Source organism: Stomoxys calcitrans, chromosome 1, assembly GCF_963082655.1.
Source record: "Stomoxys calcitrans chromosome 1, idStoCalc2.1, whole genome shotgun sequence".
NCBI classification, from domain to species: Eukaryota; Metazoa; Arthropoda; class Insecta; order Diptera; family Muscidae; genus Stomoxys; species Stomoxys calcitrans.
In genome coordinates, this window is record NC_081552.1 from 52,013,844 (window position 1) to 52,085,932 (window position 72,089).

Genomic DNA, 72,089 nt, shown 5'->3' on the forward strand with positions numbered 1-72,089 from the left:
CTTTATGGAGTTTTAGACGAACTTTCCGAGTTATTACAAACTGAATGACTACATTAGTATACCCACATATAATGGTGGTGGGTATTGAATTGAATTGAATTGAATTGAATTGAATTGAATTGAATTGAATTGAATTGAATTGAATTGAATTGAATTGAATTGAATTGAATTGAATTGAATTGAATTGAATTGAATTGAATTGAATTGAATTGAATTGAATTGAATTGAATTGAATTGAATTGAATTGAATTGAATTGAATTGAATTGAATTGAATTGAATTGAATTGAATTGAATTGAATTGAATTGAATTGAATTGAATTGAATTGAATTGAATTGAATTGAATTGAATTGAATTGAATTGAATTGAATTGAATTGAATTGAATTGAATTGAATTGAATTGAATTGAATTGAATTGAATTGAATTGAATTGAATTGAATTGAATTGAATTGAATTGAATTGAATTGAATTGAATTGAATTGAATTGAATTGAATTGAATTGAATTGAATTGAATTGAATTGAATTGAATTGAATTGAATTGAATTGAATTGAATTGAATTGAATTGAATTGAATTGAATTGAATTGAATTGAATTGAATTGAATTGAATTGAATTGAATTGAATTGAATTGAATTGAATTGAATTGAATTGAATTGAATTGAATTGAATTGAATTGAATTGAATTGAATTGAATTGAATTGAATTGAATTGAATTGAATTGAATTGAATTGAATTGAATTGAATTGAATTGAATTGAATTGAATTGAATTGAATTGAATTGAATTGAATTGAATTGAATTGAATTGAATTGAATTGAATTGAATTGAATTGAATTGAATTGAATTGAATTGAATTGAATTGAATTGAATTGAATTGAATTGAATTGAATTGAATTGAATTGAATTGAATTGAATTGAATTGAATTGAATTGAATTGAATTGAATTGAATTGAATTGAATTGAATTGAATTGAATTGAATTGAATTGAATTGAATTGAATTGAATTGAATTGAATTGAATTGAATTGAATTGAATTGAATTGAATTGAATTGAATTGAATTGAATTGAATTGAATTGAATTGAATTGAATTGAATTGAATTGAATTGAATTGAATTGAATTGAATTGAATTGAATTGAATTGAATTGAATTGAATTGAATTGAATTGAATTGAATTGAATTGAATTGAATTGAATTGAATTGAATTGAATTGAATTGAATTGAATTGAATTGAATTGAATTGAATTGAATTGAATTGAATTGAATTGAATTGAATTGAATTGAATTGAATTGAATTGAATTGAATTGAATTGAATTGAATTGAATTGAATTGAATTGAATTGAATTGAATTGAATTGAATTGAATTGAATTGAATTGAATTGAATTGAATTGAATTGAATTGAATTGAATTGAATTGAATTGAATTGAATTGAATTGAATTGAATTGAATTGAATTGAATTGAATTGAATTGAATTGAATTGAATTGAATTGAATTGAATTGAATTGAATTGAATTGAATTGAATTGAATTGAATTGAATTGAATTGAATTGAATTGAATTGAATTGAATTGAATTGAATTGAATTGAATTGAATTGAATTGAATTGAATTGAATTGAATTGAATTGAATTGAATTGAATTGAATTGAATTGAATTGAATTGAATTGAATTGAATTGAATTGAATTGAATTGAATTGAATTGAATTGAATTGAATTGAATTGAATTGAATTGAATTGAATTGAATTGAATTGAATTGAATTGAATTGAATTGAATTGAATTGAATTGAATTGAATTGAATTGAATTGAATTGAATTGAATTGAATTGAATTGAATTGAATTGAATTGAATTGAATTGAATTGAATTGAATTGAATTGAATTGAATTGAATTGAATTGAATTGAATTGAATTGAATTGAATTGAATTGAATTGAATTGAATTGAATTGAATTGAATTGAATTGAATTGAATTGAATTGAATTGAATTGAATTGAATTGAATTGAATTGAATTGAATTGAATTGAATTGAATTGAATTGAATTGAATTGAATTGAATTGAATTGAATTGAATTGAATTGAATTGAATTGAATTGAATTGAATTGAATTGAATTGAATTGAATTGAATTGAATTGAATTGAATTGAATTGAATTGAATTGAATTGAATTGAATTGAATTGAATTGAATTGAATTGAATTGAATTGAATTGAATTGAATTGAATTGAATTGAATTGAATTGAATTGAATTGAATTGAATTGAATTGAATTGAATTGAATTGAATTGAATTGAATTGAATTGAATTGAATTGAATTGAATTGAATTGAATTGAATTGAATTGAATTGAATTGAATTGAATTGAATTGAATTGAATTGAATTGAATTGAATTGAATTGAATTGAATTGAATTGAATTGAATTGAATTGAATTGAATTGAATTGAATTGAATTGAATTGAATTGAATTGAATTGAATTGAATTGAATTGAATTGAATTGAATTGAATTGAATTGAATTGAATTGAATTGAATTGAATTGAATTGAATTGAATTGAATTGAATTGAATTGAATTGAATTGAATTGAATTGAATTGAATTGAATTGAATTGAATTGAATTGAATTGAATTGAATTGAATTGAATTGAATTGAATTGAATTGAATTGAATTGAATTGAATTGAATTGAATTGAATTGAATTGAATTGAATTGAATTGAATTGAATTGAATTGAATTGAATTGAATTGAATTGAATTGAATTGAATTGAATTGAATTGAATTGAATTGAATTGAATTGAATTGAATTGAATTGAATTGAATTGAATTGAATTGAATTGAATTGAATTGAATTGAATTGAATTGAATTGAATTGAATTGAATTGAATTGAATTGAATTGAATTGAATTGAATTGAATTGAATTGAATTGAATTGAATTGAATTGAATTGAATTGAATTGAATTGAATTGAATTGAATTGAATTGAATTGAATTGAATTGAATTGAATTGAATTGAATTGAATTGAATTGAATTGAATTGAATTGAATTGAATTGAATTGAATTGAATTGAATTGAATTGAATTGAATTGAATTGAATTGAATTGAATTGAATTGAATTGAATTGAATTGAATTGAATTGAATTGAATTGAATTGAATTGAATTGAATTGAATTGAATTGAATTGAATTGAATTGAATTGAATTGAATTGAATTGAATTGAATTGAATTGAATTGAATTGAATTGAATTGAATTGAATTGAATTGAATTGAATTGAATTGAATTGAATTGAATTGAATTGAATTGAATTGAATTGAATTGAATTGAATTGAATTGAATTGAATTGAATTGAATTGAATTGAATTGAATTGAATTGAATTGAATTGAATTGAATTGAATTGAATTGAATTGAATTGAATTGAATTGAATTGAATTGAATTGAATTGAATTGAATTGAATTGAATTGAATTGAATTGAATTGAATTGAATTGAATTGAATTGAATTGAATTGAATTGAATTGAATTGAATTGAATTGAATTGAATTGAATTGAATTGAATTGAATTGAATTGAATTGAATTGAATTGAATTGAATTGAATTGAATTGAATTGAATTGAATTGAATTGAATTGAATTGAATTGAATTGAATTGAATTGAATTGAATTGAATTGAATTGAATTGAATTGAATTGAATTGAATTGAATTGAATTGAATTGAATTGAATTGAATTGAATTGAATTGAATTGAATTGAATTGAATTGAATTGAATTGAATTGAATTGAATTGAATTGAATTGAATTGAATTGAATTGAATTGAATTGAATTGAATTGAATTGAATTGAATTGAATTGAATTGAATTGAATTGAATTGAATTGAATTGAATTGAATTGAATTGAATTGAATTGAATTGAATTGAATTGAATTGAATTGAATTGAATTGAATTGAATTGAATTGAATTGAATTGAATTGAATTGAATTGAATTGAATTGAATTGAATTGAATTGAATTGAATTGAATTGAATTGAATTGAATTGAATTGAATTGAATTGAATTGAATTGAATTGAATTGAATTGAATTGAATTGAATTGAATTGAATTGAATTGAATTGAATTGAATTGAATTGAATTGAATTGAATTGAATTGAATTGAATTGAATTGAATTGAATTGAATTGAATTGAATTGAATTGAATTGAATTGAATTGAATTGAATTGAATTGAATTGAATTGAATTGAATTGAATTGAATTGAATTGAATTGAATTGAATTGAATTGAATTGAATTGAATTGAATTGAATTGAATTGAATTGAATTGAATTGAATTGAATTGAATTGAATTGAATTGAATTGAATTGAATTGAATTGAATTGAATTGAATTGAATTGAATTGAATTGAATTGAATTGAATTGAATTGAATTGAATTGAATTGAATTGAATTGAATTGAATTGAATTGAATTGAATTGAATTGAATTGAATTGAATTGAATTGAATTGAATTGAATTGAATTGAATTGAATTGAATTGAATTGAATTGAATTGAATTGAATTGAATTGAATTGAATTGAATTGAATTGAATTGAATTGAATTGAATTGAATTGAATTGAATTGAATTGAATTGAATTGAATTGAATTGAATTGAATTGAATTGAATTGAATTGAATTGAATTGAATTGAATTGAATTGAATTGAATTGAATTGAATTGAATTGAATTGAATTGAATTGAATTGAATTGAATTGAATTGAATTGAATTGAATTGAATTGAATTGAATTGAATTGAATTGAATTGAATTGAATTGAATTGAATTGAATTGAATTGAATTGAATTGAATTGAATTGAATTGAATTGAATTGAATTGAATTGAATTGAATTGAATTGAATTGAATTGAATTGAATTGAATTGAATTGAATTGAATTGAATTGAATTGAATTGAATTGAATTGAATTGAATTGAATTGAATTGAATTGAATTGAATTGAATTGAATTGAATTGAATTGAATTGAATTGAATTGAATTGAATTGAATTGAATTGAATTGAATTGAATTGAATTGAATTGAATTGAATTGAATTGAATTGAATTGAATTGAATTGAATTGAATTGAATTGAATTGAATTGAATTGAATTGAATTGAATTGAATTGAATTGAATTGAATTGAATTGAATTGAATTGAATTGAATTGAATTGAATTGAATTGAATTGAATTGAATTGAATTGAATTGAATTGAATTGAATTGAATTGAATTGAATTGAATTGAATTGAATTGAATTGAATTGAATTGAATTGAATTGAATTGAATTGAATTGAATTGAATTGAATTGAATTGAATTGAATTGAATTGAATTGAATTGAATTGAATTGAATTGAATTGAATTGAATTGAATTGAATTGAATTGAATTGAATTGAATTGAATTGAATTGAATTGAATTGAATTGAATTGAATTGAATTGAATTGAATTGAATTGAATTGAATTGAATTGAATTGAATTGAATTGAATTGAATTGAATTGAATTGAATTGAATTGAATTGAATTGAATTGAATTGAATTGAATTGAATTGAATTGAATTGAATTGAATTGAATTGAATTGAATTGAATTGAATTGAATTGAATTGAATTGAATTGAATTGAATTGAATTGAATTGAATTGAATTGAATTGAATTGAATTGAATTGAATTGAATTGAATTGAATTGAATTGAATTGAATTGAATTGAATTGAATTGAATTGAATTGAATTGAATTGAATTGAATTGAATTGAATTGAATTGAATTGAATTGAATTGAATTGAATTGAATTGAATTGAATTGAATTGAATTGAATTGAATTGAATTGAATTGAATTGAATTGAATTGAATTGAATTGAATTGAATTGAATTGAATTGAATTGAATTGAATTGAATTGAATTGAATTGAATTGAATTGAATTGAATTGAATTGAATTGAATTGAATTGAATTGAATTGAATTGAATTGAATTGAATTGAATTGAATTGAATTGAATTGAATTGAATTGAATTGAATTGAATTGAATTGAATTGAATTGAATTGAATTGAATTGAATTGAATTGAATTGAATTGAATTGAATTGAATTGAATTGAATTGAATTGAATTGAATTGAATTGAATTGAATTGAGTTGAATTGAATTGAATTGAATTGATTTTTTTTTTATTTTATTTTATTTGTTTATTTTATTTTATTTTCTTTTTTATTTTATTTTATTTTATTTTGTTTAATTTATGTATATTATTTTTTCCATTTCCTTTGCTTTCACACTTAAATTCTGATGTGATCTCCATCTTCCAATTTCGGCCTCCTAACATTTATCTTTGAAATTTAATAGTCATAACAAGGCTGAGAAATTACCTTCGAATATCCACATTGTAGGGAAACTGAATATGTCAATCATATGCTGGTTATATCTAATCCATTTATTGATCCAAACATGTCAACATAATCTCCACATTCCATGAATACCCTTCGTTGCATGATGATCAAAGACCTAAAGATTATGCGACAAAAATTTTCAATGTTCCATACAGTATTAGGCAGATCCTCCTCTTTATATCTCCTCTCGTCATAGAAAGAGCAACTCCCAAAAGATTAAATCCGTTTACAATTTCATCCCCGTCTCACAAAACGTAGTCATGTGGAACGGATTGCGATTGTTATGCAGATAATGACGATGTCACATGATCATATAATGAGCAAGAACAGGTAATGGAAAGGATGACAAAATGGATTGTTTTTGTAAAGAAGATGGTTGGAAAGGGGTCGTATTCAGCTTGGCGTAAGGAAATGTTAGAGATGCCGACTTTAAGGCAAAAAATTGCAAATTAATGGATATTTCTTAAAATTTGGGGAGAAGGGAAGAAAAAAAAATATACGAAAAAAAATTTTGGAAATAAAGTTTTGAGAAATAACCTCATAGACATGACTTTAATCTTCTTATATAAAAAAATCAATTTGTGTTTGTAGATTTTTTTTGTTTGTTTGTATGTTTGTGTGTTCCCTATAGACTCAGAAACGGCTGGACCGATTTTCTTGAAATTTTCAAAGATGGAGCATAATAATCCCGTGGTAAAAATAGGGTACTACATTTTTTGATATCTGAAGTGGGGCAGACCCTCCCCCTTACCCTAATTTTCACAAACACCAGATCTCGGAGATGGGTGATGCGATTTAAGCGAAATTTTGTGTGCTCTCATATAGTATCCTACAAAAAAACTTACCAAACATATATTTAGGCCAATCACGACAATATGGGACTCAAATGAAAGGTACTTAGGATGAGAAAACGTATCTGACATCTAATTGTCGGACCAAGTGTTAGGGGGACCACCTCAACACCCAAAACACCCCTAAATCGGACATGTTTACCGACCATGGCAATATGGGGCTCAAATAAAAGGTATTTGCGAGTAGAATACGAATCTGATATCCAAAAGTGGGACCACGTTTCTGGGGGTCCAACCCTTCCCCAAACCCCCCCCCCCCCCCAAACAGGACTTGTTTACTGACCATGGGAATATGGGGCTTAAATAAAAAGTATTTGAGTGTAGAATTCGAATCTGATATCCAAATATGAGACCAAGTGTTTGTGGGGCCGCCTCTCCCCAAAAACGGACACATTTACGACCATAGCCACTTGGGGCTCAAATGAAAAGTCTTTGGGAGTAAAGCACAAATCTATGGGGCCACCCCACCCCCAAAACACCACCCAACCCACAAAACACTCCTTAATCGGACATATTTACCCATCATGGCAATATGGGACTCAAATGAAAGGTATTTGCGAGTAAAATACGAATCTGATATCCAAATGTGGGACCACGTTTCTGGGGGTGGACCCCTTTCCCCTTTCAAATACCTTTAATAAAAGGTATTTGACTGTATAATTATAATCTGATTTCCAATTTTGGGGCCAAGAATTAGAATCTGATATCCAAATATGACTTTTGCAATAAGGAGTTTAAATGAGATTAGAAAACGAATTTGATATCCAATGATTATGGGCAATGGCAATATGGGGTTCAAATAAATTATATATAGATGTATGAGAATAGAGCACGTTGCTGATATATTTTCCGGGCTTAGTGTTTGGACGACCACCCCAATCCCCAAAACACCCCTAAATCGGCCATATATACAGACGATGTCAATATGGAGCTTAAATGAAAGATATTGGGGGGTAGAGCAAGATTGATACCCACTTTCGAGACCAATTTTCTGGGGGTCAACCCCTTTCCCAAAATACCCCACAAACAGAAATTTTTTAGTGACCATCGCAAAATGGGGCTCAAATAAAGGTAGTAGAATACGAATTTAATATCCAAATGTAGGACCATATATTTAGGGCATCACCCCTTCCCCAAAACACCCCGCAAAGGTTAATAATTTTTCAACCATGCCAATATGTGGTATTTAAAATTAACGAATTTGATAACTTATTTTGGGCCATTTGTTTGGGGGACGCCTCATCGTGTAAACTCCCCTAAACCAATGGCAATATGGGGTTTAAATAAATGGTATTTGAAAGAAGAGCACGATGCTGATATTTTTTCATGGCCAAGTGCCTGGGGACCACCTCACCCCCGAAAACACCCCTAAATCAGATATCATAAGAGTATCGGGCTGAAATAAAGTATTTTAAGAATGGAGTACACCTTACATCCAAACTTAAATTTGTAGACCAATCAAGATTATATGGGATTCAGATTAAGGCACTTATATTGTTAAACTGTTTGTCGAGCGATGTATTATTTTCGTAGCATGTTAATTGATTTATTTAATTTGGATACATAAATAAATGTACTCCGCCATACCCCCGAAATAATGACGAATCGTTCAGAGTGATAGGAGAAGATGCAAACCTTAACGTCAAGGTGGCCGCCATTTTTAACTCATCGATAAGGGGCCTTCTTTTCCAAGTCCAAACGACGTGCTGTTGGACAATACTTTTTTGTCCTAATGTTTTACATGCTTTAATTACTATGAACTGTTCTTACCGCACCAAATATATGGGCCGACAAATTAGTTCTTTAGTACAGAAAATCGTTTAATATGGCAATGTGATTTGATTTAAAAAAGACTAAATTATGACTATTTAATAGGTAGCTATATAGTTATTTATAGACAACTACCACATGATGATCAATGTTATTGTCGTTAAGCTACTCCAAGCGAGTAGCACTAACATTAAAAGTGGTGTCATCTATTGGCTGTTTGCAATTGGATCAAATGAATGGACACGCCAATATGCAGCATTTAACTTTGTTATGGCACCCTATCGGTTCTTAAGATAAAGATAAATAAACTATATGAATTTCGTTGCGGTCGTTTGTGGTATTATTTTTTAACTTTCCCACCCTAAGACGGACCAAAATAATAGGTGTTTCAGGTAGTTTAGGTGACTATCTTTGCCATAGCTAAAAATTTATTTTGTAAAGTACGAATATCTCAAGAAGTCAAGATCCAAGATCGGTTTATATGACAGCTATATCAGGTATATGAACCGATTTAAACCGTACTATGCACCATACTATCCAACTGCTTCATGAAAGCACACCTTGTTCCGATGATGTAATGGTGCAGTGGCAAACTATTGCCGCGAAATCTGTACTTGGGTACTGGAAGCCTCCTCCAAAAAACCCATAGTACGACCAAGAGTGTTGAGGTGCTACTGAAGCCAAGAATGCGGCATATGGAGCAACCCTGCAAGCAGTAGCAATGCGCCAGACGAAGGAGAGGTATCGGTAGAAAAGGAGAGAGGAGAAACGTCTATTCCGCAGAAAGAAAAAGGAAATGGAAAGACGTGAATGTGAGCGAATTGAGTCAGAATGAAGTCCGGAAATTCTACCAAAGAATTAAACACCACACCAATGGCTTTGGTGCAGGTACATCCTCCTGCAGAGACAAAGAAGGATATCTGGTAACTGACACAGATAGCATGATGAGGATATGGAAAGAACATTTTACCCAACTGCTAGGGTCCGATGTCGGCGGCGAAGAGAATACCGCAGAACCTATCCCTGATGATGGTATAGAATGTTTACCTCCTAGTCAGAATGAGGTCCATGTAACAGTAACCCGACTAAAGAACAACAAAGCAGCAGGAGCCGACGGGTTATCCGCTGAACTATTTAAGACCTGAGGCGACACGCTGATAAGGCGTATGCATCAGCTTATCTGTGCAATCTGGCTAGAAGAACGCATACCCGATGATTGGAACCTCAGCATACTATGTCCCGCACACAAGAAAGGAAACAAGGCGGAATGTGCCAACTACAGAGGAATAAGGAATATCATCCCCATCGCATACAAGATACTCTCGATCGTACTGTGTGAAAGTCAATGAGATAATTGGGACCTATCAATGCGGCTTTAGACCTGGTAAACCCACACTAGACCAGATATTCACACTGCGCCAAATCCTGAAAAAGACCCGAGAAGGACTAATTAACACCTACCATATCTTTGTTGACTACAAAGCCGCCTTCGATACTCCTTTACGTTCAAAGGTATTTCAAGCCATATCAGAGTTTGGTATCCCTGCAAAATGAATAAGACTCTGCAGGATGACACTTGCTGATACGCGTTCCTCAGTAAGAATAGGAAAGAATCTCTCCGAACCATTTAATACCAAACGAGGTTTCAGACAAGGAGACAGCCTATCGTGTGATCTCTTTAATATCCTGCTGGAGAAGATTATACAAGGTGCGGATGTGAATAGATATGGCACACTAATCACAAGAGAACTCGCCTATGCCGACGACATCGATATCATAGGTCGGTCACCGGAAGTAATAACTGTATAATTTGAAAGAATCGAAAGGGAGTCAGTGAAAATGGGTCTGGCAGTAAATGGAGATAAGATGAAATGGATGGTTTCAACTCCCAAAAAGCCTTGCACAACCGAGCAGATAAAGAAAATGGAGAAAGTTGGGAACCACAACTTTGAGATAGTCTGTAACTTTATATACCTCGGCACAGCCGTAACCGGAACGAATGACACCAGTTTTGAGATAAAGCGAAGAATAATACTGGCAAACAGATGCTACTTTGGACTAAGTAAGCAGTTTAGAAACAAGGCCTCCTCTCGACAGACGAAGACTACACTTTACAAGACACTGATTCTACCCGTGCTGTTATATGGTTCTGAAGCATGGGTACTTGTGAAAGCAGATGAGGAAGTGCTTGGAATAGTTGGGAGAAAGATTCTTCGTAAAATATATGGACCAGTTTGCGTTAACGGAGATTATAGGCGACGTATGAACCACGAGCTGTATGAAAATACAACGGCTGCGTTGGCTAGGTCATGTTGTCAGAATGGATGAAGAAGCTCCAGCAAAGAAGTCTTTTGAAGGCAAACACTGTGGTACACGCAAACCGGGAAGACCAAAAGCCCGATGGAAAGATCAAGTTGTGGGAGACACCTCGAAACTTGGTGTCAGAGATTTTAGAATGAGCGCAGAAGATCGAGGCGCTTGGAACGCTATTCTACGTTCGGCTAGTGGAACAAATAATCTGTCATAGCCAATTAAAGTAACGTAAAGTATGCACAGTTGTTGGAAATCATAAGAGATATATGAAAAATTTCAGCTAAATCGGATGAGAATTGCGCCCGCTAGATGATCAAGAAGTCAAGATCGAAGATCGGTTTTTAATGGCAACTAAAGGGTGATTTTTTTGAGGTTAGGACTTTCATGCATTAGTATTTGACAGATCACGTGGGATTTCAGACATGGTGTCAAAGAGAAAGATGCTCAGTATGCTTTGACATTTCATCATGAATAGACTTTCTAACGAGCAACGCTTGCAAATCATTAAATTTTATTACCAAAATCAGTGTTCGGTTCGAAATGTGTTCATTCACCGTAACGTTGCGTCCAACAGCATCTTTGAAAAAATACGGTCCAATGATTCCACCAGCGTACAAACCACACCAAACAGTGCATTTTTCGGGATGCATGGGCAGTTCTTGAACGGCTTCTGGTTGCTCTTCACTCCAAATGCGGCAATTTTGCTTATTTACGTAGCCATTCAACCAGAAATGAGCCTCATCGCTGAACAAAATTTGTCAAAATTTGAACACATTTCGAACCGAACACTGATTTTGGTAATAAAATTCAATTATTTGCAAGCGTTGCTCGTTAGTAAGTCTATTCATGATGAAATGTCAAAGCATACTGAGCATCTTTCTCTTTGACACCATGTCTGAAATCCCACGTGATCTGTCAAATACTAATGCATGAAAATCCTAACCTCAAAAAAATCACCCTTTATATCAGGTTATAAACCGATTTTAGCCATACTTAGCACAGGTGTTGGAACTGATACAAATACTGCCAATTTTCTGTCAAATCGGATGAGAATTGCGCCCTCTAGATGCTCAAGAAGTCAAGTCCCAAGATCGGTTTATATGGTAGCTATATCAAAACACGGACCGATTTGGCCTATTTTGCAATCCTAACCAAGCGTCTAGCTTTACTCCTTCAAAAGTCAACGTGCTTTCAACAGACGGACTGGCAGACATGGCTAGATGGAACAAAAATGTCATGACGATGAAGAATATATATACCTTATGGGGCCTTAGGCGCATTTTTCGAGGTGTTACAATCGGAATGACGAAATTAGCATAACTCCCATTCTATGGTGAAGGGTATAGAAATCAATTTTGTAGGTTTGCTTGTTAGTTAGTTAGTTAATTAATAAGTTACTTTGTTTGTTTGTCTGATCTCTTGAAATATTGTGTGCTCTTTTATAGTCCTAAAAGCAAAAATTTGGTAACCAACCTAGGTGGGCCGCCCCACCCCAAAACCTACGAAATATATATATATACACGAATCACGACAATACTCAAATGAAAAGTATTTGCGAGTAGAATTCGAATCTGATATCCAAATGTGAGACCATGTACTTAGGGCACCGCCCCTTCCACAGAACACCCCCAAAAGGGAAAACATTTTTCGACCAGGCTCAATTGAAATGTGTTTGAAATAATAAAACGAATTTTATGATCAATTTTGGGTCCAAATGTTTATGGGACGCCTCACTCATAAACCACATAAAAAAGTGGTTTTTGAGAGAACAGCACGATGCTGATATTTTTTTACCCTCCACCATAAGATGGGGGGTATACTAATTTCGTCATTCTGATTGTAACTACTCGAAATATTCGTCTGAGACCCCATAAAGTATATATATTCTTGATCGTCGTAACATTTTATGTCGATCTAGCCATGGCCGTCCGTCTGTACGTCCGTCTGTCCGTCTGTCTGTCGAAAGCACGCTAACTTTCGAAGGAGTAAAGCTAGCCGCTTGAAATTTTGCACAAATACTTCCTATTAGTGTAGGTCGGTTGGTATTGTAAATAGGCCATATCGGTCCATGTTTTGATATAGCTGCCATATAAACCGATCTGGGGTCTTGATTTCTTGAGTCTCTAGAGTGCGCAATTCTCATCCGATTGGAATGAAGTTTTGCACGACGTGTTTTGTTATGATATCCAACAACTGTGCCAAGTATGGTTCAAATCGGTCTATAACCTGATATAGCTGTCATATAAACCGATCTTGGGTCTTGACTTCTTGAGCCTCTAGAGGGCGCAATTCCTATCCAATTTGAATGAATTTTGGCACGTATTATTTTGTTATGATATCCAACAACTGTGCCAAGTATGGTTCAAATCGGTCCATAACCTTATATAGCTGTCATATAAACCGATCTTGGGTCTTGACTTCTTGACCCTTTAGAGGGCGCAATTCTTATCCACTTTGAATGCATTTTGGCACGTAGTATTTTGTTATGATATCCAACAACTGTGACAAATATGGTTCAAATCGGTCCATAACCTGATATAGCTGCCATATAAACCGATCTGGGATCTTGACTTCTTGAGCCTCTAGAGGGCGCAATTATTATCCGATTGGAATGAATTTTTGCACGTAGTATTTCGTTATGATGTCCAACAACTGTGCCAAGAATGGTTCGAATCGGTCCATAACCTGATATAGTTGCCATATAAACCGATCTGGGTTCTTGACTTCTTGAGCCTCCAGAGTGCGCAATTCTTATCCGATTTGCCTGAAATTTTGTGCGACGGATTCTCTCATGACCATTAACATACGTGTTTATTATGGTCTGAATCGGTCTATAGGCCGATATAGCTTCCATATAAATCGATCTCTCTATTTTACTTCTTGAGCCCACAAAGGGCGCAATTCTTATTCGAATTGGCTGACATTTTACACAGGTCTCCAACATATAATTTAATTGTGGTCCAAACCGGACCATATCTTGATATCGCTCTAATAGCAGAGCAAATTTCTTCTTATATCCTTTTTTTGCCTAAGAAGAGATGCCGTGAAAAGAACTCGACAAATGCGATCCATGGTGGAGGGTATATAAGATTCGGCCCGGCCGAACTTAGCACGCTTTTACTTGTTTTCTTTTATCCTTTGTTTGCCTAAAGGAGATATCGGGAAAAGAACTCGACAAATGCGATTTATGGTGGAGGGTATATAAGATTCGGCCTGGCCGAACTTAGCACGCTTTTACTTGTTTTAGTTCCAAGTGTCTGGGGGACAACCTCACCCCCGAAAACACCTCTAAACCGGACATCATGAGAATATCGGGTTGAAATAAAGCCTTTTAAGAATGGAGAACATTAAACATCGAAACTTAAATGACACTAAACCCTCCGAGCGAATTCGAAGTCCAATAAAGATCATATGGCATTCAGATAAAGGCACTTACATTGTTATAGTGTTAGTCAAGCGATATTAATATACTATTTTAGTAGCATGGTATTTTCCCATCCTAATGCTGGCAACATTTGTGAGGTACAATGCCATTCTTATGATTGCGCTTAAACTTGAATCGGACTGCACTCGTTGATATGTGAGAAGCTTGCCCCTGTTCCTTAGTGGAGTGTTCATGGGCAAAATTTGCAATTTTGGTATTTCACAAAAAGCTCTTTAATTGTCGAAAATAAATATTCAAAAGGAAATTTTTGTTCCATATAAAGTAAAAGAAGGCGCAGCGGAGCGGGCCCGGTTCAGCTAGTTATATAACTAGCTGACCTGGGCCCGCTTTCAGTGAAATGCCAAGCTACGACAATGGTATATCGCTTGACATACAGTTCAACAATATAAGTGGCTTTATCTGAATCCCATATGATGTTTATTGGTCTTCCAATTTAAATCTTTTATTTCAGCCCGATATTCTCACGATATCTGATTTAGGGGTGTTTTCGGGTGTGAGGTGATCCCCCATATACTTGGCCCTGAAAAAATATCAGCATCGTTCTCTTCTTTCAATTACTATTTATGTAAACCCCATATTGCCATCGGTTTAGGAAGTTTACACGATGAGGCGTCCCCCGAACACATGGCCGCAAAGTTGGTTATCAAATTCGTTTTCTAAACTCAAATACCTTTTATTTGAGCCACATATTGGCATGGTCGAAAATTTTTTCCCTTTGGGGGGTGTTTTGGGGAAGGGGTGATGCCCTAAATACATGGTCCTACATTTGGATATCAAATTCGTATTCTACTCCCAAATACCTTTATTTGAGGTCCATATTGCGATGGTTCTTAAAAAATTGCTGTTTGTGGGGTATCTTGGGAAGGGGGTAGACGCCCAAAAAATTGGTCCGGAATGTGGGTATCAATTCTTGCTCTACCCCCAATACCTTTCATTTAAGCCCAAAAAATTGGTCCGGAATGTGGGTATCAATTCTTGCTCTACCCCCAATACCTTTCATTTAAGCTCCACATTGATATGGTCGTTAAATATCCCATATTGATTTGGTCGTAAATTTGTCCCCTTTGGGGGATGTTTTTGGGGAGAGACGGCCCCCAAATAATTGGTCCCATACTTGGATATCAGATTCAAATTCTACACCCAAATACCTTTTATTTAAGGCCCATAATCCCATGGTCAGTTAATAAGTCCTGTTTGGGGGGTGTTTTGGAGAAGGAGTGGACTCCCAGAAACGTGGTCCTACATTTGGATATTAGATTCGTATTCTACTCGCAAATACCTTTTATTTGAGCCCCATATTGCCATGGTCGGTTAATATGTCCGATTTAGGGGTGTTTTGGGGGTTAGGGTGGTCCCCCAAACACTTGGTCCGACTATTGGAGATCAGATAAGTTTTCCTTATTCTAAACACCTTTCATTTGAGTCCCATATTGTCGTGATTGGTCTAAATATATGTTTGGTAGGTTTTAGGGTGGGGCGGCCTTTTTTTACTTTTAGGGTACTGCATGAGAGCACACAAAATTTCGCTTAAATCGCACCACCCATCTCCGAGATCTGGCGTTTCTAAAAATTAGGGTAAGGGGGAGGGTAATTTCGGCACATTAAAGCATAATGAAAGTTTTATTCTCATAAAATATTTTTTTTACAAAATATTCTACAGAAATATAATTTGAACAATTTTTTAATGGCCCATGGATTATTTCTTTCTTTTCTTAGGCTCTTTTTCATTTCTTAATTATTATTTATTTTTTCGAAAAGTCTCAAATTCTAATCAAATGCAAATTTTCTTTTTTAAACAAAGGAAAACCAACATTTCTTCATATACCCATAGGTATAGACAAACATTTGCCATAAATAATGATAATTTTACCAAAGAATCAATCGCATGGAGAATATAGCAAAACAATTGAGACAAAAGCCAGAGAAGATCCTTCGCTCAATTAAATCCCATTGTCCAGTAACAAGAGAAATTAAAACTCAGACAAAGAGCTAAGAAATATTAAATCCCTCAAGACAATAAGCAGAACGATTTCATTTTAAAACGATAAAACCCCCCTACATCACTACACAATTACAGAACATATGTAGGTTTAGAAACGGACTAATGCAACGGACGAGGTTGCAGAAAATAGAAAGGATCCTCATTTGTAATAAGAGATGGAGGCTAAGAAATCTAAAACCTTGCTCAAACGAAGATGCTATTGTTGGCTCTAAGGCTCCTAGCAAGACATACAACATGTGCGTGAGAAATGAGAGAATTTTTAAGGGTGTTTTTTTTTTCCCTCAAAGGTCTTTGTTGCTGTTTACGGCAATTAGAGGCCCATGATGCGTGAGCATTTACATTTTACGCATGCGCACATCATTTCCCAGCCTTAGGCCTTTTGAAATTAGGGGAGAGTTTTGGGTATGGGTTAAAATGTTGTCTTGCTGTCTTGACATTTAAATAAATGGGAAGAAGCTCAAGATGTTAGCCGGAGCGTAACCAAGCATCAAATGAATACCGGTTGGTTTTATAAACCTTTGGTAAGCCATTTGGTTTGCTAGAGAGAATGCTGGCACTCCATGTTTTGGAAAACAAAAAACAATAATGGTAAAAAGCATTTTTTGAGCATAAAAGCAAAAGCAGAGAGTGAGCAGGAGAATTTTTAGAGATTGAGAGAGTGAGCATTCATAGAATGCTTTAATCTTTTACAATGGCAGATTCAATTATTTTTATTCTCTCTGCCTCTTTATGACTTCTCTCTCTCTCTCTCTCTCTCTCTCTCTCCCTATTGTTTTTGTTATTTTGTCTTGATAAACGATCTTTTGCTTGCAATATCTGCTGCCTCAGACTTTAGTTTATGACGAGAATTTAGCGACTCTAGACGTGCCTTTGACCATTGCTCGCCTTAAAAAGCCTGTTTTGTGTGTGTTTCCGTATGATTTCTTTTATACGTCAGCCTTAAACAGCGTAAAACATTAAAAAGTCAATACAAGAAAAGAAGAAAAAATTTTATTTATTTAACTACAGTTATAAAAAGAAGAAAAAAAGATACCCAAAAGGAAAGATAAATAAAAGAAATAAGAGAGAGAAAAAAAATAAATAATTATAAATAAATACCTATAGTGAAAGTCTGCCGATAAAGATAACCAAAGGCAAGCAAAAGACAAAAACAATTATAAAATCCACCATGGAGAGAATAATACGCTCATTAAATTACGGTCTGCAATTCGATCAAGACGCCCAGCATATCTTGGAAAATAGCCATACACCGATCATCGCCACCCCTAACTCCAACGTCATAGCCTTGACCTCAACACCATCTATCATTGGATTGGATACCTCGGCTCATGCCTCAGCGGTCATACCCAGTCACACGCCCACCACCACCAGTGATTTTTTGCAAAAATTAGGAGCTACCATTATCAATTCCATACAATTGCAAACTGCGCCTCTCCATACGTTAGCTTCTTCAGCATCTTCATCGTCATCCTCCTCCTCATCGCCTTTGCTCACTGCTGAAGCCCTGGGCTCGGACAATATGGATTTTGTAGGGCTATCGCCTCAACATGTGGTCATCGATAGCCAAAGTTATGATGAGCTGCAAAAAATAGTGGAACATGATCAGCTCATGAATGAAGTATGGATTGGCATTGTCTTGATATTGATTTTGATATCCATGATCTTTTGCTTTTGTTCCTGTTTTCTATATCATCAGTTTCGTGTGTGGAAAAGAAATTGTAAGTATTGAAAATAACTTAAAAAAAAAGAAAGTGAAAAATGCTTAAAGCCATAAGGGTTTCTACGAATATTTGTGCAAAATTTGTTTTTATTATATTAGACAAGCTGTTTAAAATTCTTTAAGCCCTGCCATGACCAAAACTAACCAAGAGAAATTAAAAGTTATGGGCCCCATGATTTTTTTTTTATTAGGCCATAAGCCATTGAAGTTGACCAAAAACGGAAGTGAAATGACACGCAACGACCCGAAGTGTTTTTACAATGATTTCAGTAAAAAAATATTTTTGAAAAATGAGAAAATAGAAAATAAAATGACTAAAAACCTTTTATAAAATTAAATAGAAGCTCAATAAAATATCTAAAAAATTTATTCAAAGTCATGAAATATTAGAAACACGATTTTTTGTTTGTGGTGAAGTGCAGTGACAAGTTGTTAAGGCACATATTAAACAAACAATAAGTTAAAATATAAAATTTATTGCATTCAAAATTAAAATAACATCAAATAAAATACAACAAAACAATACAAAATAAAACAAAATAAAATAAAATAAAATAAAATAAAATTAAATTAAATAAAACAAAATAAAATAAAATAAAATAAAATAAAATAAAATAAAATAAAATAAAATAAAATAAAATAAAATAAAATAAAATAAAATAAAATAAAATAAAATAAAATAAAATAAAATAAAATAAAATAAAATAAAATAAAATAAAATAAAATAAAATAAAATAAAATAAAATAAAATAAAATAAAATAAAATAAAATAAAATAAAATAAAATAAAATAAAATAAAATAAAATAAAATAAAATAAAATAAAATAAAATAAAATAAAATAAAATAAAATAAAATAAAATAAAATAAAATAAAATAAAATAAAATAAAATAAAATAAAATAAAATAAAATAAAAAAAAAAAACAAAATAAATAAAAATCAATTGTACAAGTAAAAGCGTGTTAAGATCAGTCGGGCCGAATCTTGGATTCTGCCGAAATTTATACAAAACAAATTTAGTTGAAGGGAATAATTTTTTTCTACATATCAAACTTCTGCATAACCAGCAAAAATTAAAGCTTCTATGAACCGAACAAGAATGATCGAGAGACCGGCTTACATGGAAGGGTATCAGGTTATAGACTGATTTGGATCGTATTTCGCACAGTTGTTGGAAGTCGTAGCAAAACACAGCATGCCAAATTTCAGCCTAATCGGACAAAAAATGTGGCTTTTAAGGGCTCAAGAAGTCAAATCGGGCGATCGGTTTATATGGGAGCTAAATCAGCCATATCAATTTCGATCGTACTTGGCACAGTTGTTGGAAGTCTTAACAGTACACTATCTGTAAAATTTCAGCCAAATCGGACAAAAATTGCGGGGTCTAGGGGCTCAAGGAGTCAAATCGGGAGATCGGTTTATACGGGAACGTTATCTAAATCTGAACCGATATATCCCACTTGCAATCTGTGCAAAAGTGCAAGCGGCTAGCTTTACCCGTTCGACTCCTATCGTGATTTCGATAGACGGACATGGCTAGATCGACTCAGAACCTCGAGACGATCAAGAGTATATATACTTTATGGGGTCTTAGACGAATTATTTCGAGGTGTTGCCAACAGAATGCCTAGATTAGTATACCACCATCCTTTGGTGGAGGGTATAAAGAAACAAAAAATTTGTCACAAATCAGAAACATATATGAAAACACGTGTTTGTTAAATTGGCCATATAAAACACTATACTACAATGCGCGCTAAAAGTGTACCTTTCGTACAAAATTTCAATCAAATTAGATCAAAACTTAATCTTATAGGGCTCAAGAAGTCAAATCAAGTCATAGCTTACGTAGAGGCTGTATCTTATGATGGAACTATATGAGCTGTAATATGGAGCTGCTGTTGGCCTGTAGAAATGTACTTGATGTACTAAAATTCAGATTAAATGGTTCAAAATTGAGACTTCAAGGCAGCAACTAATGAAGTCATTTTGATGGATATGAGAGTTATAGCCAAAAAATAATCGATATGTCCCATTCGAGGTAGCAGTCGTCGACAATGTTATGTGCCAGCAGAAGGTTAGCTTATAGTCATTATTTGTTGAAACACCATTATGATTTCGGATGGGCAGCTATGGCTGGAGCGACTGGATCCTGTGATGGCTGTGGATATAAAAAGAATTTGAAATTTTTTATTCATCGTTTTTAGTTTGAGATTTTGATTTGGGGTCGAAAGTTCATCTTAGAATTTTTCATAATTCCGTATGCTGGTGTAAAGATTTTGCTTATTTTGGCTAATTCTGCATCTAATTTTTTGAATTATGCATACTTTTTCTCTATTCATTAAAAGTTTAATGGTAAAAACAATAAAATTTTTAAAAGTTCATGAATATTTCGCTTTTTTTAAATATCTTCTTATTTTATGGACAAGAGTGCTTCTAGGAATTTCTAAAGATTCATAGTTTTAATATCATGTATGAAATTTCTCAATGGAAAAAGCCTAGTTAGCAATTTTTGTTTAAATATTCAGAACATAACTGATCTCTCCAACAGTTAATTATACTAATTTTAAAAACGTGCCATTTATAAATAACTTATTTATTTCATTAGTTCATTTAGTATACCTAATAATTTGGGTGTTAATGTAATAAAAAGCAATAGTCATATCTGACAGAAGTGATGAACAGTCATATCAATTTAAATCAGGTTGAAAATTAAAACAATTTTTTAATGTGTGCAGACACGTACGCACATATTTAAAAATTTTAATATATTAGAAGATATCACCATGTTTTTATTTTATAAAAATTACTTTTGTTTTAAATTTATAAGTAGTAAACCAGAAATACATGCTCAGCTGTGCCCACAATTAAATTACATGTTTGAGACCTGTGTAAAATTTCAGCCCATTCGAATAAGAATTGCGACCTTTGGGGGCTCAAGAAGTAAAATAGAGAGAACGATTTATATGGGAGCTGTATCGGGCTATGATCATGAGAGGATCCGTCGAACAAAATTTCAGGCGAATCGGATAGTAATTGCGACCTCTAGAGGCTCAAGAAGTCAAGATCCCAGATCGGTTTATATGGCAGCTATATCAGGTTATGAACCGATTTGAACCTTATTTGACACAGTTGTTGAAAGTAAGAATAAAATACGACTTGCAAAATTTCAGCCAAATCGGATAAGAATTGCGCTTTCTAGAAGCTCACGAAGTCAAGTCCCCAGATCTGTTTATATGACAGCTATATCAGGTTATGAACCGATTTGAACCATACTTGGCACAGTTGTTGGATATCAATCGGATAAGAATTGCGCACTCTAGAGGCTCAAGGGGCTCAATATTGCTTGGCACAGTTGGATATCCAATCGGATAAGATTTGCGCACTCTACAGGCTCAAGAAGTCAAGACCCAAGATCGGTTTATATGACAGCTATATCAGGTTATGAACCGATTTGAACCATACTTGGCACATTCGTTGGATATCATAAAAAAATAAAAAATACTTCGTGCAAAAATTCATTCAAACCGGATAAGAATTGTGCCCTCTAGAGGCTTAAGAAGTCTAGACCCAAGATCGGTTTATATGGCAGCTATATCAAAACATGGACCAATATGACCCATTTACAATACCAACCGACCTACACCAATAAGAAGTATTTGTGCAAAACTTCAAGCGGCTAGCTTTACTCCTTCGGAAGTTAGCGTGCTTTCGACAGACAGACGGACAGACATGGCTAGATCGACATAAAATGTCGCGACGATCAAGAATATATATACTTTATGGGGTCTCAGTCGAATATTTCGAGTAGTGTTATGAAATTAGTATACCCCGCATCCTATGGTGGAGGGTATAATAAAGATTTTAAGGGGAAAAACGTTTCTTCCCATAGGCTAGCGAATCCGTGCGAAGAACAAAATAGTTCTGCAAAAGATGTTTGTGTTTGTTGCTACTAGCATCGTTGGATAAGTTGGATTTGAATAAGGGAAGTAAGATTTGTTATGTTTTTTTATTGCGCTTATGAATCAAGTCGTCTTAAAGAGTCCTGTTCAAATTCAGATGTGTGCTTTGCAACTTACTCTAGTTGGAATGGTTGTAAAGCACCACGATCCATATGACATCTTCCGCTGATGATTTTTCTCGGTCGAAAATGAAATCGTGATACGGGAAACCAGTCAAATGCTTTTTAAGTGTTTTTTTTTGTATACTATTCTTTGAATAGAAAACATTAAACAATGGATTTAAAGATTTTAAAACCAAAAACAGAAAGCGCAAACAGAATTTTTTCTTAAATATATTCCCTACACCACTACTGTGGTACAGGGTATTATAACGTAGGGCATTTGTTTGTAACACCCAGAAGGAAGACCCATTGATTAATATACCGATTGAGTCAGAATCACTTTCTGATTCGATTTAGCTATGTCCGTCTGTCCATGTTAATTTGTGTAAAAACTATAGGTCGCAGTTTTTATCCGATCGTCTTTGAAGTTGGTACAGGCAAGTTTTTTGACCTAGAGACAAAGCCTATTGTAATTGAAAAAAATCTGTTCAGATTTAGATATAGCTCTCATATATGTGTTCGTCCAATTTGCAGTAATAGTGGAATAAAATTGGCATTTGTTACCCGATTCTCTTGAAATTTTAGCTGGAAGGTTTTTCTCTTGACTCTCGACATTACTGGTGAATTTTATGGAAATCGGGCAATATATATATCGGCCGCTATTTACTTCTATGGTGACTGGGAGCGCATTTATTGACCAATCTTGTCAACATTTTGTATAGCGCTTTCTCCGACGTCTACCACAGTATCTAAGAAGTTTTTTAAAAATCGATTCAGATTTAGATATAGCTCCCATATATATGTTCGGATTCTCTCAAAATTTGGCCGGAAGGATTTTCTTATGTTTTTTAATATTGTTGAATTTTATAGAAATCGGTGGAGATATATATATAGCTGCCATATATGTTTTTTGCCGGATTCTCACTTTTAGGGTCACTGCATGCGCATTATTGACCAATATTGCCAAAATTGTGCACAATTCTTTCTACCACAATATCTAAGAAGTTTGGTCAAAATCGGTTTATTGTAGATATAGATGTAGCTCCCATATGTACGTCAGATTTTGGCTAATTTGCAATAATATTGTCATGTTGTCCACTTAAATTGGTTCAGAATTAGATATAGCTGCAACTTTGTACCTAAAGGGTAGGTGTAGGTTTTTATACAGTCGGCACCGCCCGACTTTTGCCTTTCCTTGCTGTTTTAATATTATATCCAATTTTATATATTTTATTGGAAACCCAAAGGCTATATATAATAGTGGATATGTTTATTTTGCAGTATATGCAGGGAGTTTTTTTTTTGAATACAAATTATTTTCATTCTAAATCCTAGTTCTAGTTTAATGTGCCATAAATCAAATTCTAATCCAAAAGAAAAGTAAATAAATATGTTGTTTGTATATGAATGAGAGTACTAATATTAAACAATTGCCACCGATTAATTACCTTTCAAAAATTAAACCTGAAATTGTTCTATTAAGATACATGCTATACCGTTTATCATAATTTAGTAAAAATAAATAAACAGATTTGACTGGCATTTCTATTTCTATATGTATGTCATAAATGGAAAGCTTGCACACACACAACCAAGTCGCTAAATTCCATTGCAATGTCATTGCAGAAAATAAACCACAAATAAAGGTGTTAAAACATGTTTTCTACCATCACCGGTTACCGGCGTTTTTGTTTTAAAAATACAACTTAGACAAAAGCCAAATTCATAAGTCAAGTTGCTAATTAAGAAAGTTTTATTTTGCTTCGAAAACATAAATATAACATTAAATTAGGTGTGGTATTTTTTATTTATGAAAATTAAGTTAGCAGTTTTTAGAAAATTAAATTATTTATAGATCGTTTGTTTCTTGAAGTTATATTTATTCGGTTCTAAAATATATTTTCCATTTTTTATTTATTAAATTTATTTTGATGAAATAATTTTTTTTATACTCTAGAATTTAATCTATTTTTGTATAACCTCCACCATAGGATGGGGGTATACTAGTTTCGTCATTCTGTTTGTAACTCCTCGATATACTCGTCTAAGACCCCATAAAGAATACATACTCTCGATCGTCATGACATTTTAAGTCGATCTAGACATGTCCGTCTGCCTGTCTGTCGAAAGCGCGCTAACTTTCGAAGAGTAAAGCTAGCCGCCTGAAATTTTGCTCAAATACTTCTTATCTTATTTTTTATTTAATAGTCCTCTTTGTTGACTATGTGCGTTCAGGATCATGTTTTTTTGATTGGCGTTTATAACAGGGATAGCTACCAAACCAGTGATTGACCAATTTCTTTATTATTTGGCTACCGTTGGTGATTTTATTTATTCAAAATCAAATTTTTTTCCAAAACTTGGTCGAAAGGTTAACCTGATAGCAGTTCTGGGATTCATGTGCCATATAAACCGATATTGGATCTTGATTTCTTGAGCCGCTAGAGGGCGCAATTCTCATCCGATTTGGCTGAAATTTTGCATGACGTGTTTTGTTATGACTTCCAATAACTGTGTTTAGCATGGCGCAAATCGGTAGATAACCTGATATAGCTGCCATATAAACCGATCTGGGATCTTGGCTTCTTAAGCCTCTAGAGGGCGCAGTTATTTTACAATTTGGCTGAAATTGTGTACAACGGCGTCTCCCATGACCTTCAACATACATGCGAAATATGGTCTGAATCGATACAACTCCCATATAAACCGATCTTCCGATTTTGCTTCTTTAGCCCCAACAAGGTGCAATTTCTATCCGAATGAACTGAAATATTACACAATGACTTCACAATTCATTTATGTTCCGAATTGGACTATAACTTGATATAGCTCCAATAGCATAACAGTTCTTATTCATTGTTCTTTGTTTGCTAAAAAGAGATACCGCGCAAAGAACTCGACAAATGATATCCATGATGGAGGGTATATATGATTCGGCCCGGCCGAACTTAGTACGCTCTTACTTGCTTTATATTAATTTAATTAAATTAATTTATTATTATACCCTACATATCTAATATGTTTGGAAAATTTCATGAAAATCGGTTCAGATTTGGATATAGCTGTCATATATATCTTTCATCCGATTAGGACTTTTGAGGCTGTAGAAGCCAAAATTTTGCTGCGATCTTTACAAAATTTAGCACGAAGTGTTTAATTTGACGTCTACAATCGGTCTTGATTCAGATATAGCTCCCATATGTATCTTTCATCCGATATGGAATTTTAAGGATGTAACAGCCACAAATTCGGTGTCATTTCTACAAAATTTAGCAGGAGTTGTTTTATTTGACGTCCTAATATGTGTGTAAAATTTCATGAAAATCGGTGCAGATTTCGATATACCTCCCATATATATCTTTCATCCGATATGGAGTTTTAAACCTGCAGAAGCTACAATTTAGGTCCTATCGTTAAAAAATCTAGCACGAGGTGTTGTATTTGACATTTTCATATGTGCGTAAAATTTCATTTATATGAATACTGATTTAGATATATCTCCCATATATATATATATATATATTTCATCCGATATGAACTCGTAAAGCAGTAGAAGCCACAATTTTGCTCAGATCTCTACAATATTGGGCGTGAGATGTTTTATATAACTTCCCCGATTTATATATTGCTCCCATATATATCTTTTATCCGATAAGGCTGCAGAAATCCACAATTTTTGTTCTATCGTAAGAAAATCTTACAAGGTTCTATTCGATATTTCAATAGGTATGCAAAATTAAAGTCTGATTAGATTTCGAGATTGTTCTACCGTAAGATGAAAAACTACGTACACTAGGTGGTGTAGGGCTCCGCCCGACTTTTGCCTTTCCTTACTGGTTTTTCCTAATTTTGTACACAAGGGAATGCCCTCACTTAATGTCATAGGAACCCGGTGTGTAATTTGGTAATACTATTCAAAAAACAAGTAAAAGCGTGCTAAGTTCGGCCGGGCCGAATCTTATATACCCTCCACCATGGATCGCATTTGTCAAGTTCTTTTCCCGGCATCTCTTCTTAGGCAAAAAAGTATATAAGAAAAGAGTTACTCTGCTATTAAAACGATATCAAGATATGGTCCGCTTCGGACCACAATTAAATTATATGTTGGAGGCCTGTGTAAAATTTCAGCCAATTCGTTTAAGAATTGCGCCCATTGGGGCTCACGAAGTAAAATAGAGAGAACGATTTATATGGGATCTGTATCGGGCTATAGACCGATTCAGACCATAATAAACACGTTTGTTGATGGTCATGAGAGGATCCATCGTACAAAATTTCAGGCATATCGGATAATAATTGCGACCTCTAGGGGTCAAGAAGTCAAGATCCCAGATCGGTTTATATGGCAGCTATATCAGGTTATGAACCGATTTGAACCTTATTTGACCCAGTTGTTGAAAGTAAAAATAAAATACGTCATGCAAAATTTCAGCCAAATCGGATAGGAATTGCGCCCTCTAGAAGCTCAAGAAATCAAATCCCCAGATCTGTTTATATGACAGCTATATCAGTTTATGAACCGATTTGAACCATACTTGGCACAGTTGTTGGATATCATAACGAAATACTTCGTGCAAAAATTCATTCAAATCGGATAAGAATTGTGCCCTCTAGAGGGTCAAGAAGTCAAGACCCAAGATCGGTTTATATGGCAGCTATATCAGGTTATGGACTGATTTGAACCATACTTGACACAGTTGTTGGGTATCATAACAAAACACGTCGTGCGAAATTCCATTCCAATCGGATAAGAATTGCGCACTCTAGAGGCTCAAGAAGTCAAGACCCAAGATCGGTTTATATGGTAGCTATATCAGGTTATGGACCGATTTGAACCATACTTGGCACTGTTGTTGGATATAATAAGAAAACACGTCGTGCAAAATTTCATTCCAATCGGATTAGAATTGCGCACTCTAGAGGCTCAAGAAGTCAAGACCCAAGATCTGTTTATATGGCAGCTATATCAGGTTATGGACCGATTTGAACCATACTTGGCACAGTTGTTGGATATCATAACAAAACACGTAGTGCAAAATTTCATTCCAATCGGATAAGAATTGCGCACGCTAGAGGCTCAAGAAGTCAAGACCCAAGATCGGTTTATATGGCAGCTATATCAGGTTATGGTCCGATTTGAACCATACTTGGCACAGTTGTTGGATATCATAGCAAAACACGTCATGCAAAATTTCGTTCCAATCGGATAAGAATTGCGCACTCTACAGGCTCAAGAAGTCAAGACCCAAGATCGGTTTATATGGCAGCTATATCAAAACATGGACCGATATGGCCCATTTACAATACCAACCGACCTACACTAATAAGAAGTATTTGTGCAAAATTTCAAGCGGCTAGCTTTACTCCTTCGGAAGTTAGCGTGCTTTCGACAGACAGACGGACGGACGGACGGACGGACGGACGGACGGACGGACGGACAGACGGACGGACATGGCTAGATCGACATAAAATGTCACGACGATCAAGAATATATATACTTTATGGGGTCTCAGACGAATATTTCGAGTAGTTACAAACAGAATGACGAAATTAGTATACCCCCCATCTTATGGTGGAGGGTATAATAATTCAAGGTTATTTGATGTGTCAACAAAGCTTACATGCATACTTTTTTATACCCTCCACCATAAGATGGGGGGTATACTAATTTCGTCATTCTGTTTGTAACTACTCGAAATATTAGTCTGAGACCCCATAAAGTATATATATTCTTGATCGTCGTGAAATTTTATGTCGATCTAGCCATGTCCGTCCGTCTGTCCGTCCGTCCGTCCGTCCGTCCGTCTGTCTGTCGAAAGCACGCTAACTTTCGCTTGAAATTTTGCACAAATACTTCTTATTAGTGTAGGTCGGTTGGTATTGTAAATGGGCCATATCGGTCCATGTTTTGATATAGCTGCCATATAAACCGATCTTGGGTCTTGACTTTTTGAGCCTCTAGAGTGCGCAATTCTTATTCGATTGGAATGAAATTTTGCATGACGTGTTTTGCTATGATATCCAACAACTGTGCCAAGTATGGTTCAAATCGGTTCATAACCTGATATAGCTGCCATATAAACCGATCTTGGGTCTTGACTTCTTGAGCCTCTAGAGTGCGCAATTCTTATCCGATTGAAATGAAATTTTGCACGACGTGTTTTATTATGATATCCAACAACTGTGCCAAGTATGGTTCAAATCGGTCCATAACCTGATATAGCTACCATATAAACCGATCTTGGGTCTTGACTTCTTGACCCTTTAGAGGGCGCAATTCTTATCTGATTGGAATGGAATTTCGCACGACGTGTTTTGTTATGATACCCAACAACTGTGCCAAGTATGGTTTAAATCGGTCCATAACCTGTAATAGCTACCATATAAACCGATCTTGGGTCTTGACTTCTTGACCCTCTAGAGGGCACAATTCTTATCCGATTTGAATGAATTTTTGCACGAAGTATTTCGTTATGATATCCAACAACTGTGCGAAGTATGGTTCAAATCGGTTCATAACCTGATATAGCTGTCATATAAACAGATCTGGGGATTTGATTTCTTGAGCTTCTGGAGGGCGCAATTCCTATCCGATTTGGCTGAAATTTTGCATGACGTATTTTATTTTTACTTTCAACAACTGTGTCAAATAAGGTTCAAATCGGTTCATAACCTGATATAGCTGCCATATAAACCGATCTGGGATCTTGACTTCTTGACCCCTAGAGGTCGCAATTATTATCCGACATGCCTGAAATTTTGTACGATGGATCCTCTCATGACCATCAACAAACGTGTTTATTATGGTCTGAATCGGTCTATAGCCCGATACAGATCCCATATAAATCGTTCTCTCTATTTTACTTCGTGAGTCCCATTGGGCTCAATTCTTATACGAATTGGCTGAAATTTTACACAGGTCTCCAACATATAATTTAATTGTGGTCCGAACCGGACCATATCTTGATATCGTTTTAATAGCAGAGCAACTCTTTTCTTATATCCTTTTTTGCCTAAGAAGAGATGCCGGGAAAAAAACTCGACAAATGCGATCCATGGTGGAGGGTATATAAGATTCGGCCCGGCCGAACTTAGCACGCTTTTACTTGTTGTGATTTATATCCTTGAGTTTGCCCTTCGTTTGTTTTTCTTTCCCCCAAATATTTATCTTTTTTTGCACAATAACTTGGTAATCACAAAATTATCTTTATATGCCATGGGTAAAGCTTCCTTACATTTCAATGACTTCCTCTATATGATGGAGTTTGTATATAAAGCAGTCAATTAAATGTCAATGCTCCGTGTTTTTATGATATTTTGGGGGAAATTACGTTCTATGGCAAGAAAGTTATCGGTCACAATTAAACGTGCATATCAACGCAAAAAAGGTCAAACAAACAAATTCGCCTCGATTAGCAATTGTTGCTGATATGAAAATGTTAAAACACATAAATTTAATGGCAGAAATCAAAATAACAAACATTTCTTTTTAATCTCAAATGGAAAACTACGACACAAAATGCAAATGCTGAACATGCACACATACGCTGCGTTATTACCTCTACCCACTTTCAGCTGCAAAAGTCTTAAAAACAATGACAGCTGTCACCCTGCTAAGCAGACATTTCCCCAGATGCTCTACTCTCAAACAAAAACCCAGGCGACTGAGTAAATATTTTGCAGGCCTTGGAGAGAAAAAAGTGCAAATATTTGCATGGTAATCTAAAACCCCTAAAATAAAACCTCCCAAACATCCAAATCATAAAAAGCACAAATATTTGAGAAATCTGGTGGAAGATTAAGAGAGCTATAATTTTGTTAGTAAATTAATTAACCCCCTTTTCCTTATTTTGTTTATTTTGCTTACAGATCGCACCACAATGACCCAAAATGAAGAGGAGGATAATGTGAAAATTAATTTGGATATTGAAGATCCTGTGCCTGAGTATACCTTGGTTTCCGGTCTGCCCTCATATGAGGCTGCCTTGGAGTTGCTGCGCAAAAATCCCCAATCGTGTCTTATAGTGCATCCCAGTGTTTTCGAAATTTTCAATAGCAAAGAAAAGCCCAACGAAAGCCCCAATAGCCCTCCAGGCAGTAGCCCTAATAATGGCTCAGACCGGGTGACGCCCTCTGAAGCCTCCACACCTTTGCTGAGTGAAGCCATACACAAATCTCCCTCTGCCTTGATTATGGCTTCTCTACCCTCCTACCAGGAATCAATGGCAGCTGGCATAAGCCATGCCAGCCATCATCAGCCTCACAGTTTGACAAGTATTAGCCTGGTCCATGAAAAACCTGTGCAAATATATCAGTCTTCGGAGAAATCTCCCAAAACCAATCACAAAAATTCTAAGTGAACCAATTGCCTCTAAAACAAAGCACAAGTTCTACTTAAATTTGTATTTTTTTCGATTTTGTTTGGGGTATTTTTAACCCAAACTAAATCTATCCGCAAGACTGTGATATAAAAAGACAACATTGTTCATTATTTCTAAACTCAATCGAATGTTACTGCTCATTATCATTGATTTGTTGTTTTTTTTTTAATTTTTTACAACGATTTGTCATTGCTCATTCTGTAAGTGTATATGTGGCCAAATAATATTTTAGTCTTAAACTGTGATTAATCGCGTCATCAATATTTGGGGCAACTTTTTTCCCCCCAAATTATGAACAACTACTTAAATTATTTATTTTATACTCAATTCTATTATACTTGTATGTATGTAAATGAAACGTATACTTAATATGCTTAAATATGTGTTAACTAATTATAAGTTATTTAAAACAAAATGCATAAAGAAAAAAATATATCAAGAAATTTTTATGAAAATTTAATGAAAAGAGTTTTATTAACCAAAACGCAAAAATGTAGTTCAAAAAATATCTTTGTTCCCTTGGGAAAACTTGCAGTGGTGATGCAATCCTGAGATAAATCATATTCGTTTGTCGCTCCTTTTGCCATCTATAACCACACTACTGCCCTTGAAAGTAAACAACTAAAAAGACGTTAAGTTCGGCCGGGCCGAACTTTGGATACCCACTACCTCGGGTATATATGTAAACCACCTTCCGTCAAAATGCGGTGCAAAACTCATACCTTATGTCCCATAGCAGAAATATGTGGAGGCGCTTAACTTAACTCTTTGTCCCAAATTTCGGCAACATCGGACAATAAATGCGCTTTTTATGGCCCCAAAACCTAAAACCGAGAGATCGGTCTACATGGCAGCTATATCCAAATCTAGACCGATCAGTGCGATAATGCAGAAGTATGTCAAGTGGCTTAACTTAACTCACTGTCCCAAATTTCGGCGACATCGGACTATAAATGCGTGTTTTATGGGCCTAAGACCCCAAATCGGAGGATCGGTCTATATGGTAGCTATATCCAAATCTTGACCGATCTGAGCCAAATTCACGGAGGACGTCGGAGGGCCTAAGACAACGCAATGTCCCAAATTTCAGCAAAATCGGATAATAAATATAGCTTTTATGGGACTATGACCCTAAATCGGAGGATCGGTCTATATGGCAGCTATATCCAAATGTGAACCGATCTGAACCAAATTGACGAAGGACGTTGTAGGGCCTAACACAACTCACTGTCTCAAATTATAGCAAAATCGGATAATAAATGTGGCTTTTAAGGGCCTTAGACCCTACATTTGAAGATCGGTCTATATGGCAGCTATATCCAAATCTGAACCGATCAGTGGCAAATTGAAGAAAGATGTCGAAGGGTCTAAGGCAACTCACTGACCCAAATTTCAGCAAAATCGGATAATAAATGGGGCTTTAATGGGCCTAAGACCATAAATCTGAGGATCGGTCTATATGGCAGCTATATCCAAATCTGGACCGATTTGGGTAAAATTGACGAAATATGTCGAAGGGTCTTACACAACTCACTGTCCCAAATTTCAACAAAATCGGATAATAAATGTGGCTTTTATGGGCCTAAGACCCTAAATCGGAGGATCCGTCTATATAGCAGCTATATCCAAATTTGGACCGATCTGGGCCAAATTGACGAAGGATGTCGAAGGGTCTAGCACAAGTCACTGTCCAAAATTTCAGCAAAATCGGATAATAAAGGTGGCTTTTATGGGCCTAAGACTCTAAATCGGAGGATCGGTCAATATGGCAGCTATATCCAAATTTGGACCGATCTGGGCCAAATTGACGAAGGATGTCGAAGGACGTAACGCAATTCCCTGTTTCAAATTTCACCAAAATCGGGTAATAAATGAGGCTATTATGGGCCTATGACCCTAAATCGGCGGATCGGTCTATATGGGGGCTATATCAAGATATAGTCCGATATAGCCCATCTTCGAACTTAACCTGCTTATGGACAAAAAAAGAGTCTGTGCAAAATTTCAGCTCAATATCTCTATTTTTAAAGACTGCAGCGTGATTTCAACAGACAGACGGATAGACGGACGGACATGTCTAGATCGTCTTAGATTTTTACGCTGATCAAGAATATATATACTTTATAGGGTCGGAAATGGATATTTCGATGTGTTGCAAACGGAATGACAAAATGAATATACCCTCATCCTTCGGTGGTGGGTATAAAAAAGGAGGATCCGTCATAAAACCACCTTTTGTCTATGGGTTAGCAAGCTCTCATATATGGTAAAGCTCTCGAATAAACTTAAGCATTACCAAATTTTTAACACTTAAAAATTTGATACTTGAAATTTAAAATGCAAAATGAAACTGAAATAAATAAAAACGTGTTAAGTTAAGCCGTGCCAAACTTTGGATACTCACCAACATGGTTAAATTAACAATCTTCTTTTATTGGGTTGCCCAAAAAGTAATTGTCGGTAATATAGTAGTAATATAGTCGGCGTTGACAAATTTTTTCAACGGCTTGTGACTCTGTAATTGCATTCTTTCTTCTGTCAGTTATCAGCTGTTACTTTTAGCTTGCTTTAGAAAAAAAGTGCGCGAAATTTTGTTTACATTTGTTTGTTTGGCGTCAATTTTAATATGGGTACCACATGGAGGCCACCGTAGCGCAGAGGTTAGCATGTCCCGCCTATGACGCTGAACGCCTGGGTTCGAATCCTGGCGAGATCATCAGAAAAAATTTTCAGCGGTGGTTTTCCCCTTCTAATGCTGGCGACATTTGTGAGGTACTATGCCATGTGAAACTTCTCTCCAAAGAGGTGTCGCACTGCGGCTCGCCGTTCGGACTCGGCTTTAAAAAGGAGGTCCCTTATCATTGAGCTTTAACTTGAATCGGACAGCACTCATTGATATGTGAAAAGTTTGCCCCTGTTCCTTAGTGGAATGTTCATGGGCAAAATTTGCATTTTTACCACATGTATTGAAAGAAATTCATTTAACAAACCGAATCAACAATTGTCAACAATTGGACAAATTGAATACAGCCATCAAGGAGAAGCGACCAGAATTGGTCAATCGTAAAGGTGTCATATTCCACCAGGACAACGCTAGACCGCACACATCTTTGGTCACTCGCCAAAAACTGAGAGAGCTTGGCTGGGAACTTTTGATGCATCCACCAAATAGCCCTGACCTTGCACCATCAGACTACCATTTATTTCGATCTTTACAGAACTCCTTAAATGGTAAAACTTTCGGCAATGATGAGGCTATAAAATCGCACTTGCTTCAGTTTTTTGCAGATAAAGGCCAGAAGTTCTATGAGCGTGGAATACTAAATTTGCCAGGAAGATGGCAAAAGGTTATCGAACAAAATGGCAATTATATATTTGATTAAAGTTCATTCTAAGTTTTATTAAAAATGCATTTACTTTCTTTTAAAAAATCCGCAATTACTTTTTAGGCAACCCAATATAACAACTCCACTACCATACCCATTGTAATATGCAAATCGGGGCTGGTGTGGATCATATTTGATTGAGGTCACGAGACCTCAAGTCTCAAGAACTCTTATACAAGTCACAGTTTCAGCGAAATGGGGAAACAAATCCGCTTTTTATGGGATTAAGATCGTTAATTGAAAGATCGGTCTATATGAAAGCTATATCAAATTACAATATAATCTGATCTGAACCTTATGCTTGTTGGATGACGGGAGGCTTAATACAAGTCACTGTGTCCTATCCAGCACAATCGGGTAATAAATGCAGCTTTTATGGGCTTCAGACCCTTTATTGGCAGATCGGTCAGATAGTCCGATTTGAAAAATATTTGGGTCGGATGTTGGGAGGCCTAAAACTACTCACTGTTTCAAATTTCACCAAAAACGGATAAAAAATAAGGCTTTTATGGGCTTCAGAGCCTTTATCGGCAGACGGTCTATATGGCAGCTATATTTGAGTCGGATCTCGCTTTATCGGGAGATCGGTCTATAGGCAGCTATATTCAAATATAGTCCGATTTGGCCCGTTTAAGAACTTAACCAGAGTGCATAAAAAAGACGTATCTGTGACAAATTTCAGCTCAACATATAAATTTTTGAAGGCTTTATAGTGATTACAACAGCCGGATGGACAGACAGACAGACGCGCGGACATTTTGTTAAATCGTCTTAGAATTTTACAACGATCCTGTGGTTGTGGGTATAAACATTAAAAAAACGTTTTCAAGTTTTTGCCTGTTAGGGCGAGATCAGTAAAATTTTACAATTTTTGTTTGTTTCTCTTTCGAGACGAGCTCAATGATCCACACACCAACCACTATGGGACGCGTTTCGTCTTTGGTTAGAAGACTTTTCAACCATATTAGGTGTGATGGCTTCAAGGGTCGTGCGTTGGTATGTTGTATTTGAATCGTATTAATTGCGAAAACGCATCTATGATACAATTACCACATTAATCAAGCTCGACAATCCTGCTTATTAGCTGTACTTTTTCCAATGCATTTATATTGGGTTGCCCAAAAAGTAATTGCGGATTTTTCATATAGTCGGCGTTGACAAATTTTTTCGCAGCTTGGACTCTGTAATTGCATTCTTTCTTCTGTCAGTTATCAGCTGTTATTTTTAGCTTGCTTTAGAAAAAATGTGTAAAAAAAGTATATTTGATTAAAGTTCATTCTAAGTTTTATTAAAAATGCATTTACTTTCTTTAAAAAAAATTCGCAATTACTTTTTGGGCAACCCAATATTTGTGTAACGGCAGACATTCTGTCTGTGGTAACTTACACTTCTTCCGTACCACACATGATTTTGATCATCTGTTGGAAGTTGTATTGATGGCTTTGAACGCTAAGACAACGGCAATAGCTCACGCTGTTGCTCCGTGTGCCCAGGTTCGAATCCTGCCGAATTTTTAATTTTTCGTTTTTTTGCCTGTTGGGCGGGATCAAAAACAAAATTCTTAAAAAAATCCTTATATATACACGACTGTTTTTGAAGATATGGTTCAACAAAATAAATTCAAATAAATGTGAACCAAATTGAAACAAGTAAGAATGTGCTAAGTTCGGCCGGGCCGTATCTTATATACCCTCCACCATGTAAAGCATTTGTCCAGTTCTTTGCGTGGTATTTCTTTTTAGGTAAACAAAGAATCAAGAATAAGAACTGTTATGCTATTGGAGCTATTTCAAGTTATAGTCCGATTCGGACCATAAAGGAATTGAATGCTGAACATTGTAGAGGTCATTGTGTAATATTTCAGTCCATTCGGATAAGAATTACGCCTTGTAGGGGCTCAAGAAGCATAGTCAGGAGATCGGTTTATATGGGAGCTGTATCAAGCTATAGATCGATTTAGACAATATTGGATACGTATATTGAAGGTCACGGGTGAAGCCGTTGTACAAAATTTCTGCCAAATCAGATGAGAATTGCGCCTTCTAGAGGTTCAAGAAGCCAAGATCCCATATTGGTTTATTAGGCAGCTATACGAGGTTATGAACCGATTTGAAACATACTTACCACAGTTGTTGGAAGTCATAACAAAACACGTCGTGAAAAATTCAGTCAAATTGGATGAGAATTGCGCCGGCACGTAAAAGGCGTTAACTTCGGGGCCGGGCCGAACTTTGGAAACCCTCCACCTCGGATATACGTAAACCACCTTTCGTCACAATTTGGCGAAAAATTCATAATTCATGCCTCCATAGCAGCTGTATCGAAATATCATCCGATTAGGACCAAATTCGGCACGGACATTCAGTGGTCTAAAACGTACAAGTAATTGTTCAATTTTGTAGAACAAAATATTGGTCTTTTCGGTAGCTATATCGAAACAGAGTCCAATCTGAATCATATAAGACACGGATGACGAAAAGCCTAACAGCCAAGACTTTAAATCGAGATATCGGTCTATATGGCAGCTATATCCAAATCTGAATTGATCTGTGCCATATTGCAGAAGTATGTCGAGGAGCTTATCTTAACACACTGTTCCAAATTTCGGCGACATCGCACAATAAATACGCCTTTGATGGACCCAAAACCTTAAATTGAGAGATCGGTCTATATGGCAGCTATATCCAAACCTGGACCGATCTGGGCCAAATTAAAGGAAATTAAAGTGGAAGGCCTTTACAAAACTCACTGTCCAAAGCTTCAGCACAATCGGATAATAAATGAGGCATTTATGGCCCTAAGACCCTAAATCGGCGGATGAGTCTATATGGCAGCTATATCCATATCTGAACCGATTTGCCCATATCCGTCCGTGTGTCTGTTGAAATCACGCTACAGTCTTTAAAAAAAAGAAATATTGAGCTGAAACTTTGAGGTTCTTCTTTTGTCCATCAGCAACTTAAGTTCGAAGATGGGCTATATCGGACTATATCTTCATATAGCCCCTATATAGACTGATCCGCCGATTTAGAGCCTTAGGCCCATAAAAGTCACATATATTATCCAATTTTGCTGAAATTTGGGACAATGAGTTGTGTGAACCCCTTCGACATTCTTCTTCAATTTGACTCAGATCGGGCCAAATTTGGATATAGCTGCCATATAGACCGATCTCTCGGTTTAAGGTTTTTGGGCCATAAAAGGCGCATTTATTGTGCGATTACGCCGAAATTTGAGACAGTGAGTTGTGTTAGGATCTTCGAAATTTTTCTGAAACTTGTCCCAAATCGGTCGACATTTGAACATAGCTGCCCTATAGACCGATAACCCGATTTAAAGTCTTGGCCCCATAAAAGGCGCATTTATAATCCGATTTCACTGAAATTTGGGACAGTGACTTATGTTAGGCTTTTCGACATCCGTGTCGTATATGTTTCAGACCGGTTTATTTTTAGATATAGCTACTAAAAAGACCATTATTTTACACAATTGAACAATGACTTGTACTTATAAGTATTTGGTCCAAATCGGAACAATTTTCGACATAGCTGTTATGGGGCACAAGGTATGCATTTTCACCGGATTTTGACGAAAGGTGGTTTACACGTATTGGGTTGCCCAAAAAGTAATTGCGGATTTTTCATATAGTCGGCTTTGACAAATTTTTTCACAGCTTGTGACTCTGTAATTGCATTCTTTCTTCTGTCAGTTATCAGCTGTTACTTTTAGCTTGCTTTAGAAAAAAAGTGTAAACAAAGTATATTTGATTAAAGTTCATTCTAAGTTTTATTAAAAATGCATTTACTTTCTTTGAAAAAATCCGCAATTACTTTTTGGGCAACCCAATATATACGAGGTGGTGGGTATCCAAAGTTCGGCCCGGCCGAATTTAACGATTTTTACTTGTTTCAATTATTTTGAATTTTTATTTATTTTTAAATTTTTCTGGCATTTGCTTAAAATTCTTCAAATAATTTTAAAATATTTATTTTGCTTTCATTAAAATTTTTTCTTAGTTTTAATATCTAGGATAAGATGGGTAATCTTTTCGATATGACCAGTTCTAGATCTTTAGAGAACACCCCAAAGTTGGTGGGCTTTGGCATAACACAAGGGCAGGTCGGAGAAGACGGCAGTACATGCAGTGATGCGAGATGTTAAGACGTTTCTCCAACTGAAGGAGTACGCGATGGTGGCCTTCTGGAATATTGAGGGAGCATTTAGAAACGAGGAGTTTGGAGGGCAGTCCCTGCCCTGAGCCGCACGGGGAGACAGAATACGGTCAAGGTTCCCTTCTGGACACTATGGATACGGTGGGCACTCCGAGGAGGGTTTCGCGAGACAGGGACTGGATTGGGGTTATACTACGACACACATAACATTTCAGGCAAAGCTATGTGCCAAAACGATAGATGGAAACGAAGATATTGGGAGGGATTTATTGTTTTTGAATTCAGTTGTTGTTGCAGCCATATTTGTATGTGGAGGTAGTTATCCTCGTCAATCACCAAAAGCAATCCCATGGCAGCCGGTTGTACGTACCGGATTGACCCGATGGAGTTCTTCATCGGCAAGGGCTGCCGCCTCAGTGTATAACACACTGCTACAACAACAAGAACAACATCACCAAAAGTGAGCAAGCTCGTTCCGGTTCATAGGAATGATCGCCGTGGGAACGATACGGCCATTGGTTATTTAAAGACGACAATAGATCGCCTTGTCATATCGAGTATCGCAGGCACTCAGTATTTAAGCAAGAGTCTTTGCCGCCCGGGCTCTCACTGAGACTCTCCACTCGTTGCCTCTGATTGTCCCCGACTGCAATTGCAGCTACTCCGTATACGAAGCATTCCACTATCCGCAACCTAGGAGAATTGCAGTTTTCTTCACATAAATTTTTGGTTTTGAAATTTCTTCAAATTTCAAATTTTATCAGCTGACACGAAAACAGAACGTAAAATTTTGTTTTGCTGATTTCTACTTTCCGTTTACGGTCGACAGACGTTCGGTAATCGTTAGCATGTGTTTTCACAAAGCAAAACAAAACAGCTGACATGTTTTCCTATATTTGCGGTATGTTTACGAGAGCATAACCAGGTCTTAAGTTGATAAACTTTCCTGCGGTAGAGTTGATGCCTAGAAACTCCAACACCTTCATGATTGACGTCGGTTTTACATTATTGAAAGGCCATCCTCAGGGATCTTTGGCCTAAGATATATTTCTATCAACCTCTCAAGAGTTTTCAGCATAAAGGATGACACACTAAAAGGACGAAAATCGTTCGACTTCGTGTGGTAGGTCCATCCTACTTCCATCCCACAGGTATATATGACATTCTGATACAAGCAGAGTATATCTCCCTCAGTCAGGGAAACAGTCTATCAGACAGCTTGTAATCCTACCGGTAATACATCATCAGTGCCTATTGTTTCCCCACTAGACATTGCCCATACATTCTCTGACTTCTGATCATACCCTACCGTAAAAGGTATCGAGGACAGAATGATCTTTAAATAAGAGGCCTCAGATGTATCTTCCACGGAGCAGCAAAATTCTACCTAGGATTTTTTCTGAGAATTTCCCAGCTCGCCCATATATTTTCTTTACTCAGCCTTATAGATGTCTCATTCGTCTGGTGCTCTTGTGGCTTTTTCTCTGTTGAAGAGTTTTCTGCAGTCCTTCCTTAGACCAACCAGCTCTGGGATCCACCATGGCCGTCGCTCTTTGCCCCTTGGCTTGGCATAAGGACATGCTGACGCAAGCGAGGCATTCAGGGCCTTCGTGATCCGTTTGACCACTATGTCCATATCCTCCGCAGTTTCCACTTCCTTTTCTGGTCTAGAAGGGACAGACTTGCAGAATTTATGCCGAAATTTATTCCAATCCACCTTTCTTTTGTTTAGCCGAGGAATCACTTCTGCAGTATTTTCTCCAAGGCTGAAACTAATATAACGATGACCAGAAAAGTTGTAGTCATCCAACACATCCCAGTCGCATATTGTCCCACTTATATATTCGCATGCAAAGATAATATCTAGTACCTCCTGCCTGTTCGTGGTAATAAATGTCGGTTTATCCCCTTTATTACATATCGCCAAATTGCAACTTATAAGATATACGATAAGCAGCCCACCCGTTTCGTTGATATCCGAACTTCCCCATATCTGGTGATGTGCACTAGCATCACTTCCTACAATGAGGCTCTTCTTCCCTACAGAAGCGGCTTCAAGCAGCGACTTAAGGTTTGAAGACGGCATCTCTGAATCGTGTGTCATATATACGAAAGCCAGCCAGTAATGAGATTTGTTTATTTTAAGGCTGGCTACATTCGTTGCTTAGCGACAGAGGAAGAAAAACATTTAGACTACTCTTTGCAAGAATACAGGCTCTGTGTGTGCCATTTACCGTACCCTTGAGAAAATTAAATCCCGGAATTCTTAGACGATTGGTTATATTAAGTATTTTGATAGCCATGCCATATCTACTCCATATACATATGTACATCCGAAATTTGACGAAAGTGTGCTGTTCTCAAAACACTTTGACTGTCGTGGTGGATCGCGAAGTTTGATACGCCATGTGTCTTCATCAACTCCTTTGTCAAATTGATTCAGGTGCTCTACATATGCAACGACTATTGAGTACGGTGTAGAGCACGCAATTTTTCTGAAACAGGGCTCAATAAGTCCCTTAGCTCTTTCAAGCGCAGTAAGAAAGCAGAAAGACTTATCTTCCATTATTCCGAGACAAACTAATCATCAATGCTTAGAACAACAAAACACATCAACATTGCCAAACTCTATTTGTTTTGAAATTTAATTATGACAAGATATTCTGTAAAATAACTTTTGCATGCATTCTCTATGGAAACAAAATTTTCCAAATTGTTCTGCATTTTAAAAAATTAATATTGCATTAAAATGTTTTTTATTTTCTAGTCTTACCATCGACTTTGGATTACCAAGCAAGCCAAAGATTTTCTGTTTTTATACCCTCCACCATAGATGGGGGTATACTAATTTCGTCATTCTGTTCGTAACTACTCGAAATATTCGTCTCAGACCCCATAAAGTATATATATTCATTATCGTCGTGACATTTTATGTCAATCTAGCCATGTCCGTTCACCCGTCTGTCTGTCGAAAGCACGCTAACAAATACTTCTTTTTAGTGTAGGCCGGTTGGGATTGTAAATGGGCCATATCGGTCTATATTTTGATATAGCTGCCATATAAACCGATCTTCGGACTTGACTTCGTGGGTCTCTAGAGGGCGCAATTCTAGTACGATTTGACTGAAATGCACGTAGTGTTTTGATATCACTTCAAAAAACTGCGCTAAGTATGGTTTAAATCGGTCAATGTTTTTATATAGCTGCCCTATAAACCGATCTTGGGTCTTGACTTCTTCAGCCTCTAGACTGCGATATTCTTATCCGATTAGAATGGAATTTTGCACGACGTGTTTTGTTATGATACCCAACAAATGTGCCATGTATGGATCAAATCGGTCTATAACCTGATATAGCTGCCATATAAACCGATCTTGGGTCTTGACTTCTTGAGCCTCTAGAGGGCACAATTCTTAGCCGATTGGAATGAATTTTTGCACGAAGTATTTCGTTATGATATCCAACAACTGTGCTAAATATGGTTCAAATCGGTTCATAACCTGATATAGCTGTCATATAAACAGATCTGGGGACTTGACTTCTTGAGCTGCTAGAGGGCGCAATTCCTATCCGATTTGGCTGAAATTTTGTATGACGTATTTTATTCTTACTTTCAACAAGTGTGTCAAATAAGGTTCAAATCGGTTTATAACCTGATATAGCTGCCATATAAACCGAAATTGGATCTTGACTTCTTGAGCCTTTAGAGGTCGAAATTATTATCCGATTTGCCTGACATTTTGTTCGACGGATCCTCTCTTGACCATCAACATACGTTTTTATTATGGTCTGAATCAGTCTATAGCCTGATACAGCTCCCATATAAATAGATCTCTTTATTTTACATCATGAGCCCCCAAAGGACGCAACTCTTATTCGAATTGGCTGACATTTTACACGGGTCTCTAACATATAATTTAATTGTGGTCCAAACCGGACCATATATTGATATTGCTCTAATAGCAGAGCAAATTTTTTCGTATATCCCTTTTTGCCTAAGAAGAGATGCTGGGAAAAAAACTCGACAAATGCGATCCATGGTGGAGGGTATATAAGATTCGGCCCGGCCGAACTTAGCACGTTTTTACTTGTTTAGTTTCAGAAATCTCTGAGAAAGCTAATACAGTCTTCTTCTAAAGTCTAAACATGGGTCTAATCCCAAAAACTTCATTAAATTGTCATTTCCTTATCTAGCAATTGAATTTGATTGTTAAAAAAATTCCAGGGCTTTTTATTGTTACCAGAGTTTTACAATTTCAAAGCAATTTACCAATTACTTGAGACGCACAAACATCCATATCTGTTATGTGGATCTTAACAAGCGAATAATTGAAACATGAATTCGAAATCAAGTATCAACATTTTCAATCTCAGAGATTGTATGGTGAGTTTTTTTTTAGGCAAAGAAATGAAAACGTTTTGCCCATTTGGGGCAACACAGCGAGCTAACAAACTTCAATATCATGCTAGCCATAGGTAATTATCATATATCCTCTTACAGCTCCCCGCCTTATTAGCAGAGATGCTTGAATCAAGTCTTTCAGCACCCAAAAATGGAGTTGATATTAAATGTTAACTAGAAAAAACACCATCAACCAAAGAAACAAGCAATAAAATATCATAACACAGAAAAATAAATGAACACAAAACAGCATCATTTACAAGCCTTATCTAGGTCAAAAATATTAACAACAAAAACATATGACACAAAAAAAATGTATTACATTTTATTTTTATTGAGAAGAAGAAAAAAAAAACGTAGTTGGTGCTGCTGTTGTGAACAGGTTTTCAACTTTCAATTTCATTTGGTATGGCGGTACAAAACCGCTGGAGCTTAAGCCAGACTATCCGCCATACTGTCACCCTGCCAGCCAGGCAGACACCAAACCGCCAACCAGCCCCAAACAGAGTCATACAATGGCCAAGTTACGATAAACTATCTTTAACTGCAAGATTAACACACAATCCAAAGTGTTAAAGTTTGGTGGTAAGCTTTCAAGTTTGTAAAGCCTCCGCTCCAGCTCTTTGTGGATGCTTTATTTCGATTTAATTGTTGTTGTTAGGTTATTTTTTGTTTGATACCAAAATTGTAAAACGTGATAGAAATCCATGAATTTATGCATCCATCTATTGCATGGACTGTCATCTGTTGCCTCTTTTTTGTGTGCTGTATAAGAAGGTGCAGACTTACACAGGCTAAAGAAGCCTAAGATGCTTAAAATAATCATTGTATGAAAATCAAAATCTTTTAATTCATTAATGTGTGACTGAGTCAGCGACCCACTGGGAACACAACGGGTGCAGAGTGTAGCCTGAGGCACAGTGGAAAGCGAACAAATAATTCAAAATATGCAAGCAAAACAAGGAAAAGCGTGATAAGTTGGGCCGGGCCGAATCTTATATACCCAGCACCATGGATCACATTTGTCAAGTTCTTTGGCCGATATCTCTTTTTAAAGACAAGCAAAGGAGTTATGAACCAAATTATGATACTTGGTTTGGCTCTTGGAAACCAAAGAGGAATTCATTTTGCAAAATTTCAGCCAAATCGGATAAGAACTGCTCCCCCTAGAGGTTCAAGAAGTATAACCGGAAGATCGGTTTATGCACCGTTTTGAGCCATACCTGGCACAGCCGTTGACGGTCAAACCAAAACAATTCAAGCAAAAATTCAGTCAAATCGTATAATAATTGCACCCTCTAGCGACTTAAGAAGTCAAGATGACAGATCGATTTATATGGCAGCTATATCAGTTTATGCACCGATTTAAACCTTGGCACAGTTCATAATGGTGAAATCAGAACACTTAATGCAAATTTTCATCCAAATAAATTGCGAGATCGGTTTTTATGGGAGGTTGTGAACTGATTATGACCATACTTGATAAAGCTGTTGAAAGTCTAAATAAAATACTTGGTGCAAAATGCACTAGTAAGAAGTCTTTGTGCAAAATTTCAAGCACCTAACATTACTCCTTCGAAAGTTAATGTGCTTTCGACACACAGACGGATGGAGGGAAACGGCTAAATCGACTAAGAATGTTAAAACGATCATGAATATATATACTTTTTCGGGTCTCAGATCTATATTCGATGTGTTACAAACAGAATGGAGGCCATCGTAGCGCAGAGGTTATCAAGTCCGCCTTTGACGCTGAACGCCTGGATTGGAATCCTGGCAGGAACACCAGAAAAATTTTCATATTTGTGAGGTGCTTTGGCATATAAAAACTTCTCCCCAAAGAGGTGCCGCTCTGCTCTGTTAGGGCGATGATCATTAAATTTCACAATTTTTGTTTGTTTCTCTTTCGAGACGAGCTCAATGATCGGAGATTTTCATTGCAAATGGAAAAGGCAAGCCAGAGATAGCAACACACCCCAACCACTATGGGAAGCGTTTCGTCTTTGGTTAGAAGAGTTTTCAAACATATTAGGTGTGATGGCCTCAAGGGCCGTGCGTTGGTATTTTGTATTTGAATCGCATTTATTGCGAAAACGCCTCTATGATACAATTATCACATTAACCACGCTCGTCAACCATATCTATTAGCTGTACTTTTTTTTGTGTAATGACAGACTTTTTTCTGTGACAATTACACTACTTCAATACACAATATTTTATTTCTTGAAAAATCTAAACTTTTTTGCTATTAGGAATTTTGTCAAAATTTTATTTCTGTTGAAAAATTTTAAAGAATTTTATCCATAGCAACCTATTCCAATTTTTGCTTTTTTTTATCAAAATACATATTGTTTCACTTTTAATTTTAATTTCTATTAAGCATTTTTTTGTAAACTTCATTTCTGTTGAAAATTTAATTGACTTTTCTTCTAAACAGGATTTTCTATATTTATTGTAGGAAAATTTTTGTCAAAAACTTGTTCCTATTAAATATTTTGTTCAATTTTGCGAAAGAAAACGTTTTAAAATTTGGTAATTTGGTTGTAAAACCTCGAAATATTGATCTAGGGCCCCATGAGCCATATATATTTTTGAACGCATTGACGCTCTGAGTCGATGTCCGTCTGTCGAAATCGCGATAGCGGTCGAACGCGTAAAGCTAGACGCTTGAAACTTTGCATAGATACCTAAAATTGACGTTAGTCGTTGGGGATTGTAAATGGACCATATCGGTTCAAATTTAGATACAGCTCCGATATAAACCAATATCCCGATTTAACATCTTGAGCCCTTACAAGCCGCAGTTATTGTCCAATTTAGTTAACATTATGCAGATAGATAGATACGACTTCCAACAACTGTGTCAAGTGCGGTCTTAATCGTTCAATAACCTGATATAGCTCTCATATAAACCGATCTTCCGATTTCTTGAGCCCCTGGAAGCCTCATATTTTGTCCGACGTTACTAAAATTTTGGAGATTGTGTTCCTTTGCGCCTTTCCACAACTGTGCGAAGTACGGTCCAAAACGGTCTATAACCTGATATAGCTGCCATATAAACCCATCTTCCGATTTTACTTCTTGAGCCTCTGGAAGCCACAATTTTTGTCCGATTTAGCTAAAATTTTGCATGCGGTGTTCTGTTCTGACTTCCAAAAACTCTGCCAAGTACGGTCCAAATTAGTCTATAACCTTATGTAGCTTCCACATAGACCGGTCTTCGATTATGCCTTCCAGACAATGTATTTCCTTCCAGACAAATACATTGTACACAATCAATGAAAATTTTAAGAAAATCGGTTCAGCCAAGTGTCATATAGCCATAATGGGTCTAATGAGGGTTGGTGTGACCCCCTATACCACAATCTGATTTTGTATGCCAGATTCGAAAACTACTCCCGAATACCTTTCATTTGAGCCCCATATAGATATAAAAAGTCCAATATGTCTGTTTGGTGCAGTTTTGGGGTTGGGGCGGCCCGATGGGTACCTAGATTCAAATTTTAATACAGTATTGGTATTCTCCTCTCCAATACCTTTCATTATACCCTCCACCATAAGATGGGGGGTATACTAATTTCGTCATTCTGTTTGTAACTACTCGAAATATTCGTCTGAGACCCCATAAAGTATATATATTCTTGATAGTCGCGACATTTTATGTCGATCTAGCCATGTCCGTCCGTCTGTCCGTCCGTCCGTCCGTCCGTCTGTCTGTCGAAAGCACGCTAACTTCCGAAGGAGTAAAGCTAGCCGCTTGAAATTTTGCACAAATACTTCTTATTAGTGTAGGTCGGTTGGTATTGTAAATGGGCCATATCGGTCCATGTTTTGATATAGCTGCCATATAAACCGATCTTGGGTCTTGACTTCTTGAGCCTCTAGCGTGCGCAATTCTTATCCAATCAGAATGAAATTTTGCACGACGTGTTTTGCTATAATATCCAACAACTGTGCAAAGTATGGTTCAAATCGGTCCATAACCTGATATAGCTGCCATATAAACCGATCTTGGGTCTTGACTTCTTGTGCCTCTAGAGGGCGCAATTCTTATCCGATTGGTATGGAATTTCGCACGACGTGTTTTGTTATGATACCCAACAACTGTGCCAAGTATGGTTCAAATCGGTCCATAACCTGATATAGCTGCCATATAAACCGATCTTGGGTCTTGACTTCTTGAGCCTCTAGAGGGCGCAATTCTTATCCGATTGAAATGAAATTTTGCACGACGTGTTTTGTTATGATACCCAACAACTGTGCCAAGTATTGTTCAAATCGGTCCATAACCTGATATAGCTGCCATATAAACCGATCTGGGGTCTTGACTTCTTGAGCCTCTAGAGGGCACAATTCTTATCCGATTTGAATGAATTTTTGCACGAAGTATTTCGTTATGATATCCAACAACTGTGCCAAGTATGGTTGAAATCGGTTCATAACCTGATATAGCTGTCATATAAACAGATCTGGGGATTTGACTTCTTGAGCTTCTAGAGGGCGCAATTCCTATCCGATATGGCTAAAATTTTGCATGACGAATTTTATTCATACTTTCAACAACTGTGTCAAATAAGGTTCAAATCGGTTCATAACCCGATATAGCTGCCATATAAACCGATCTGGGATCTTGACTTCTTGACCCCTAGAGGTCGCAATTATTATCCGATATGCCTGAAATTTTGTACGACGGATCCTCTCATGACCATCAACAAACGTGTTTATTATGGTCTGAATCGGTCTATAGCCCGATACAGATCCCATATAAATCGTTCTCTCTATTTTACTTCGTGAGCCCCAATGGGCGCAATTCTTACACGAATTGGCGGAAATTTTACACAGGTCTCCAACATATAATTTAATTGTGGTCCGAACCGGACCATATCTTGATATCGTTTTAATAGCAGAGCAACTCTTTTCTTATATCCTTTTTTGCCTAAGAAGAGATGCCGGGAAAAGAACTCGACAAATGCGATCCATGGTGGAGGGTATATAAGATTCGGCCCGGCCGAACTTAGCACGCTTTTACTTGTTTTATATACATATTGTGCCGATCGTTCCACTTTTGATTTTCGGTTGTGTTTTTGGCATAAGGGGGAGGGTCCGTCCCCCTTCCGATACCGAAAAATTATATAGCCTATGTTTCCTTACAGACCAACGTACACAATATGCGAAAATTTCGAGAAAATCGGTTCTGCAATTTTTCAGTCTATACGGAACAAACAAACCGAGTCCCATATATCCGAGATTGGCTAATGTGCCCATTTTGGGCGTTTTTGTGGGGGTGGGGTCACCCCCTATACTTCGACATGAATTTGTACGCCAGATTCGTTATCTACTGCCGCAAAATTTTCATTTGATACCCATATTGTCTTTATTGTCGGTCCACTTTTGGTTTTGGGTGGTGTTTTTGGGGTAACAGTCTAGGGTCCGCCGCTTCCGTTATCAGTAAATTATAAAGCCCATTCCTTCTTCCTATCCATATTCGTAATCTTCCCCCGAATACATTTCATTTGCGTCCCATATTGTCATGATCGTCAAATATACCTATTTTGGGGCTGGGGCGGCCCCCCAGGTACTTGGACCCAACTTTTTTATGTACTCGTACTGTAATTCGTACTCCACTCTTGAATACCTTTCAATTGAATCCCATATTGTCCCGATAATCCCCCTTTTGTTTTTGGATAGAACTTTTGTTATATAGCCTATGTTTCCTTCCAGACCAACCTACATAGTTTGTGAAAATTACGGAAATATACAGATCAAACAAACAAACCGACAAACAAACAAACACAAATTGAATTTTATATATAACGATTTTTATTCAAATTGTTTTCCTTTGAAAGTTTTGTCAATGCTTTACTGAGTTAACTTAAAATTCTTATACCCACCACCGTAGGATAGGGGGTATATTCATTTAGTCATTCCGTCCATTTGCAACACATCGAAATATCAATTTCCGACCCTACAAAGTATATATATTTCGGATCGCCGTATAGTTCTAAGACTATTTAACGATGTCTGTGTGTCTGTCTGTCTATCCGTCTGTTGCAGATTTAGATATAGCTGCCATATTGACCGATTTCTTGATTTATGGTTTTGGGCCCATAAAATGCTCATTTATTGTCCGAAGTCGCCGAAATTTGGGGCAGTGAGTTGTGTTAGGCCCTTCACCATTCTCCCTCAATTTGGCTTAGATCGGTCCAGATTTGGATATAGCTGCCATATAGACCGATCTCTCGGTTTTAGGTTTTGGGCCCATAAAAAGCGCATTTATTGTCCGACGTTGCCGCAATTTGGGACAAAGAGTTAAGTTAAGCCCCTACACATATTTCTGCAATTTGGTCTAGATCGATCAAGATTTGCATATAGCTGCCATATAGACCGATCTCTCGATTTAAATTCTTGGCCCCATAAAAGGCGCATTTTTAATCCGATTGCACTGAAATTTGACACACTGACTTGTGTTATGCTTTTCGACATCCGTGTCGTATATAGTTCAGATCGGTTTATTTGTAGATATAACTACTAAAAAGGCCAATATTTTGTTATACACAATTAAACAATGACTTGTACTTATCAGCATTTGGTTCAAATTGGATCATATTTCGATATAACTGCTATGTGGCATAAGATATGCAATTTTCAATTTTGATGAAAGGTGGTTTACATATATACCCGAGGTGGTGGGTATCCAAAGTTCGGCCCGGCCGAACTTAACACCTTTTTACTTGTTTTTTGTCCAATTTCGGTGAAATTGAAAAACAGTGAGTTGTTTGGAGCGTCCTGATATCCGACCTTAATGTGGTTCACCTTAATGTGGTTAAGCCATAGCTGTCTATAGACCGATCTGTCAATTTTGACGCAGTGACTTATGTTAAGCTTTTCGACATCCGTGTCCTTTATGGTTCAGATCGGCTTATATTTGGATATAGCTGTCACAAAGACCAATATATTGTCCTACAAAATTGAACAGTGACTTATGTTTATGAGACCACTCAATGTCCGTGTCGAATCAGGGTGCATAAGTTATCCAATATTTACCAGATTGTGACGAAAGGAGGTTTTCATATATACCCAAGGTGGTAGGTATCCAAAGTTCGGCCCGGCCGAACTTAATGCCTTTTTATTTGATTTCACTTGTTTTTAACTTTTACCAATCCCATTTATTTTATCATTAAAAACACTGTGCATTGCCTCTGTCTGTTAATGACTGTTATATGAAGTTATGGTTTGAAGCTTTTTGCTGAGTGCGTTTCCTCCTGAACCATGACTTAGAGTAGTTGCCCTGTTGTAAATTTGATTTGGTTAACAGCTGAAGGTTGCTGCAACACCACAGAGGAGCAGAGCTCCAACAACAGGCAACTTTCACTTGTAGAAAATCATAATTTAAGATTTAATATACAAAAAAAATAACCCAAGCTCCTCAACAACAACAAAACCTAGGTCAGCCTAATGAAAGGCATTAAAGGCCATAAAGTCCATGACATGTTTAACATCTCAGGCATTTTCATAATTAAAAAATGGTATTTTAATTAAAATGCCGTCTCTGGCTTGCTCTTGTTAAAGTTTTTCTTTGCTGTTGCATTTAAATATTTTATGATAACATAATTTTCCTAGATCTTCAAAACAAAAGATTAATTTTTAAATCTAAACTATGAGGGGAAAATATTTTGAAATTTGTTTATCAAAGAGAAATATGATAATAAAATGCATGGTTTTGCCTAGAAAAAATATTTTGAAATATGTCATCCAATCATTGTTAATTAAAAACAAGTAAAAGTGTGCTAAGTTCGGCCGGGCCGAATCTTATATACCCTCCACCATGAAGCGCAGTTGTCGAGTTCTTTTCCCGACATCTCTTCTTAGGCAAAAAGTGATATAAGAAAAGATGTGCTCTGCTATTAGAGCGATTTAAAGATATGATCCGGTTTAGACCACAATTAAATTATATGTTGGAGATATAATCAAGATCCCAGATCGGTTTATATGGCAGCTATATCAGGTTATGAACCGATTTAAACCTTATTTGACACAGTGGTTGAAAGAAAAAATAAAAAATAAAAAACGTCATGCAAAATTTCAGCCAAATCAGGTAGGAATTGCGCCCTCTAAAAGCTCAAGAAGTCAAGTCTCCAGATCTGTTTAAATGACAGCTATATCAGGTTATGAACCGATTTGAACCATACTTAGTACAGTTGTTGGGTATCATAACAAAATACTACGTGCAATAATTAATTCAAATCGGATAAGAATTGCGCACTCTAGAGGCTCAAGAAGTCAAGACCCAAGATATATGGCAGCTATATCAGGTTATGGACCGATTTGAACCATACTTGACAAAATTGTTGGAAATACGTCGCAAAATACGTCGTGCAAAATTTCATTATAATCGGGTAAAAATTGCGCACTCTAGAGGCTTAAGAAGTCAAGACCCAAGATCGGTTTAAATGGCAGCTATATCAGGTTATGGACCGATTAGGACCATACTTGGCACAGTTGTCGAATATCATAACAAAACAAGTCGTGCTAAATTTCATTATAATCGGGTAAGAATTGCGCACTCTAGAGGCTTAAGAAGTCAAGACCCAAGATCGGTTTAAATGGCAGCTATATCAGGTTATGGACCGATTAGGACCATACTTGGCACAGTTGTTGAATATCATAACAAAACACGTAGTACAAAATTTCATGCCAATCGGATAAGAATTGCGCACTTTAGAGGCTCAGGAATTCAAGACCCAAGATCGGTTTATATGGCAGCTATATCAGATTATGGACCGATTTGAACCATATTTAGCACAGTTGTTGGACATCATAACAAAACAAGTCGTGCCAAAATTCATTCAAATCGGATAAGAATTACGCACTCTAGAGGCTCAAGAAGTCAAGACCCAAGATCGGTTTATATGGCAGCTATATCAGATTATGAACCGATTTGAACCATACTTGGCACAGTTGTTGGATGTCATAACAAAACACGTCGTGCAAAATTTCGTGCCAATCGGATAAGAATTGCGCACTCTAGAGGTTCAAGAAGTCAAGACCCAAGATCGGTTTATATGGCAGCTATATCAAAACATTGACCGATATGGCCCATTTACAATACCAACCGACCTACACCAATAAGAAGTATTTGTGTAAAATTTCAAGCGGCTAGCTTTACTCCTTCGGAAGTTAGCGTGCTTTCGACAGACAGACGGATGGACGGACGGACGGACGGACGGACAGACGGACGGACATGGCTAGATCGACATAAAATTTCACGACGATCAAGAATATATATACTTTATGGGGTCTCAGACGAATATTTCGAGTAGTTACAAACAGAATGACGAAATTAGTATACCCCCCATCTTATGGTGGAGGGTATAAAAACCTCCATATATATTAGCAAGCTTATGAGGAGGTCTGTTACAGGTTTCTAGTTTTCCCCTTTAAGTTAAATTTACAAAAAAGGTGCATTAGCCTCCAGGTATTTTTCGAGCATTTATTATCATTTTTACAACATTTTTATGTAGCCATCAATTTAAACGTTTTTTTATTAATCAAAAACTATAAATTTTTTTCAATTTCCTTGGAAACTACCACAATTTTTTGGGATAGGGTCTACTTGAAGGTGGTGCGAAGTTGTCTCCAATCGTCTATTACCGGCTATCACTCAGTTAGTTTAACACACTTGCCTACGTAAAAGCCCCCAAATAGCCGGCTTTCTTGGTTGACGCGCTTTGGAGTTGAATTCCATTGAAATGGTCAGGGCAGTCTTTTTTTCGCCATTTCATTAACCGACGACAAGACCATAAAAAGTGTTATTATCTTTATAGAGGGACTTGAACTTTATGTCTGTGATTAAAAAGATACGTCAGACAATTCAAAACATTCAGAGTGAGTAATAGCTCAATTATAGGAAGATAAGGGGGGCACACATTTGAAATTTGACAAATTTTAATGAAGAAAAAATATTTGTAAAATTTTCAAAAGCAATGCAATTTAAAAACATGTAATTCTTGGGAAACAATTTTTTTATTAAAATAAATTTTACAAAATTTTCTGTTTAAATAAAAATCTAACCTTAAACAAATAAAAATTTAACAACTATTTTCTAAAAATGTGTAGGGAAAAGATTTTGGAATTTTTCTTTAAAAATATTTATCTGACAAAAATTTTTCTTTCTATTTGAAAAACAATTTCTGTAGAAATACAAATTTGAAAATTATTTTTTTTTTTTTATACAAAAACATTTAAAAAAAAATTCTTATAAAAACAAATAAAAGCGTGCTAAGTTCGGCCGGGCCGAATCTTATATACCCTCCACCATGGATCACATCTGTCGAGTTCTTTTCCCGGTATCTCTTTTTAGGAAAAAAAAGGGATGAAAGAAAATAATTGATATGCTATTGGAGCTATACCAAGTTATGGTCCGATCAAGAAGTAAAATGAGGAGATCGGTTTATATGGAAGCTGTATAAGGCTATACAACGATTAAGATCATATTTGACACGTATGTTGAAGGTCATTGAAGAAGCCGTTGTACAAAAATTCAGCCGAATCGGATAATAATCACGTTCTCTAGAGGCTCAAGAAGTTAAGATTCAAAATCGGTTTATATGGCAGTTTTATCAGGTTATGGGCCGATTTGTAACATATTTTTCACATATATTAAAAGTCATAAGAAAACACCTCATGGCAAGATCTGTTTTTATGGCAGCTATATCAAAACATGGACCGGTCCCAACTGACCCACGCTAATAAGAAGTATTTGTGTTAAATTTCAAGCGGGTAGCTCTAATCCTTCGAATGTTAGCGTGCTTTCGACAGACAGACGGACGGATATGGGTAGATCGACTTCAATATTTCTAGGAGTTACAAACAGAATGATGACATTAGTATACCCCCCATCCTAATGTCAAGGGTATTAAAAACGAATGGCCCGTCAACAGAACGGAGAAAGTGATATCGACAAACATATAATGGCTACTTTTTTTTAAGGAACAAAACATGATCTCCCACACACAAGCACGACGTTTCCACTTCTACAGGCTATTGCTGAAGGTAAAGATTGTGTACAGACAATAGAGAACAGAGAGGATCAAGAAATGGCGAGAACTAAATTGTCAATACTAATATACGACCACCGTCGCATGCAACAAATGAGTATGAGAGATATGGAAAAACTGTCGCAATGCACCAAATTGACTATGAGAAGAAAACAAGTAGGAGCGTGCTACGTTCGGCCGGGCTGAATCTTGGGAACCCACCATCATGGATTATGCTAAAAATGTATTCAAAATAAATTTAGTTGAAGGGCATACTTTTATTCTACATCCCAAACTTCTGTCAAACCAGCAAAAGCTACTAGGAGCCGAACAATGATGATCGAGAGACAAGTTAACACGGGAGCAAAATCAGGTTAAAGACTGATTTGGACCGAACACAGTTGTTGGAAGTCATAACTGAACACCACATGCCAAAATTTCAGACAAATGGGACAAAAATTGCGGCTTGTAATGGCTCAAGAAGTCAAATCGGGAGATCGCTTTATATAGGGGCTGTATCAGGTTATAGACCACATTCGACCGTACTAGGCACAGTTGTTGGAAGTCCTAACAAAACACCACATTCAAAATTTCTGCCAATTCGGACAAAAATTGCGGATTCCAGGAGCACAAGAAATCAAATCGGGAGATCGGTTTATATGGGAGCTATTTTAGGTTATAAACTGAATTAGACCCTACTTAACGCAATTGTTGGAAGGCATAACAGAACACAACATTCAAAATTTCAGCCAAATCGTACAAACAACGCGGCTTCCAGGGGATCAAAAGGTAAAATCGGGAGATCGGTTTATATGGGAGCTATATCTAAATCTGAACCGATATGACCCATTATTATAAGTACCTGTGAAAAATTTCAAGCGGCTGGCTAGCTTTACCCGTTCGTCAACTATCGTGATTTCGATAGACCAACGGACATGGCTAGATCGACTCAGAACGTCGAGACAATCAAGAATATATGTACTTTATGGGATTTTAGACGAATATTTCGAGGTGTAACAAACGGAACCCTATCCTATGGTGGTGGGTATAACAAAGGAGATCCTGCACGATATGGGCACACATGAATGACAAATGACCCATGAATGAATGAAAACACCCCCCAAAAGGGTAAAAATTTTTCGATCATGCCAATATGTGGCTCAAATGAAAGGTATTTGAGATTAGGAAACGAATTTGGTAACCAATTTAGGGCCATGCTTTTGGGGGATGCCTCATCCTGTAAACTCCCCTTAAACCAATGGCAATATAAATAGTATTTGAAAGAACAGCACTATGCTGATATTTTTTCAGGGTATGGATTCTGGGGGACAACAGTTGTTGAAAGTCGTTATGGAACACCGCATGCAAAATTTAATTCAAATCTTAAAAAAATTGGGCTCAAAAAATCAAATCGGTTTATATGGGAACTGTATCAGGTTATAGACCGATTCGGACCGTAATTGAGACATTTGTTGGAAGTTTGAATAGATCATCACATGCAGCACAAGCGTTCGACCGTTATCGAGATTTCGACAGACGGACGGACATGGCTAGATCGATTCAGATCGACGAGACGACCAAAAATATATATACCTTATGGGGCCTTAGACGAATATCTCGAGGTGATACAAGCGGAATGACTAGATTAGTATACCCCCATCCTATGGTGGTTGGTATAAAAAGCAATTTGTGTTGGTTCGTTTGTCTCTTCCGTATATACTCAAAAACCTTCAAAAGCCGCCAAATATATGTATAGACCAATAACGACAATATGGGACTCTAATGAAAGGTATTTAAGATTAGAAAACCGTGTCTGGTATCTGGTTGTGGAAGCAAGAGTTTGGGAGACTGAAATTTTGCATAAAATATTTTGTTTTGACTTGCAATATTTGTGCCAAGAACGGTTCAACTCTATTCATTAGCTGATATACGTGCCATATAAATTGTTCTTGGATTTTGACTCCTTGAGCGACTGCACCCGTCTATATAATACCCTTACTGGTTGTTAGTTTTCTTACTGGTTTAATGTTGATATTTTATTAATGCTAATCATTTATATCGTGGCCCTTAAAAAATTGCTGTAAAAAAAGCAAAAGTTGCGTAAGACAGAACATGACATATTGTGAACCATGTTTTGCTGCACTGCTGCTGGAAAATTAACATAATTTTATTTGGATACTAATTTTCGAAAATAAAACCTTTAAGATTTTACCAGGCTATAACAATCAACATCCAATCTCAACGAAACTATTGCTTAAGCCTATTTCAAGCTTAGAGCTAATTGAGCGACTAACAAAGTTGGAAGATAAAAATTATATTATATTTATTAATCAAATAACAACAATTTCTTTAACCTTTGGAGATAAGAAAACGAAAAATGAAGTTGATGATCTATATAATCCACTTTGAAATTGGATCAAACGAAATTATTTTATTATTTTTAGACGTTATGATAAAGCAAAACTCTGTGAACTATCAGCACGATTTCCCATTCCCTAGTTTTAATAAAAATTAAATTTTTGATTTCAGTTATATCCAACTTTAAACTTAAATTAAAAGTTTATAACCAAGGCTGAAATCATTCAGTGTTGTTTTTTTTTGCCTATGGAACGTAAAAGTAACATTCGTATGACATACTTGAATATATTAAAGTGAATATTAGCATATTCCATTTAATTATTTGTAGAGTGGTGTCTCAGGTAAATAATTTATAGTGACATAAAAGGAAAATGTATAATGAACAGCAAATCAGAGCGTTCTCGATGAAAATGGCACTGAAGGTATTGGATTGCTGCGATAACATTGATCCAAATTAATTTCTCTCTCTCTCTCTCTCTCTCTTCATAGTGAGTGATCATACATTAGCATAAAATTATTGTTAAAGTAATCATAGAAGCCATTAGCAGCAACTAACAAATCAATTCTCCATGCCTTGCCTTATTTCATAGACAGTAAACAACAGCCCCTCGTCACTTTAGGCGTTAGCCTACCATTATCTATGGATTACCGCATATTGTAAGAGAAATAGTCATTATTGATATTTACAATTGTGTTACTAAGCTTTCAACCGGCTTTAAGATATTCTAAAAAAAGATCTAATAGCTCGTCATAAACAAATGGTGCCAGTTTACCAATGTGTGCCTCGTCTAGGGTGTGAATGACCATTATGTTAGCCGAATAACAGGTGGTAGACCAGCCATCAAAATGTGTCTCAAAGAATACCGTTTCTAATGAATAACATGTTAGGAACATAAACTATCGAAATCAAATATTAATGAAATCGTCTACAGAAATCATATTTTGAATTAATTTTCTGCAGAAATAAAAAAAAAAAATAAGATTTTCTTAAAATATTTTTGTCAATATTTGTTTTCGAAATTTGACAAAATTTTTTATAAAACGTAAATTATTCTGCAAACATTTTTATACCCTCCACCATAAGATAGGGGGTATACTAATTTCGTCATTCTGATTGTAACTACTCGAAATATTCGTCTGAGACCCCATAAAGTATATATATTCTTGATCGTCGTGAAATTTTATGTCGATCTAGCCATGTCCGTCCGTCTGTCCGTCCGTCCGTCCGTCTGTCTGTCGAAAGCACGCTAACTTCCGAAGGAGTAAAGCTAGCCGCTTGAAATTTTGCACAAATACTTCTTTTTAGTGTAGGTCGGTTGGTATTGTAAATGGGCCATATCGGTCCATGTTTTGATATAGCTGCCATATAAACCGATCTTGGGTCTTGACTTCTTGAGCCTCTAGAGTGCGCATTTCTTATCCGATTGGGATGAAATTTTGCACGACGTGTTTTGTTATGATATCCAACAACTGTGATAAGTATGGTTGAAATCGGTCCATAACCTGATATAGCTGCCATATAAACCGATCTTGGGTCTTGACTTCTTGAGCCTCTAGAGGGCACAGTTCTTATCCGATTTGAATGAATTTTTGCACGATGTATTTCGTTATAATATCCAACAACTGTGCCAAATATGGTTCAAATCGGTTCATAACCTGATATAGCTGTCATATAAACAGATCTGGGGACTTGACTTCTTGAGCTTCTAGAGGGCGCAATTCTTATCCGATTTGGCTGAAATTTCGCAAGACGTTTTTATACCCTCCACCATAAGATGGGGGGTATACTAATTTCGTCATTCTGTTTGTAATTACTCGAAATATTCGTCTGAGACCCCATAAAGTATATATATTCTTGATCGTCGCGACATTTTATGTCTGTCCGTCCGTCTGTCTGTCGAAAGCACGCTAACTTCCGAAGGAGTAAAGCTAGCCGCTTGAAATTTTGCACAAATACTTCTTATTAGTGTAGGTCGGTTGGTATTGTAAATGGGCCATATCGGTCCATGTTTTGATATAGCTGCCATATAAACCGATCTTGGGTCTTGACTTCTTGAGCCTCTAGAGTGCGCATTTCTTATCCGATTGGAATGAAATTTTGCACGACGTGTTTTGTTATGATACCCAACAACTGTGCAAAGTATGGTTCAAATCGGTTCATAACCTGATATAGCTGCCATATAAACCGATCTTGGGTCTTGACTTCTTGAGCCTCTAGAGTGCGCAATTCTTATCCGATTGGAATGAAATTTTGCACGACGTGTTTTGCCATAATATCCAACAACTGTGCAAAGTATGGTTCAAATCGGTCCATAACCTGATATAGCTGCCATATAATCCGATCTTGGGTCTTGACTTCTTGACCCTCTAGAGGGCACAATTCTTATCCGATTTGAATGAATTTTTGCACAAAGTATTTCGTTATGATATTCAACAACTGTGCCAAGTATGGTTGAAATCGGCCCATAACCTGATATAGCTGTCATATAAACAGATCTGGGGATTTGACTTCTTGAGCTTCTAGAGGGCTCAATTTCTGTCCGATTTGGCTGAAATTTCGCAAGACGTTTTTTATTGTTACTTTCAACAACTATGTCAAATAAAGTACAAGTCGGTTCATAACCTGATATAGCTGCCATATAAACCGATCTGGGATCTTGACTTCTTGAGCCTCTAGAGGTCGCAATTATTATCCGATATGCCTGAAATTTTGTACGATGAATCCTCTCATGACCATCAACAAACGTGTTTATTATGGTCTGAATCGGTCTATAGCCCGATACAGATCCCATATAAATCGTTCTCTCTATTTTACTTCGTGAGCCCCCAATGGGCGCAATTCTAATACGAATTGGCTGAAATTTTACACAGGTCTGCAACATATCTTGATATCGTTTTAATAGCAGAGCAACTCTTTTCTTATATCCTTTTTTGCCTAAGAAGAGATGCCGGGAAAACAACTCGACAAATGCGATCCATGGTGGAGGGTATATAAGATTCGGCCCGGCCGAACTTAGCACGCTTTTACTTGTTTATTGGTACTTTCAACAACTGTGTCAAATAAAGTACAAGTCGGTTCATAACCTGATATAGCTGCCATATAAACCGATCTGGGATCTTGACTTCTTGAGCCTCTAGAGGTCGCAATTATTATCCGATTTGCCTGAAATTTTGTACGACGGATTCTCTCATGACCATCAACATACGTGTTTATTATGGTCTGAATCGGTTTATAGCCTGATACAGCTCCGATCTCTCTATTTTACTTTTTGAGCTCACAAAGAGCGCAATTCCTATTCGAATTGGCTGACATTTTACACAGGTCTCAACATATAATTTAATTGTGGTCCAAAGCGGACCATATCTTGATATCGCTCTAATAGCAGAGCAAATCTTTTCTTATATCCTGTTTTGCCTAAGAAGAGATGCCGGGAAAAGAACTCGACAAATGCGATCCATGGTGGAGGGTATATAAGATTCGGCCCGGCCGAACTTAGCACGCTTTTACTTGTTATTTTGAACGCTGATCTTTTCCATGCTACAGTCAGATGAAACGTTGTTGATTTTCTATTAACTATTGACGTAAATTCACATCCCAGAAAATATGTCTCTAATTATATTCTCAACAAACATTGTATGGATTTAAATGGCTGGTCTATTACCTGTCATTAAACAAACTTAGTGATTGACAAATGGTTACTCACACTCTAGACAAAGCACAATGGTAAACTGGCACCATTTCGCTTATGACGTACTATAAGATCTTTTTATACCCTACACCACCACTGTGGTACAGGGTATTATAAGTTTGTGCATTTGTTTGCAACGCTCGGATGGAGATCGACTCAGAATCACTTTCTGATTCGATTTACACTTATAAGGCTGCAATAAATATAATTTTCAACCGATCTGCACAAAATTTGGAACCTAGTGTTTTGTTACTAATCTTAACATATCGGTTCAGTTTTAGATATAGCTACCATATACATGTATCGCCCGATTTGCACTTAAATGGCCGCAGTAACATCAATGTTCAACCGATCTGCACAAAATTTGGCACAGATTGTTTTGTTACTGATATATCCTCAAGATTTCATCAAAATCGGTTTAGATTAAGATTTAACTCCCATATTGTTTTGAACCGATTGCTTTGTTACAAATCTTAACATATCGGTTCAGTTTTAGATATAGCTTCCATATATATGCGTCGCCCGATTTCGACGTAAATGGCCGAAGCAGCTACAAGTTTCAACCGATCTGCACAAAATTTGGCATGAATTGTTTTGTAACTGATCTTAGCATGCTTACAAGATTTCATCATAAACGGTTCAGATTTGGATATAGTTCCCATGTATATGTATCGCCCGATTTACACTTATAGGGCTGAAATAAAACCGATTTGTAACCGATCTACACAAAATTTGGTATGGATTGTTTTGTTGCTGATCTTAACATATCTGCGAGATTTCATCAAAATCAAAATCGTAGCACCGATACATATTTATTGCCGGACTTGCACTTATATGGCCGTAGTAACAACAAATTTCAAAAGATCTGTTTGATAGTCGGATCGGGTTCAGATATAGCTCTCATATATTGGGTTGCCCAAAAAGTAATTGCGGATTTTTCATATAGTCGGCGTTGACAAATTTTTTCACAGCGTGTGACTCTGTAATTGCATTCTTTCTTCTGTCAGTTGTCAGCTGTTACTTTTATCTTGCTTTAGAAAAAAAGTGTAAAAAAAGTATATTTGATTAAAGTTCATTCTAAGTTTTATTAAAAATGCATTTACTTTCTTTTAAAAAATCCGCAATTACTTTTTGGGCAACCCAATACATATATATTTATATATTGAACGAATTAATAATAGTAGGGCAGGTGTAGGGTGCTACATAGTCGGCTCCGTCCGACTTTTGCCTTTCCTTACTGGTTTTAGAATAACTTAAAGCCGGTTGAAAGCTTAGTAACCCTAGAGTAAATATCAATAATGACTATTTCCCCTCCAATTAACGATAAAAAATCACAGATTAATGTGTATTAACTCCTAAGCCGGCAAAATGGCTGTCGTTCTCAGTTTATGAAACAAGGCAAAGCTGTTAGAATTGTTTGTAATTTGCTGCTAATGGTTTATATAATCGCTTATTATGGAGTAACTGAATTGAAATTTAATCGTTAATGTTAATTCAAATGATAGAGCAATTGCTCAATCTACAATCAAACTATGTTAGCACGATATTTTCATCGAGAATGCTTGGATTTATTTATTTGCTGTTCATTATATAATATCATTTAGTGTTACAATAAATTATTAACCGTAGGCAATACTCTAATTAAAATTAAATAAGTTTGTCACAGCAATGTAGTTTTACGTTCCATAAGAAACAAGTAAAAGCGTGCTAAGTTCGGCCGGGCCGAATCTTATATACCCTCCACCATGGATCGCATTTGTCGAGTTCTTTTCCCGGCATCTCTTCTTAAGCAAAAAAGTATATAAGAAAAGATTTGCTCCGCTATTAGAGCGATATCAAGATATGGTTCGGTTTGGACCACAATTAAATTATATGTTGGAGACCTGTGTAAAACGTCAGCCAATTCGAATTAGAATTGCGCACTTTGGGGACTCAAAAAGTAAAATAGAGAGATCGTTTTATATGGGAGCTGCATCGGGTTATAGACCGATTTAGACCATAATAAACACGTATGTTGATGGTCGTGAGAGGATCCGTCGTACAAAATTTCAGGCAAATCGGATAATAATTGCGACCTCTAGAGGCTCAAGAATTCAAGACCCAAGATCGGTTTATATGACAACTATATCAGGTTATGGTCCGATTTGAACCATACTTGGCACAGTTGTTGGATATCATAACAAAACACCGCATGCAAAATTTCAGACAAAGCGGATGAGAATTGAGCGCTCTATTGGCTCAAATATTCAAGATCCAAGATCTGTTCATATGACAGCTATGCCAGTTTATGAACCGATTTAAGTCATACCTAACACAGTTGTTGGAAGTAATACCAAAACACTACGTGCAAAATTCCAGTCAAATCGAATGAGAATTGCGTCCTCTGGAGGCTTAAGAAGTCAAGACCCAAGATCGGTTTATATGGCAGCTATATCAAAACATGGCCCATTTACAATACCAACCGACCTACACTAATAAGAAGTATTTGTGCAAAATTTCAAGCGGCTAGCTTTACTCCTTCGGAAGTTAGCGTGCTTTCGACAGACAGACGGACGGACGGAGAGACGAACGGACATGGCTAGATCGACATAAAATGTCATGACGATCAAGAATATATACTTTATAGGGTCTCAGACGAATATTTCGAGTAGTTTCAAACAGAATGACGAAATTAATATACCCCCCATTTTATGGTGGAGGGTATAAAAAAGCAATCCATACCAGACTGATATCAGCTGCGATTTAAAATTTTAATTTAAGTTTACGGTTGGAGACGACAGACTGGAAATGAAATTAAAAACAAGTAAAAGCGTGCTAAGTTCGGCCGGGCCGAATCTTATATACCCTCCACCATGGATCGCATTTGTCGAGTTCTTTTCCCGGCATCTCTTCTTAGGCAAAACAGGATATAAGAAAAGATTTGCTCTGCCATTATTATATTATTACATGTTGAAGACCTGTGTAAAATGTAAGCCAATTCGAATAAGAATTGCGCCAATTGGGGGCTCAAGAAGTAAAATAGAGAGATCGTTTTATATGGGAGCTGTATCGGGCTGTAGACCGATTCAGACCATAATGAACACGTATGTTGATGGTCATGAGAGAATCTGTCGTACAAAATTTCATTCCAATCGGACAAGAATTGCACACTCTAGAGGCTCAAGAAGTCAAGACCCAAGATCGGTTTATATGACAGCTATATCAGGTTATGGACCGATTTGAACCATTCTTGGCACAATTGTTGGATATCATAACAAAACATGTAGTGCAAAATTTCATTCCAATCCGACAAGAATTGCTCATTCTAGAGGCTCAAGAAGTCAAGACCCAAGATCGGTTTATATGACAGCTATATCAGGTTATGGACCATCGAAAAAGAATTGCGCACTCTAGAGGCTCAAGAAGTCAAGACCCAAGATCGGTTTATATGGCAGCTGCATCAGGTTATGAACCGATTTGAACCATACATGGCACATTTATTGGATATCATAACAAAATACGTCGTGCAAAATTTCATTCCAATCGGATAAGAATTGCGCACTCTAGAGGCTCAAGAAGTCAAGACCCAAGATCAGTTGATATGGCAGCTATATCAGGTTATGGACCGATTTGAACTATACTTAGCAAAATTGTTAGATATCATAACAAAACACGTCGTGCAAAATTTCATTCCAATCGGATAAGAATTGCGCACTCTAGAGGCTCAAGAAGTCAAGACCCAAGATCGGTTTATATGACAACTTTATCAAAACATGGACCGATTTGAACCATACTTGGCAAGGTTGTTGGATATCATAACAAAACACGTCGTGCAAAATTACATTCCAATTGGATAAGAATTGCGCACTCTAGAGGCTCAAGAAGTCAAGACCCAAGATCGGTTTATATGACAGCTATATAAGGTTATGGACCGATTTGAACCATACCTGGCGCAGTTGTTGGATATCATAACAAAACAGGTCGTGCAAAATTTCATTCCAAGCGGATAAGAATTGCGCACTCTAGAGGCTCAAGAAGTCAAGACCCCAGATCGGTTTATATGGCAGCTATATCAGGTTATGGATCGATTTGAACCATACTTGACACAGTTGTTGGATATAATAACGAAACACGTCGTGCAAAATTTTATTCCAATCGGATAAGAATTGAGCACTCTAGAGGCTCAAGAAATCAAGACCCAAGATCGGTTTATATGGCAGCTATATCAGGTTATAAACCGATTTGAACCATACTTGACACAGTTGTTGAATATCATAACAAAACACCGCATGCAAAATTTCAGACAAAGAGGATGAGAATTGAGCGCTCTATTTTCTAAAAAATTCAAGATCCAAGATGTGGTTATATGAAGCTATACCAGTTTATGAACCAATTTAAGTCATACTTAACACAGTTGTTGAAAGTAATACCAAAACACTGCGTGCAAAACTCCAGTCAAATCGAATGAGAATTGCGTCCTCTAGAGGCTTAAGAAGTCAGGGCCCAAAATCGTTTGGACCGATATGGCCCATTTACAATACCAACCGACCTACACTAATAAGAAGTATTTGTGCATAATTTCAAGTGGCTAGCTTTACTCCTTCGGAAGTTTGCGTGCTTTCAACAGACAGACGGAAGGAAGGACGGACGGACATGGCTAGATCGACATAAAATGTCACGACGATCAAGAATATATATACTTTATGGGGTCTCAGATGAATATTTCGAGTAGTTACAAACAGAATGACGAAATTAGTATAACCCCCCATCCTATGGTGGAGGGTATAAAAAATCAATCCAATCCTGACTGACATCAGCTGCGATTTAAAATTTTAATTTAAGTTTATGGTTGGAGATGACTGACTGGAAATGATAACGATGGACAGTGAAATCGAGCTAATAGATCACAAAGCAACAAATAGTTGGTCATAGTTGGTCTTTACTTTATGTTTGTTTATCTTAACAACAAAATATAATTAAATTATTTTGTTTTACCCCATTCAAAAGTGGAACATATATGTAGATCATTAACTTTGGTTTTCGTTTTCTTATCTCCAAAGGTTAAAGAAATTATCGTAATACGAAAAAAAAAAAAAAAAAAAAAACAGTATCCAAATATGTTCCGATTTGGACCAAATATTAATAAGTACATTAGCTATATCTAAAAATAAACCGATCTGAACTATATACGACACGGATGTCGAAAAGCCTAACATAAGTCACTGTGTCAAATTTCAGTGAAATCGGATTATAAATGCGCCTTTTATGGGGCCAAGACTTTAAATCGAGATATCGGTCTACATTGGCTATATCCAAATCGGGACCGAATTGGGCCAAGTTGCATAAAAATGTCGAAGAACCTAACACAAAGCACTGTCCCAAATTTCAGCGAAATCGGACAATTAATGTCGCTTTTATGGGCCCAAAACCTTAAGTCGAGAGACCGGTCTATATGGCAGCTATATTCAAATCTGGAGCGATCTGTGCAAAATTAAGGAAGGACGTCGAAGAGCCTAACCAAACTCACTGTCTCAAATTTCAGCGACATCGGACAATAAATGCGTCTTTTATGGCCCCAAAACCTAAAATCTAGATATTGGTCTATATGGCAGCTATATCTAAATCTGGACCGATCTGTGCAATATTGCAGAAGTATAGAGTAGAAGGGCTTAACTTAACTCACTGTTCCAAATTTCGGCGACATCGGACAGTAAATGAACATTTTATGGGCCCAAAACCATAAATCAAGAAATCGGTCTATATGACAGCTATATCTAAATCTGAACCGATCTGGACCAAATTGAAGAAAGATGTCGAAGTACCTAACACAACTCACTGTCCTAAATTTCAGCGATATCGGATAAAAAATGTGGCTTTTATGGGCCTTAGACCCTAATTCGGAGGATCGGTCTATATGGTAGCTATATCCAAATCTGGACCGATCTTAGCCAAATTGACGAAGGATGTCTAAGGGCCTAACACAACTCACTGCCCCAAATTTCAGCAAAATAGGATAATAAATGTGGCTTTTATGGGCCTAAGACCCTAAATCGGTGGATCGGTCTATATGGGGGCTATATGAAGATATAGTCCTATATATCCCATCTTCGAACTTAACCTGCTTATGGACAAAAAAAGAATCTGTGCAAAATTTCAGCTCAATATCTCTATTTTTAAAGACTGTAGCGTGATTTCAACAGACAGACGGACAGACGGACATGTCTAGATCGTCTTAGATTTTTACGCTGATCAAGAATATATATACTTTATAGGGTCGGAAATGGATATTTCGATGTGTTGCAAACGGAATGACATAATGAATATACCCCCATCCTTCGGTGGTGGGTATAAAAAAAAACTGAAAGCGTGCTAAGTTCGGCCGGTCCCAATCTTGGGAGCCCTCCACCATGGATTCTGCTAAAGATTTATACAAACTAAATTTTACTGAAAGCCATAATTTTATTCTACATACCAAACTTCTGTCAAACCAGCAAAAATTAAGCTACTAAGAACCGTACAAGAATAATCAAGAGACCGGTGCATAGGGAAACTATATCAGGTTAAAGACTGATTTAAACCGCACAGATGTTTGAAGTCGTAGCGGAACACCACATGCCAAATCGGACAATAATTGCGGCTTCCAGGGGTTCAGTTCGCACAGTTGTTAAAAATCTTAACGGAACACTATGTGCAAAATTTCAGCCAAATCGGACAAAAATTACGGCTTGAAAGGACTCAAGAGTCAAACTGGAAGATCGGTTTATATGGGAGCTTTATCCAGATCTGAACTGATAGTAATTATCTGTGCAAAATTTCAAGCGGCTAGCTATACGCGTTCGACCGCTATCGTGATTTCGACAGACGAACGATCAAAAATATTTTAACTTTATGGGGTCAACAATTGCGCCAAGTAAAGTTCATATCGATCTATAACTTGATATAGCTCCCATATAAACCTTTCTCTCGATTCTACTCTTGAGTCCTTTCAAGCCGTAATTTTTGTGCGATTTGTCTAAAATTTTGCACATACTGTTCCGTTAAGATTTTTAACAACTGTGCGAAGTACAGTACAAATTGGTCTATAACCTGATATAGCTCCCATATAATCTGATCTCCTGATTTCACTTCTTGAGCCCCTGGAAGGCACAATTTTAGTCTAATTTGGAAGGCACGATGGAAGTCTTTAACAAGCAAAACGAAGACTTATTTACCTTTCGACTCTCCGACACCGCCACCCACGTCGGAGCTGCAACGGCTGGTGGGGAAGGCAAAACAGATAGGAAATGAGATACTAATAGGGTGCGATGCGAACTCTCACCACATCTCGTGGTGTAGTACCAACATTAATAAGCGGGGCCAAGCTCTGACATAATTCACGAATACTAACGACCTGATAACTTTTAATATTGGTAACGCCGATACTTTTGTTAATAGGATTAGGGAGGAGGTTTTAGATGTTCGGAAAATCTGGTCGATGATGTTCAGAATTGGAGGGTCACGAAGGAATAATCGGTACTTCTGGTTAAGAATAGCACGGCTATCGCCAAATCCGATAAGTTTCCGTAATAAGTTGAAAACCAACTGGGCAAAATTTGGAAGACTGATCAAAAGAAGACTTGGGCAAGAAAGTTTAGATTGTACATGCATAGAAGACAATGTCAACAGGATTACGACTGCAATAGTGGGGAATATCGAAGATAGTTGTCTTCTTTGAGAAAGGAAATCAAGCCAAGAAAAACCCTGGATGACCGGGGAGATTCGTAACATTGCCAAAGAGGTCCGCAGACTTTACAACAGAGCACGTCATAAAAAAGCCGAAGTCTACTGGGATGTGTACTCAAGGAGTACAAAATATTACCAGAGCGGCAAAACGTACCTCCTGGAAGCTCTTCTGCGAATAGGTCGATAGCATTAATGACGCCGCGCAGATGAAAAAGTTTCTCTCGAAACCCCATAGCGATACTGAAATGTTAGTAGACGAGATGTGAGTGAGAGCAGAGACAGCGGAGGACATGTTGAGGCATTTTATCAAATGCAAACAGCATGCCTATGTCAAAGGAAGGTCGGTGGAGACTGCCCTGCACAATGTTGTGCATAAAATGGAAGAATCCACCACGTACACATTGACGGTTTGCATTGACATCGAGGGGGTGTTTAAAAATGTGCGGAACAGTCCTTAGACCAGTACCGGGTGGACCGGGTCTCTAAGGAGAGAGAGATAAACCATATGCTATGGACCAGACGGATAAATTGCGTGTCCCGTGACATAGATAAAAGGGAGAAATTGGCACAGGGCACGCCACAGGGTGACCCGCATTAACGAACTATTACGGATGCTGACTGAGGAGGGATTTGAACCCGTATGCTATGCAGACGATGTTATAATACTTCTTAAAGGGTCTTGCATACGGCTTATGACAAGGCTATACCCAGGGGTCTCAATGTTAATCCAGAGAAGACCGAAATATGATTGTTCACAAGGAAAACGAAGGTGGGTCAATTTGACGCACTCAATAAAACGATTTCTATGTCCGACTAAGTTATATACCTAGGAGTGATCTTGGATAGCAAACTTAATAGGAAGTTTCACATTCAGAAGAGTACTGAGAAGGCTCACAGGGGACTTGAATCCGAGTATAGTCCAATGACTCTACAGCAGTGTAATGAGACCAATACTTACTTACGTAGTTTAGGGGACTGCTATGGAGAAAATGTTCAATATAAGGACCACACAACCGGTTCAGAGAACATGTTGTCTTGGCATAGGTGGAGCAATGAGGACCACTCTCACTGCGGCATTGGAGACTATTCTAGATATCCAACCCATTGAAAGACATATTAAGTGTGAAGCAGCCACTACGGCTATGAGGCTTAAGGCGACGGAAGAATTGATTGAGGATGAGAGCAGCTCATACCATCGGAGCATATTTGAGGCGACGATAGGAAACCTGGAAGGATGAGAAGAGAGAAGAGGCTTCCGATCGGATACTTGAGACGACACTTGAGGTCAATTGCGAGGCACTGCTTCCAGCGGCACAGTTTTGGATTGACGGAACCCTAGTATTGCCGTCTGGAAGATCATGTTAAACGGATCAAAGCTAGAGGACAAAGTGGGCCTGGGGGTCTACATTGAGAACCCAGGGACTGAGATCTGTTTTAGACTGCCGGACCACAATACGGAAGACTGCCGTCAATAACCTTGGTTAACCGGAAGCTTTTCGGTTTGACGCAGTCCGAGTTAAGGGCATGGGCGACGAACGCGCATGTAACACTGTGAGACAACCAAACAGTCGGTAGGACGGCGAATATCCAATGGAGTAATCCGTTTCGTTAGAAGACGAGTCTATTACTGAAAGGAAGTAAAAAGGGGGTCAGTATAACCTTTGAAATCATAACGGAGCACATAGGACTACTATCTCACTTATGCAAAATCTGTGCGACAAGTGATAGCATGTTTATGGTATGTGGGGAAGATAATGGGACGTTGGAGCGTTTCCTATGTCATTGCCCGGCTTTTGCGGCTAACAGACACCAGTATACCAGACTTGAACCAACTAAGGGGAGTGGTATGGAAAACAATTAAGGATTTTGTAAGTAGCACGGAATTCCTAACCAAAAATTTTCTTATTAAGATTTGATTGCAGGATATTTTCTTTTTCGAGGTAACGAGGGCACAGTTTTCGGAAGTCATATCAGAACTCTTTGTGCAAATTTAAGCCAAAGTGAATAAAAATTGCGGCTTCCAGGGGCTCAGAAGTCACACCGGCAGATCGGTTCATATGGGAGCTATGTCTAAATCTGAACTGATATCCCAAACGATCTACACAGTATATGTGCAAAACTTCGACAGACGGACGGACATGGCTAGATCGACACAGAATGTCGAGTTGGTCAAGAATATATGGAGTCTTCGACGAATGTTTCGAGGTGTTAAAAACGGAATGATTAGATTAGTATAACCCCCATTCTATGGTGGTGGTATAATAAACAGGCAGGCAATTTTAGACATTTCACAATACCAAATTAATAAACAAACTACATTTGAACCGAATCCAATCGTATCCCAAAGATGCACTCCACCAAACTATAACATATAACACTTCAAATAATAGAATGGGGTCTAATATTGGTATAAGTCGCCACAGGGTATATATATTCTTGATCGCTTTTATATTTTAAGCCGATCTAGCCATGTCTGTCCTGTCTGACTGTCGAAAGCACTTTCGGCGATTGAAATTTTGCACACGTACCTCCCATCCGTGTAGATCAGATAGTATTGTAAATGGGCCATATCTTGACTCCTTGAGCCGCTAGAGGGCGCAATTATTATAAGATTTAGCAGAAATTTTGAGTGAAGAGTTGTGTTTGAACTTCCAATAAATGTGCCAAGTATGGTTCATTGCCCGATTTGGCCGAAATTTTGCATGAAATGTTTTGCAATGACTTCCAGCAACTGTGATAAGTATGGTCCAAATCGGTCCATAACCTGGTATATGTGCCATATAAACCGATTTCGGATCTTGACTTCTTGAGCCGCTAGAGTGCGCAATTATTATACGATTTGGCTGAAGTTTTGCACGAAGTGTTAAGTGTTTCAACAACTTATAAGATTTTGCTCCAACAGCCAAACCAAGTATGGACGCAATTGGTTTATAACTTGGTATAGCTCCAATAATATAGCAATTCTTATCTATTATCCTTTGTTTGCGTATAAAGAGATACTGGGTATAGAACTTGACAAATGCGATCCATGGTGGAGGGGTTACAAGATTCGGCCCGGTCGAACTTAACATGTTTTTGCTCGTCCTTAGTACATATCATCTAGTTTAAATAAGAACCTTTGGTTTTAAAACTTTTAATCAAATGATTTTATATTGCCAAAAACCACTCACTGAGTAATTTGGCTCCAAATTCTTTCAAAGCACTTGCTGCAACTTATGTTATATTTTACAGCTAACAACTGTGCGAATATTGAAAGCAAAACATGTGAAACATTGAGTGGTCTAATAAATACAAGTGGTTGTTCTATTTTGTAGAACAAAATTTGTAGAACAAAATATTGGTCCTTTTGGTAGTTATATCCAAATATAGACCGTTCTGAACCATATATGACAGGAATGTCGAAAAGCCGAAAATCGAAATTTAGATGCGTATTTTAAGGGGTCAAGACATCAAATCGAGAAATCGGTCTATATGGCAGCTATATCCAAATGTGGACCGATCTGGGCCAAATTGAAGAGGGATATCAAAGGACCTAATACAATCCAAATTACGGCGAAATCGCACAACAAATGTGTTTTTTATGGGCCCAACACTTTAAATCGAGAGATTGGTCTATATGGCAGCTATATACAAATCTGGACCGACCTGAGCCAAATTGAAGAAGGATGTCGTAGGCCCTAACACAACTCGCTGTCTTAAATTTCAGCGAGATTGGGCAATAAATGCGCCCTCTATGGGCCGAAGACTTTAAATCAAGATCTCGGTCTATATGGCAACTATATCCAAATCTAAACCGATCTGTGCCAAATTGAAGAAAAATGGCAAATTTTGGCAAAATTGGACAATAAATGCGCCTTTTCGGGCCCAAGACTTTTATGGGCCTAAGGCCCTAAATTGACGGATCGGACTATATGGGGGCTATATTAACAGGAGGCCACCGTAGCGCAGAGGTTAGCATGTCCGCCTATGACGCTGAACGCCTGGGTTCGAATCCTGGCGAGACCATCAGAAAAAAAATTTCAGCGGTGGTTTTCCCCTCCTAATGCTGGCAACATTTGAGAGGTACTATGCCATGTAAAACTTCTCTCCAAAGAGGTGTCGCACTGCGGCACACCATTCAGACTCGGCTATAAAAGGTAGGCTCCTTATCATTGAGCTTAACCTTGAATCGGATTGCACTCATTGATATGTGAGAAGTTTGCCCAGGTTCCTTAGTGGAAAGTTCATGGGCAAAATTTGCAATTTACATATAGTCCAATATAGCCCATCTTCGAATTTAACCTGCTTAGAGGCAAAACAAGTAAAAGCGTGCTAAATTCGGCCGAGCCGAATCTTATATACCCTCCACCATGGATCGCATTTGTCGAGTTCTTTTCCCGGCATCTCTTCTTAGGCAAAAAAAGGATATAAGAAAAGATTTG

At 36.4% G+C, this 72,089-nt stretch overlaps 1 protein-coding gene across 1 annotated transcript; it reads left to right on the top strand.

Moving 5' to 3' along the window:
- Positions 1–17,600: 17,600 nt before the first annotated feature.
- On the top strand, positions 17,601–31,326 carry LOC106090367 (protein commissureless 2). The gene is made up of 2 exons (XM_013256530.2): positions 17,601–18,479; positions 30,413–31,326. The coding sequence occupies exons 1-2, from the start codon at positions 17,930–17,932 to the stop codon at positions 30,901–30,903; spliced, it is 1,041 nt and encodes a 346-aa protein (XP_013111984.1). The 5' UTR covers positions 17,601–17,929; the 3' UTR covers positions 30,904–31,326.
- The last annotated feature ends 40,763 nt before the right edge of the window (positions 31,327–72,089 follow it).

Bases quoted from the DNA above. Each gene is read 5' to 3' on its own strand.
- LOC106090367 (XM_013256530.2), top strand. From the start codon at position 17,930: ATGGAGAGAATAATACGCTCATTAAATTACGGTCTGCAATTCGATCAA. The intron at 18,480-30,412 runs GTAAGTATTGAA...TTTTGCTTACAG, and splicing joins TCGTGTGTGGAAAAGAAATT to ATCGCACCACAATGACCCAA.